General features: G+C 42.0%; 2 protein-coding genes across 2 annotated transcripts; both read left to right on the plus strand.

Moving 5' to 3' along the window:
* Positions 1–13,273: 13,273 nt before the first annotated feature.
* Positions 13,274–13,708, plus strand: LOC147882456 (uncharacterized). The gene has a single exon (XM_087401158.1). The coding sequence runs from the start codon at positions 13,274–13,276 to the stop codon at positions 13,706–13,708; it is 435 nt and encodes a 144-aa protein (XP_087257284.1).
* Positions 13,709–16,066: 2,358 nt separating this feature from the next.
* Positions 16,067–41,597, plus strand: LOC147882457 (uncharacterized). Its single transcript, XM_087400251.1, has 5 exons — positions 16,067–16,155; positions 16,537–16,668; positions 16,742–16,965; positions 17,077–17,146; positions 41,493–41,597. Exons 2-5 carry the CDS (start codon positions 16,567–16,569, stop codon positions 41,595–41,597), a joined length of 501 nt encoding a protein of 166 aa, XP_087256377.1. The 5' UTR covers positions 16,067–16,155; positions 16,537–16,566.
* Positions 41,598–72,089: the final 30,492 nt, after the last annotated feature.

Consider the following 72,089-nt stretch of genomic DNA (forward strand, 5'->3'; position numbering starts at 1 on the left):
AATAATTTCTACTCATGGCCTATTGTTAATAAATTCATCTCATACTCAAGATTTTGATAGGTTTTCTTACTAAAGGGAGTTGGCGCCCGAGGTGTGAACCATTATGGTAAGCTGGGATCGACCACTTAAATCTAGTTCTTCCACGTCCAAATGCAAACTTGACAACTTCTACATTATAAGATATTAGCTCTCTTTTGTGACATAAAATATTGTAACAAGGCTTTTGAAGAAAATGAAACTTTTCTCATCATGAGGTCATCAATGTGATTGTCGATAGTCAATTTTCAATATATCTGTAAGTTGTTAATGATGCTAAGAATGCATGAGGACTTGATATTCACATTGGTAATAATGTCAGTATGTTTGGCAATTTTCAACAAAAATAATGATGCTATGTAATGGAAAAAAACTTATGTAGGTCATCAACATTGTATAAGGGTGGTAGCAAGCTAAGGGTGTCCACTTTTTGACCACTTTCCATGGCTTGGGAGGGGGGAGAACATCCTTTTTTGCACACAAATTGGGAAATCTGATCTAGTTCCCTAAGTATTTAGTTCTCAAAGTCTTAAGACAAAACACCATACATGCTTTCTGCACATAATGGTATGGTCTGATTGAAAATTGGAGTTACTCATAAAAACTTTGTTTGCGGCCGACTTTAGGGTCATAGTGCCTGTCACACATTTTCACAAATAGGCACTATGACACTAAATTCACAATTTCTCTCTTGTTATATATCAAATGAAGATGAAACTTGATAGCAAGTGTGTTCACATATGGAGGAACTTAACTTGATTTTTTGGAATTTTTAGGAAGGGTTTATATAAATAATACTAATTTTTATAAATATATGAAGGACAAAAAAAGGCACATTTTTTTGTACCACAACATTTTTTAAGTATTATGATTAATTAAACAAGTCCAATTTGATAGAGGGTTAGTGGACACACAAGGTTATGTGTTGGAATTGAAAGATCACAAATTTAACTGTTGGATTTTGAGAGATCTAAGATTAATTTTTACTTTCACTTGTAAGAGGAGTGGTAAAGGAAAAATGAAATAAATATAATAATTTGTGCGCATAACCAATTACATCAAAATTCACATATATTAACCTCCTCCACATGCCTCCTCCACATGATGAATACAAGAAAAAAGTATTGGTTAAAATTGACATAGGGAAGGGTCAATTTTGGCCTCCCCATGTTAAAATCCCCCTTTTAGGGAAAAGGGGCCAGCCAAGCCAAATACCAAGCCTAATTAGGCTTGGAAAGGTAGGCTTTGTAGATCACTAGTCCTAGTGGCCGCCATTTGGGGGGTGGCATGATGCACATGTGGAAGGCTGAATCATTAGATAGCTCATCTAAGTTGTGTCATCATCCCGCCATGGAAGCAAGTTTGATTATGGTCACCCATGCCACCTCCCCACCTCCCCACCTCTTGCCACCTCACACATCATCAATGTCCACCTCATCAGCTCACCCTCTTGCACATCATCACACGAGCTGCCACATCACAATGATTTGCTACCTCACCATTCTACATTTCTGCCACCTCAGCCACATGTGCCACCTCATCAAGCCACATCATAGGCATGGTTGGAGCCTAGTCATCAGTCAGTTGCCACCTCAATCTTCCCTCTCATCTTTGCCAACTCATCATTGCCACCTCGTGCTACCATATCATAAAGCCATGTCACATACTTGGCAACCTCAGCTTGCCACCTCATGCATGATGACCTTAGAGGCATGACACATGATGTGCCATCTCAGTAGCAACAAGCATGGAGCCACATGACCCATCAACCATGCTAATGCATGCATGCCCATGCCAATCTTCAAATCGCATGGTTATGCGAATATTTGTGGAATTTCCCCCATCAAAAACTATGCATGGAATTTCCCCCACTAAAATTATGCGTGGAATTTGATTCAATAATTAGCATAGGTGAATTGTATTGCTACATAACTATAACAATAAACCATTTTTTAAGCATAGGTTAGCGTATAATATTTGCAACATAATCAAAATGTTAGTACATAGCATTAGGTTAATATGGAAATAAAATGAAGTGAAAGCATAATATTTGCATAACATAATCAAAATGTTAGGACATATCATTAGGTTAATTTGGAAATAAATTAAAATTAAACATAATAATATACCATTATATTATGCAAACATGAAATCCGATATTCCTTCAAAATTAGTGTAAAAAATTAAAATTGTCAAAGTAGAAGAGCCATTTATTTTGGCAAATCACCACAACCACTAGATTTAGCCAAACTAAATCCAATCAAGACTCAGATTAGAAGAGCCACCAAATCACCACAACCACTAGATATAGCCAAACTACATCCAATGAAAGCCAATCGAATCCAATGAAGATCTAGGGGAGGATTGTCCAACCTCTCTATAAGAGACTACTTTTTTAGAACTCATTTCATGCATCCTTGTTTGGAGCCTCTCCATTCTTTCCTTCCCATCACTTGTCACTTTCTCCTACCTTCATTGAGATGGGTTCTCAAAGCCGTAGATCCAATAGATGTGATAGAAGCAGGAAGCCCCCTACTCATACTCTTGTGGATGAGGAGAGGAAGAGGAAGGCACGTGAGCGAAAGAGAGCCTTGAGAGCGAGAGCTCATGCTGCTGATGATGCACCCTTACCCCCACCACCATCTCCCACCTCCACCTCCACCTCCGGCCCCAAATCCCTCCCTCCCTCCTCCCCCTCCAGTGCCCCCCCCACCCCCTCCCCTCCCCCCCTCCCATGCATACTCTCTCCCCTCCCCCTCACCCTTTCCACCTCCTTACTCCCCTTCACCCTTCTTCCTCCACCCTTCCTCAACCCCATCCCCCATCCACTTCTGTCCTTCACTCCATCGAGTCTCTGTTTGCCTTACATCCCTCCCCCCCCTTCTTGTTCCCCCCTCCATTATTCCATCTAGCTCTTCCCCCTCCACTCTACCTCCCCCCCCTCCCCCCTACCTCCCCCCTCTAGCTCTACTCCCTCAAATCTACCTCCCACCCCTCCCCCCCCCCTCCCCCTACCCCCTTACCTCCCCCTTGTGATGGATCACGATGTGACTTATCTACCATTCATCATCATGCTAGTAGGATAGTGGAGTCATTCTTCAGCGACATTACACCAGCTTCACAGTCAGCTCTTCTATCTTGCTTGATAGATCACCCTGGCTTGGTGGAGTGTAGGAGGCTTGTGAAGGAACTAAAAAGAAGTCATGTGATGAGATCAACAATGAAGGAGAAAGAGTACTTTATTCATGAGAGGAAGTTCCAATATATAGGCCAGTGATACATTGTATGTGAGGTCAAGAGAGAGCATCCCAGATCCACAAATCACTCCACTGATCTCTCCATGAATCTCTCAATCATCCACTAGAACCTTCCACACTCACACCTACTGAGACTGACAGATCATCAATCACAGCTACTATAGTCACACACACCACAAAGGTAGTCACACACATGGACACACAAGGACACACACACAAACATAGGTATACCTTCATCAATTTGTTCTAACACCCCCCCACAAATTAATGATCTTGATCACTAGCAGTAGTCTATGGGAAACTTCATGGCTTGCCCACCTCTGGTGGCAACACACATGATCCCAACCTAGACTCATTGTAAGTTGCATTGGCAGTAGACTCATTTGAGCTCCAACATGATCACACTCCAATTTTGGTCCCTGGTTTACAATCTCTCTTGGAGGTTTCTTGACAAAATGTCTAGCAACCCTTACAAAACCCAATACAATCTTTTCAGGGGACATTCCAAGGCAGAGAGACCTTATTCACCACACACACAAAAATTCTAAATTGAAGATGTGGGAAAATACCCCCCTTTGATGGCATGTCTTGTCCTTTTCCTTCTTCTCTTCCAAGCTACCATAGTGTGAGGTTCATTGTCACTGGAGAGGTTCTTGGTGTAGCCAATCTTGTAACTCCTTTGCTCTTTGATCTTTCTTGCATCCCATATGCCTTCAAATAGATTGAATATGAAGAGGGTCTTACCACTTGTCATTGCAAGGGCAGTGTCTACTCTTGTACAAAGGTAAGGCTAATATTTCTCATAGGGCAATACATGAATGTAAGGAAAAATATGACCATCCAAGTGCAAATAGCCTTCAACTATCATGATAGAAACTACATTCGTCACTGAGTCACCTTCAAGCATCAAATAGGGTACATCATTGTTGTCAATGAAGCTCACCATCCAAACATAGACATAGTCAAACATAGTCAAACTGGATAGCAACCCAAAGATCAATCTTGAATCGATGCTAGAAGACATTATATGAGCAGATGACCAAAAGCAAAATTCCAAACTCTGTAGAAACAAACTCACCACCACCATCCGATCTGATTTTCTTCACTTTTCTCCCTGTTTCATTTTCAACAAGCTATAGCCATTCTTTCAAATTACCAAAAGCTTGGGCCTTTTTGCGAAGAAAGTACACCCACATCTTCCTACTATAGTCATCGAAAATCAATAAAAAATAAGAAGATCCCCCCAAGGCATGTGTAGGCATCTTACCACACAAGTCAACATGCACCAACTCTAGAGGAGCGTTTAATCTATTCTCGCTTTCTTGTGGGAATGCCTTTCTCTGTTGCTTTCCCATCATGCAAGCTTCACATGGTTCTTTGATTTCTGCTACTGCAGGTAAGTGAGCAACCATACCTTGCTTTTGCATCTCCTTCAGCACTGCAAATCCGATGTGGCCAAATCTTTCGTGCCAAAGTCTACTTAGGCCCACTCCAGCGGTGGCTGTAAGAGCACTTAGCTCATACAGGTTATTCCTCCTTACTCATGTGCCAACAATATTGCCAGCACTATCCAGAATTTTCGCTCCTATCTTGTTGAACCTCACCTCATGGTCAAGGTCAGTTATGGAAGCAACTGATAGCAAATTTATCTGAATTTGTGGAACATATAGCACATTATATAGTTTCTTAACATCTCCATTTACAGAAACAAATGAAACCGTACCTGTACCCTCAACAGGGCATTTTGCATTATTTCCAACCGTCACAGTGATGGGTTCCTGTAGAGGCTGCATGAAACAATATAGATCCTTCTGTAGGTCAGGTGATGGGAGCCTAAGGGGTCCACTAGGGTTTATCGTATGGTACCACGTGAGTGTAAGGGAGGGGGGTTATATAAGGGAAGGAAGGTACATTTTATAAGGTAACATAACTCCTCAAATGATAATGGTTGGGGTCTCACCTGAGTATTAAGCATTGTTACCAGTCCATCAAACCTTGGTGGACATATTTGGAGACACTGCCAAGCTAGCTCTTTGCTAGTCTTTTGTATCCCAGCACCAGCCATTTGGTCACGTAGATTTTTGATTCGGGTTATGAATGCCTCCACTATCTCTCCATTAAACTTCTTAGTTGCGAGTTCATTCTCCAGGTTCTGGATCCTTGTCTGATTCCACATCTCATACTGACTCTTCAATATGTTCCAGGCCACAGTTGGCTTAAATGTATGCTGAATCAAGGTCAAAACACTATTAGTAGTACTTGTAACTAGGGCATACAGAGCATCTGCATTCCTACGTTTCCAAGCTCATAGAAGGTCGGCATTAGGAGGTATCATACTCCCCGGATTCGCTAGGTCGGGGGCTCCTTGTGGTTCTAGGTCAGTCCCCAGTATTGTCTCCAGAAGCTCATATGAATTCAGAATAGCAGTAATTTTAAAATTCCAAAGAGTGTAGTTCATACCATCTAACTTACCTTCAGTGAAGGCTAGTGGGTGAATCCTCAACGCTTGGATTGTTGGTGCAGCAGCAACTGCTGAACTCGAGCCACGCTTCCTGTTGAGCCACTTCCTATTGCCATCACTTTGTATGCTGTTGAAGCCCTCGCCTCTCTTCTATTCTTCGATCCTTAGAGCCACTTGGGCTCTGATATCATGTTAAATTACACGGCGTAGCGGAACAGAAACTGAAAAAAGAATAGAGAGTATACAACAAACTAGAGATGAACAAAATTTTCCTTCAATACTGATGTAGTATAGATGATGGCTCCATCCACCCGTACACTCCCACGGTGGAGCTTAGATGGCGATCTAGATAGATACTACTAGCTGGAAGATCTCTGTTGCAAGATGTGATCTAGTACAATGGACTAGGGAGGGAGGATTACCAAAAAGCGAGCGAAGAAAAGCGAGCGAGGCCAAATAAGCGAGCGTGGACAAACAACAATGCAAGGTGTTATCTGTTTAATAACAGCCACATCATATTCATCCAGGACAACCAATTACCACAATTTATGCTCTAAGAAAGCTTAACCACTCGCCTGCATCTTGGCTAGCATGTTTCCAGAAGTACATGTTCAAATCATGTTTCCTTTGTTGTGAAAAAGTAATGATAAAATAAAACATTGAATGCTTTCAATAATGATAATAGTAACATATTACATTAACTGCTCTTCATGTTGTCAGAAGTCACCTTTTTTCTAAAAGTTATTAACTCCATAGCACAAAAAGCATATGTCATACAAAAAAAAGTTGATAGAAAAATTTGATGCTTTAAAATATCTTCCAACCAGCCCTTGGAATGATTGTACAAAATGTTTTTTTGTGCATTGCCAAAACATGGAAGCACACCTATATATATAATCCGCTTCCAAAGGAAATATAAAAAAGGCATCTAGGCTGCCTACTAAATGCTTCATGGGTTTCTTCCACCTTCAAAAAATACAACTTAGTGTAGCATCATGCAAGGAAGCACACCTACATATATTATCCGATTCTGAAGGAATTGAAAAAAAAGGGCATCCAAGCCATACACTACATACTTGATGGGTTTCTTCTACCACCCAGAGCTTGAAACAATTCAACTTTTGTCAATGCAGCCTGATGCATAAACTGATGCACCATTTCAGTTAAGCCCAAGACAACAATAAACACGAAGTATATGTGCTTGCAAGGCATGTAGGGACTTTTTCTTGCTTCCCTTTCTGTGAAATCAAGGCATGTGCAACGTGGGAACTCTGAAATCAAGACACTATATGTTAGCCCCTTAGACATTGATCCTGTTGTACGAACATGGAATACATGCACCTCATGTGGAATAATGATGTTCTCTCTCACCACCTCCCCATTTTCTGTAACTGCCTTGTGTATCCTTTCGTTGAAATCTTTATTCAACTTACTTCTCCATGAAACAAGCTTTCCATCACGATGAGAAGGGCGCACATGGCTAGGTGTATGGATCTGCTGTGCATAAGGAGGTCCCATCACACCAATAGAATCATCACTATTAAATACGAAACCTGCCCTTACAAGGGCACCCCTCTCGTCTACAGTCATTGATGTCCCACTTGCAACCTTCCATACACCTGGAGAGACCCCAGGAACACCTTGAATAAATTTATCCACATTCCATGTATGGGTGACAGAAGTATTACAAAACCATACAAACTGCTCTGTCACTCCATGAGAATGTTGCCTTCTTCCCTTAAAACAAGGGGCTGGCACACCATAACTTGCACTTCTACCAAGTGCATTGATTAGTGCCCCACATCGTCTCCGACTCTCTGCCAAGTAGCCAAAGCATGTGACAACGCTATGTGGTTCTGTTCTCCTGATCGCCCAATTGGCTTCATGAATATCTATCTCTCTACAAACCACGTCCTGTGATGGACTTTTAAAATCAATTTGTCTTCTTTTTCCTATCACTCTCCTTGTTTTCACTGTCATGTATTCTGGTCGATGACTATCATTTGCATGGACCGATGTTGAACATTTTGAACCCCTCTTTCTTCTTATGCTCACCGATTCTGTTATTGGCCTATTCATCTCAGGAGATTGTATCCCACCCTCTTCAATCACTATGTGTGATAAATCCACAAGCCTATTTCTGTCCCCTTTACCAGACCCACTACCATCAAGTATTCTTCGCCGGAGAGCATCCAAATTTGGTCCTGTACCCAAGTGTCTTCCATTCATAAAGGCATTGTAGTGGGCACTCTGAAGGACACTCATTGCAAGATCTGCTGCACAAGCATCATACAATGTTATGTGTTTTGCATATCCATGTGCTGCTCTCATGCTAGAATGTTTTGTCTCTGAAAGGTTCACTGTAGGAACAAATCCAGAGTGCTCTTCTTGCTGCAAGAACATTCCCCCCCACTGGTTGACTCTAACATCCCACCAAGAAAGCCACGTATGCAATGTTGGTAGCTCACCCTCCTTCACATGAATTGGGGACCAATACAAATTCAATGTTTGTTTGCATTGGTCTGCAGAAGTTGAAGTTGTTGCCTCTCTCCACTTCCGACATAGAAGTTTATGCTCCTCCTGAAATTGCGGCTTAATGCATCGTCTGGTGTGCTCAACCATGCTCATCTCCCAATGGAAAACACAAGTTCTTTCTCTACCATCCATCACATTTTCCGGTCCCCCATTGTAAACAGTGCGGACAGCCAGCCAATTTGCTCCTGCTCCATCTGCCATGAATCCATGGAATTCAGGTTTTTCAAAACCATTCTTCTCCATTGTATTGTTCAGTAGCTCCCAGAATCGAACTTGAGCATGGTTATCCTCCACCTTGAATTCACATATTGCTATAGTTAATAGTTCCCTTATGAATGGGTCATACACATGAGCACCCATTGTTGACCATCCCCTCACTCGATGCACATGGTCAAAATGAACCCATTGTGATCCCAAGCTCCCACCAGGCCGCATGCGATTCACTAGATCAACTCCTGATCTTGGACCAATGGTCGACATTTTGAAGATATGTGGTTGTTGTTCATCTTGCAATTGTTCAGGAAATAGGATACTTTGTAGGTATGGATATTTGCATCTCCTCTTTAAATCAAGTATTGAATCCATTCCACCATCCCCTCCTCTAGCCTCACTTCTTGCGCTCTGCATCACTCTCTGAAGCCTCCTTCTCTGGGTCATTGGTGTAATGGTTTCAAGCACTTCTTCGAACTTTTGATCATCTAGCAGCTCCACAACAACCCCATCCTTTGCTAGCATCATCTCCATCACAAGGTCTTGTGTCACAGACACCTCGATTTTTTTGCAAGAGGAATTTCCATTCAACCTTGCACGCATTGAAATGAGATCATCTACTTGCATTTCCTTTGCTCGACTTCTACCTTTTTCAACTGGATGGTCATGGAAACCCACATGCACTGCACATCTCGTTGTCTTCACTCGTTCATGGGGAAAGCAATAATATATAATAGCACTGCATAGGTAAACACACTCTGGTATTGCATCACAATGCTTGCACACAAGTGACCCCAAGGCTGGATCAATGGGACCAGGTAGAGGAGGTCTCCTAAGCTTTCCTTTCCATTGTGTATCATTTAAAACTCCCATTCGTTCAAGGAAAGGACAATCCAAATTACAACATCTCAAATAACCTGAACATCTACTCATTCTCACAACACCATTGAAGCAGTCTTGCGAACATGTGGAATATTTTGTCCAAACATGACCATCAGTATTCTGTTCCATTCCAAACATTGGTGAACCCTTAGGCATAGGTGGAAGTTCGAAGACAATATATCCATCATAAGTTAGAGGAAGCTCAGTAACTTTCTCCACTCGAACTGCAGATTTGAGCGCAACATGAAGAGAACTATTCAAAGGCATCCTCTCTATCAGTGAAACCACACTATTTAGTTCATGATTCATAAAGTCACCATGAGAACCTCTTTTATAGGGCATGTGAACTCTTAAGGTTGATTGTTGGCTACCACTAATCTTGAACCCTTTCTGACCATCCTCTAAGTTTACCACTGGAAGTACAATGGCAAGCTCATCTATTCCGATTTCTTGATGCAGCTCAATGTCCTCGTTCTCAATGTGAAAGTGTTCCTTAAGCTCCACCAATGAAACCTCCAAGAAAGGAGTGTCAAAACGAATGGTCAATGATTCGTGTTCTCCAAAGCGAATGAAAACTGAGAAAGGCATGATTCAAATGCTAGAGCCAAGATGTAGCACCAGACGACACCAACCAAAGAACAAGAGAAAAGCTAGCTACAGAAAGGGTCCGGAAGCAGGGAGGCAAAAGAAGAAATGGCATAGATGTGTTGGAGACCGAAGAGAATGGAGCAAAGAGAAGTGTTGAAAGAGCCACTGAGAGGGATTATGGGAGAGAAGAGAAGAAGCAAGTTCGTCTCTGTAAGTGTCAAATGCAAATGGATGTCACTATTAGCATCCAAGGTGGTCGTTTAACTGCAAGTCTTTATTTGAACAAGATGCCTTCATGCATTTCATTCAGTAAGGGTGTACATTTAATATAAATGAATAAAAAGAGAAGTAACTTTCAAATTTATATAATTGAACGACTAAAATATCAAGAAAAAAATTAAAGATTTATAATTACTATATTTTACTAGAGTAATAGTTAGAATGAGTAGTATCTTCAAATCCATATCTAAAATGAAAACTATCAAAACGTGTTAGTTTACTTCACATTTGCATGAACGAGCAATATTACTATTTCCATCATGAGTCATTACAAGGTGTTCTCCTCACTATTACAAGGGTTATGCGGTTTCTGGCGTTACCCATACCCACGTCTTCTCCTACCGTCTAATAATGACCAGGCCTGCAAAATCTGATAAAATCGTTTCTCTAAAGGCTAGGCCTGCCATTGACTGAGCGTTGGGCGGGATGACAGGTCCATTGGAATTCGAGTGGAGTAAATGCTGAGTAAATGCTCATAAAAGAAGAAGATCTCAAGAAGAAGGAAGCAGACGCGAGGCTTCCTTCTTCACTTCCGCCAACCAATGGCTCGTCCACTTCGCCTTCTTCAATAGCCGCTCAGCCACTCCACTTCCGCCAACCAATGGCTCGTCCACTTCCGCCAACCAATGGCGCCCGAATCTTCTTCGTCGTCATCTGTGTGTGTGATAACTTCTACTTCCTCAACTCCCCCTCAACCCCTCGTCTCTGCTCCCCCTCATCCGTTCCCTCCTCCAAGCTTACCTCCCCCAGCTCGCCTTCCTTGCCCTCCTCCCTCCTTCGCCTCGTTCTGATTGTTCGTGTTCTTTCTTGGAACTCCAGTAAAGCCAGTTCCACTATAAAACTCCCTTTGCTGGAAGACTCAGGAAGCTGCGTAGGAATCGCACAGTGGCGCACTGCTCAAAGGAAGGTTCACTACATCATGGTGAAATATTGGAGTTCGTTGACACACTGGTAGCTACCACTGGGCATCGGATTCTTAGAGCAACTCTTTTGAGGAGCCTGGACATGACTGTAAGAGGGTTGCGGCAAAACGTATGGTCTATCTCGCTTCCTTTTCCCAAAACAAACCTTCTCTACCACTTGGGATACTATTCACGACTCGGCTGTTTTTCAACTTGATTGTGATTTTTTGATTCAAGGAATAGGGGGAAAGAGTTTCCTCTTTTTCTGCACGAAGCCTTCTACTTAGATCCTGTTGCCATACCTTTTACAAGCTCTATCTATCTCCCTCCGTTCTTTTGATTGTTTGCTTGAATTTACTACGTGTTGTATGATTGTCTATACATACTTTTTTGCAGGGAGCTACGCTTGGAGGCTCTGATGTGAGATTTCGGTTCTCGACTTTGTTGAGAAGTCATCTACTACCAACTACTTTATAGCTTGCAAGTAGAGACGCAACGCTTCTCAAAAACTTGAAGATCAACAAGAGTGCCCCAAGTACCTTCCCTTTCATGCGCTCATGTTTTGGCGAATTTTATTACATGTGTGTTTTGTTGTTGGGCAGCTCGGAAAGAAATACAGAAGAAGGGTTGTGTGTTGACGATGCATTGCTGGGATAGAACTGGACATGAGTCCTCCCCTTGTAGACGACGATAGTCGCTCAGAGTTCATGAATGATCATAGTACCTTCCTACCCTCTCTTGGCTGTGGTGGCAGTTGGACTGCCTGGGGCAACAAAAGAGGCAGCGCGTTAACGCGTTGCCTCTTTCGCTGCCCCAGGCACTCCAAGTGCCACCACAGCATTTGGAGCGGATTAGATTCTTGATTTGCTAGATTGGCTAGAAGGTGCTTCTAAGGCCGAAGAGAATAGGGAATAGTTGGGTTTTCGGGTTCTCTATCTGTTTCATAAACAATGGCTAATGAGCCGAGCACCTCGAACCCGCTTGACGAGAGAGATCCTGGAAGATCGAAGATCGACCGACCCCTGATAGATTACGCGCGACATCGAAGGCTGTGGTGGCAGTTGGACTGCTCTCACAATGTGAATCACGAATCAGAAATTAGTCTGCATGTAATAGCAACTAATTTCCATCGTTCCCAGAGTTATACGATACTCACGGATCTGGGAGCAGGGCAACAAGAGGAGCAGCAAACGAGCACAGAGGGGTGGGGGTTTTCGTTCAGGTGGTTCAAAAGGCAAGCCTTAGACGTGGGAGAGACTTCTTCTTCGGAACCCTCGAGAGCAGCAAGGGTATGAACAATGCACGGTCATCATCTCCATCTTCGATGCGGAGGACATTCAAGAGACTGGCAGGCATGGAGAGAAGTGCACAGTTTTCGGTTGAGCGCCACAGTGAGTTCGCGTGGCTTGCGTATGTGCTATAGGGGATCGTGAATTTTCAGGAGAAGCGACATAGCCAGTCTCTTGCATTTTCCGTTGATGCGGAGATTCCTTCCTTGCATTTTCCATCGATCGTTTCCACTGTCCTCTCTCTCAAGCTTCCGGTTCGTGATTCAGCAGTTTCCTGCCCCGAGTTTTTTCATACTGTGGAGAAGCGCCATAATAACTGTCTTGCATTTTCCGTTGCGGAGAGTCGCCTCCGCTCCTTCCTTACGTTTTGCATTGACCGTTTCCACTGTCTTCACACAGGATCTCTGAAACTCTCAAGCTTCTGATTCGTGATTCACATTGTAAGAGCAGTTTCCTATTCCGATAGCTTCTTTTGTGCTGTGGTGGCAACGATAGCTTCTTTTGTGCTGTGGTGGCAGTTGGACTGCCTGGGGCAGCAAAAGAGGCAGCGCGTTAACACAGCATTTGTTCTTTCCTTTCGTTCTTTCCTTTCGACGCCTCGCTTTCATCTCCCTTTCTCTGGTGGCTTATATTGTAATGCCCATCGTTATGATGGATATTAGCTTGTGTGCCGAGTTTTCACTTCCAGCACGAACAATTCGTAAAACTCGCTTTATATTCAATGCTCTACACACTCTTCCCATCTCTTAAAACCCCCCCAAAGCCCTTCTTTGTTATGCTCCTCTCTTCATCTTCAATATCTCCATCTCCATCTCCATCTCTATCTCTTTAGCTATGGCCGTCGAAACTGCTGTCTACTTCCCTGATGTCCATGATAAGGCCGTCATCTTCCTCGGTGAAGAATGTGCTGATAAATCTGCTGAGCTTTTCGAGACTTTCCACCTCCCCGGTGGCCTCCTCCCCCTCCAGGATATCGTCGAAGGTGGCTGGGTCGAAGACACCGGCTTTGTCTGGATGGTCACCTGCCGTAGCCAGGAGCACCACTTCAAGAAGGCCGACCGCCATTGCGTGTACGATAAGCTCGTCACTTGCACCATTACGGAGAAGCGGATGAAGGATATCAGAGGCGTCAAAGCCAAGGATCTACTGGTCTGGGTGCCTGTGAACGAGATTTACATCGACGAGAAGAACCCGGATAAGATCACCTTCAAGAGCATTATGGGTCTCTCGCGCTCGTTCCCGACCGACTCCTTCGCCAGAGGGGCGTAAATGAGTGAGGCAGAGTATATCAGAAACGGGAGAACAGGAATAGGATTTTCTTCGTCCCCGACAGGCACGGCTTCATTATCTTGGGGCGATTCCTTCGCTGACAAATGCACCTATCGTATGTTGCACCTATAATTCCTGAAGGATTGGAACTAATGGAATCTACATCTCGGAGGTGGTGGCAGTTGGACTGCCTGGGGCAGCAAAAGAGGCAGCGCGTTAAAGTGTGGGAAGGCATACACACCATAGCCTGGGGCAGCAAAAGAGGCAGCGCGTTAACGCACTGCCTCTTTTGCTGCCCCAGGCTATGGGATGTACGCCTTTCTGTATAGTCTAATTAGTCTGCATTTTGGCGTCGGATTTTATCTCCTCGGGCTCTTCACGACTTTTTCTTGCTCCATTTTGTTTCGTTACTCCATTTTGCTTGCATTGCTCGGTGGTTGTTGCTTAGGACTCGATGGTGTTCACAGGTTTTTTGTTGACTTGGTTGTGTAGCAGCCCGAGGTATCATTTCATTTTATAAGACTTGCCGTCAAAAATTTGTGCCCATATTCTACAAACCATATATACGAGGCATGTATGTGGTTGCTAGAGTTACCCAGAGTCATGCAAGGGAGGGGAACTTGGAATGTGAAGGGCAGTAAAAGAGGCAGCGCGTTAACGCGCTGCCTCTTTTGTTGCCCCAGGCAGTCCAAGACCCGCTCCCATGTGAGGCATTCAAGTGATATTCAACTCTTGAATGGATGAAAGAAGTTCACAAAACAAATGAGCGAGTGCAAGTCCAATGTTCAAGTGTAGAGAGATAAGAGGAAAACTTTTAGAAAACCTTGTAGACCATCGGCATCTAGGTAGCATTTCGAAGACAGTCCTATTTATGCTCTAGAATTGCATGAGAGACCAAAAGAGACAGTGCGTTAACACGTTGCCTATTTTGGTCCCTCGGGCAGTCCAATAGTCCCCTCCTTGCATAGCGATCAAAAGACCATGTGACCTATCCCTCCAAGACCTGTATACCAAAGCATACTTGGAGACAAAAGATGAAATAGTCGAAGCAACCTCTTGTGAGTATTGATACATGGAGGATTGAGTAGAAAAGCCTTGCTGAAAAGCGTTCATCAGAGACAGCTTGAGATGCCAAAAAGGACAGCACGTTAACGCGCTGTCCTTTTTCGCTTCTCAAGGTGTCTTTTCATGAGGATAAGGGGTAGGCATAGAAGTGCATATTTGCCACTGCAATTCCATATATCTAAGTGTATAGATACCACTGCAAGTTGATATACTATGTGCATTGGAGATGAAACTTTTTCTTTTAGGACACAAGTGGGTGAATGTTCCCTAAACTGGAAATCAATTGCATTGGTAGATACATGTATTTTTGTCTAGATATGTAAAATGATATTTATTCATAAGTGCGAGTTTACACACCTTTGCATTCATATATGTCAGCAGTTTGAGATATTTGTCTGAAGCTTTTTCCTTATGAGGTGTACACACTTCATTATCTGTTTGGGGCTTTGCCCTCGTGATATGTATTGCATATGTTTTCATAAACAAACCCTTTATCATATATATATGTGAAAAAGCTCTCATGTTTTTTTGAGCATATGGAAAGATTTGAGAAGACCTTTGAACCTGCCATAGGTTATACTCTATCTGTTGTTACATGTTGTTTCTTGTTTTTAGTTTTGGTTTTTATTGAAAAGGTTTTGAGAACTATGATTGGAAAAATGCCTTGTTTTTTGTCTTTTCAGGATGACAGGAAAAAAAGGCAGAAAAGTTCAAGTGGCACATTCTACAAAGGTGACAAGAGGAACAAAAGTAGATCACAATGTTGAATCATCAGTAGGTGGAACCGAAGAGCAAGAAAGTGTGGTGGGTCTAGAGGTTGAAGTATCATCAACTCAAAGAGATGAAGGTCCAAGAGTGGAGGAGGATGAGTTGGATGATAGTGAAGTTCAGGTGGAAGGAGGAGGTGATGTGATTGGCAAATGTAGGATGCTTGATTCAAACCAGTGTCCTCGCATTCCCTTGTGTAGGTTGATACCTTATGCAAGAGTGAGAGGACTTCGTGATGATGTATCTTCACTCAAAAGTACATTTCAAGTGGAGGGCTATCTCCCGGAGAAAGGGTCTTTCATTGTATCTGTCTGCAAGAGTGATGGAGGGGAGATAGTTGTGACAGATGATATGAGGAAGAGTTGGTCTCCCACCTGAAGAGAGGTGGATGAGGAGTTTGAGAAAGATGTGATGTCTAACACTGACTTTCATTTTATGTCGCAAAAGATGTTATTTGTTTGGGAGGGCAATCATAGGACCACTGCATGGATGAGTGTTATCAAGGAAATCTTTCCTACAAACAAGAAAAGACATGTACGAGTGGTATGCACAATAATTGACCCAAGGAAAATTAGTGAGATTGCTCTCTTGGCAGGGCTACAACGAATGAATTCGTAAGTACATGGACTCTTTGAATCTTCTCCACATTTGTATTTTATGCTACTTTGCATTTATTGATTGGGTTGTGTACTTTATTGTTTGTTTTCTAGCATGAATGAACATGCCATTATCAAACCCAGTCTAAGGGACATACTCATAAATGCACACAACATTTGTGAGTGTGACTCTATGGTGTTTATGAAAACATTGTCTTTGAGTGAGATCAAATCAATAGAGAATTGGAGGGCTCAAGAGAGTAAAGGGAAGAAGCCATGGTTTCCATTGACAAGAGGTTATCTGGCAAGGCTTGTCTTCCAGGTAGAATGTTGCATTTGTATTGATGCTTACTTCTTTATCACTCCTTTGCTTTCTCTAATTGGAACTTATGTATGTAGGTTGAGTACAATACAGAGCTTAAAAAAGCAATGGACAAAATATCTACAAAGCTACCTTTAGATCAAAGGGGAGAGGCAGAAGGAAAGCAGCGTACCATAATTCAAAAGAGAATTGCTGATAGGATGGGAAAGGTGTGAATTGAATTTTCTATACTTTGTTGCATTTATTTTGAAGTTAAGTGACTGACATGTCATCTTTGGATAGGTGTTGAATTGTATAGATCCTGGTCTTGGAGAGGCTTGGTTGGAAAAGTTGTTTGCCTTGCGCTTTGATGGTGCGGACTCTTGCGTGACATTGGAGAAGCTCCAACTCATTGCAAAGTCTGATTTGAGATTAGAAAAAAAAAATATTTTCCTTTCTTTGTTAGAAGCCACTAAACCTATGCGAGACATGTACTTCATGCCTGTGGGCGACCTTGAGTACAGAGGGTGTGTTTCTTCTACCAATACAAATCATCTTTCATGGTGTTTGTTTGTTTCTTGCCAATAACATGACTCTTATTTTTTTATTATAAAATTGCGTCAACTTTTACTGTTTAGGTGGATTAGTAGAGAGATATTTTTGGAGAAGGTGGAGAGACAGTCATTGAAAGTGCTTGAAGATTTGAGGGTAATCACAACAATGGGCATGCCTTTGGATACCCCTAAGGATTACACATTGCAGCAATACATGGAGGATATAAAACTGGAGGGGAGAAAACATATGTTTGTGGTGCTAAGATCAAAGGAAACAAAGATGGAGAGCAAGGGTGGAAAAAAAGGAGATGGACTATCTGAGTTGGACATGGCTGCCCATAGGGTGGTTTATAGGTATGTTGTCAATTCATTCGAAGGGTCATTTTTCATTTGTCTATTTTTGTGCTATTGATTCATGTACTTACACAATCATTGATGGTTGTCCCACTTGATTTTTTGACCTTTTGATGGTTTGGGACATCCAATTTCTTTGTGTTTCTTGGTTGATAGATATCTCTCCCACTTGGCAATAGAGAAAAGGATCTCTGACATTCCAAATTTGTGCAAGAGTTGGGTGGAGATTGGTCATGCTGCATGCATGTATCCACCTGGCATGCACCGTCTCTCTCAATGGGAATTAGCACATTGTCCCTGGTGGATAGATTTTCCTAAAGGACAAGTACTGGTGCGAGAAAGAGACTTGTACAATACTTATGCTTCACAAAAAGCCAATGAAGCAAGTAAGGACAAAGTGGAGGGAAGCTCAAGGAGAGATAAGAAAGAGAAAGAGAAACAAGAACATCCTCCAGAAAAAGGTAAGGAAGATACAATATGATTGTTTGTTGATGCTGTCTTCAATTTGTTTTGACATTGCATTAATAAGTTTATGATTGTTCTCTTTCTAGATGAGGGACCATCTAGTCCTATGCGGCATGAAATGGATCACATAGAGAGTGCAGGTAAGGGTGTTGTTGTGTTCTGCATATGTAGTTGTTCCTTTAACACTAGTTTTACTTGTAATTAATTTGCTTTTGCATATAGGTGGAGAATCAATCTCAGGACTTGTGAAGCAATACGTGTTCCATCGATCACAGTCACCTGACATTTCCTTGGCCCATGGCATCACACCTTTGTTTGCTTGTACAGTTGGAGATTACATTGCAATGGGCAAAGACTTTGCTGACTCTAAAAGAAATGATAAGTATGCTATTTTGCATGAGTTTTTTATTACAGTGGCTAGTCGAGATCAGGACTACAAGAGGATGGGTAAGAAGGTGAAGTGGGCTTCAGATTTTATATTGCTCGATTTTCCATCTGGCTATCCACTTGATGAGAGAGGATCCACTCCTACTTGGAATGTCTTGCTCGAGGACCATGTGCGGCATGGGCTTGCAGTTGCATCAGCTTCTTTGTCTGATAGTGGTTGGTTGGCATGCATATGTCCTTTGGCAGGTAAGGCACAATACCACAATTGACATTTCACATTTTTGTTTCCATTCTACTAGTTTTAAATAAAATTAATTGCTTGTAGGACAATGTATTGGTTGGATGGAACGGTTTGCATATGTCCAGGGCTTGGAGGTTGTCAGACGTGTGATCATTCATGACAAGTTTCCATATGGATTTTGTAGAGAACATGATAAAAGTGTTAAGGTAAGCTACCATTCCATGCATTCTATGTTTGCATTCCATGATAAAAGTGTCTTTGACAAATGTCTCCTCGTTGGTCCTATGCATGCTATGTTTGGAAGGATAAGTCCTATGCATGCTATCTTTGCCATCTTTCATGCTATAATGCTTGCTAGTTGAAGTCAATATACTATACATGTTTTTCTCCATGTGGTTTCCAGATGCAATCTTCAGTATTAGCTCTAATACGTAGAGCAAAGAAGAATCCAATAGTTTTTTGGGAGGAGAGCTTTCCACTTTTCCAACAGCTTTTGATTGATCCACATGAAGATGTCTGGACTCATTACATACCTCCCTCTGCAAGGACAATCTTGCCTATGTCTTCTCAGCTAGCACGAGGTGGACTAGAGAGGAGTAGTTTTTTTGTAGGTTGCATTATGTCTCTTCTCTGTGTTCCTGGAGGGCTGGTTCTAGAGATGGGTTGTGGTACAGCCCCTCTTATGCGTGCTTGTCAGGCCATTGGCAGGCCTTGTTTTTCATTTGATTCAGACAACAGTATTATGGCTAGCATTGTTGAGCCACTTGTGGCAGATCATTCTGGAAAACGGATCAGGTCAGAGCATGATGGAGAGGGGGAAGAAGAGAGAGTGGAACCTGTCACAAACCCCTTTGATGACTAGTATGCTACTGGCCCTGAGTTTTTTTGTTATATATTTTGAATGCCTTGATCTAGCAATTGATTTTTTTTGCTTTTTGTTGGTAGCGAATTGTCTTTTGTATAACACATAAGGATGGCAAGACTTTCTTCTTGTTGGAAATTATTTTCATGGTTCCACTTTGACTTACTTTCCTTTGAAATGTATGTTTTGTTGTAGTTTGTTGCCATGCTATGCAGAAAAAATGGCAAGATTCATGACAGCCGACAAGAGATATGATGAGTGGCAATTAGATAAACCACATGCGTGCAACTACTTTCTTGATGATGAATGTCAGGGGGATTAGAACATGGTTTAAAACACCATTTTGTTCATAGACTGATAGTTGTTGTGGTGAACCATGGATACATTTGGAAAGTTTTGGTCTAGTGCATTTTGCGGGTGAAGTGGTATTTCAATAGTCATCTATGTTATGAGTTTGGTAATTAGTTTATGTTCTTCAAGTGAAAGATAGGGTGGATTGTAAGTCTGATTATTGGTATGCTTATTATGACAACATCTTGCTATAGTAAGTTCGGTTTCAAATTTGTTCTCATCGGAGGAATTGTAAAAAAACTCGCTCGCTTCATTGGGCCCGCTCGCTTTTTCTCGCTCGCTCTATTGACTACCCCCTAGGGAGGTAGCCTCTTTATAGCTATGAGGGCGGTAGTTGGATCAACGTAGTTGGTGGAACCGACCAGCCAACCTAGTCAGTGAGGCCGACCAATCAACCTAGTCGGTGGAACCGACTAGTCATCCATGGAATAAGGGGCTCCCACAGAATCACCTTTCTACCATCAACACTCTCATTGATAGACCTCATTTGACATGCAAGTCAGGATCCATCCAGTGTCCCAGGCTCACACATGGCTTCTCCTCATACGAGGCCTTACAACTTGAGCACCTTGGACCATTGGTGGTTACTAGGAGGGTGGGGAATTGAGCATATGTAACATTTATTGCTGTGCTAGCAAGCTCATAGTGGCATGAAGCACTTCAAAGAAACTCTCTCTTTTGCGTACCATGAGAGAAAGAAAATCTCTTAGCTAGTATGTAAATGAACCTCTCAGTCCAACCTTTCAAAGCAAGAACTCTCTTAACGAATACTCTCTCAACAGATTTCTCTTTCTTAGAAGAAGAATGTATCTCTCTCACACACTAAGGAAATATTTCTCTCCAAATGGGAGGACATGACATCTCACAATCTCTCAATGATAGAACTATCGAAATGGAGTTGAATGGATGGAAATTTTTTCTCTCAAGTGACAGAAAGTTTCTTTCAAAGAGTGGATGAAGATCTCTCACCGGAAGTGGACTCTCATGGAGAACACTCAAGAGAACTCTCAATCTCACAATATCTCTTGCACTCTCAAGAATTGCAATGCCTGAGGGGAAGGTAAGGGAGCTCGAATACCATGACAAAATATGAAGAGGGGAGAGGAGAAGAGTGGAGATGAAGAGAGAGGGCACGGCTAGAGAGCACACCACAAATGATTAACTGTACACTAGATTTAGTTGAAAATGTATAATATATACAAACCCATTTAGGGCTATGGTTAGGGAATCTAACCCTTTCCTTTATAGCACTCTCACATGATGTTGAGCATGATCTCTCCACATCAAGCCCATCCAAAACACATGAAGCGTGTTATATGCTTTTAATACTCATGCAAGATCCATGGTTCAAGAAAGTGAACAAGGAAATATGCATGTCCAACTGTGTAAATGATACCAGGTCTCTGGTCCTTTGCACAGGTGTTTGAGACTTGGCACAAGACTTAATCTTACTAAAGTTAGGCTTGTGCAAGGCATCATGTCCATCAAAGATACATACATAGATTAGGGATACACCCTTGCAAGATTCATTGGAAAGAAAGACGAGTAGTAGGACTTGTCTATGATGAGTTAGAGACTCGCTCCACCAGATCTCTCTCTCTCTCTCACACACACACACACACACACACACACACACAAATTTGATTAGTAAATGTATCTCACACACACAAACACTTATTTCTTTACACACACACACACACACACACATGTATACTTCTCCAACTATGAATGATTCTTTTATTTACCCCCATAAAATCTCCCCTTTACACTCTCATTTTAACCACCCCACACACCAAGCCCACGTATCGTCCCATACCTCCTCTAATCTTGTCTCAACCCATGTACTCATTTGCTTCTTCTCCACTTGTGACTTGAACTTCACTTGTGGCTTTTTTTATAAAAATAATTATCTAAGAATCCATATGGTTGTCTATATTCCTAGGTAAAGCGATGACAATCCGGGGAAAATAGGCATTACCTGTCTACCCAAACATAACTATGATTTTCTAACACCTAGTTTGTTTGGATGGTGGCAGGTAAGTGGACCCCGACCTTGGAACCTAGACCACCTGAGGAGTCGACATCTTTTTTCAAAATATTGTTTATCAAACTCAATATTATTAAAAATTCTTAATTTTGATTGAAAACTTTGCAAACTCTAGTTGTCGCATTTTTCAACATAGATGCTTCAAATTGTTTTTCCTTATATGTTTCCCTTTTTTTACTTTTTATCCAATAGATGGAATTAATTGTATGGCTCATCTATTGATGGGACTTTTTAATCTAAACACACGCTTGGATTTCCCAACTAAGCATGGATAATCCCTAGTCATTTTGTGACCCGCCTTATTTTTTACTAACCTTTGCACATTTACTATTGGCATCACTTTTGCATTTTGACATGTATCATATAGATCCACTTTTATTCACTTATTGTCAGTAGGTGGGGAGTAAGCTCCACATGGTAGTGGTCTTTGTGAAGAGAGTGGGAGAGAAGTAAGGAGTCTCACTTGCAGCTTTCTCACATACACAATGGGGGAATACACACAAAGGTGGAGGCTGAAAATAGTTTTCCTCTTCTTAGTTGTGAAAGCCAAGAGAACTCTCTCTTAGTACAAAAGGAATAGGTGAACCCTATATGTGGGTCTCAAACCAAACTCAACTAACCTAGGTGGCATACTAACTAAGCCACTAACTAGAGTACATAAAGATAGCTGTCATCCAGCTATTATTCATGGGCGGTGTACCAACCGCATCTGTAGCTAACAAGTCGGTGACATAAATGCACAACACTCACCTTGGCATATCACCAGTGGAGCTCGATATCTCAACACTCCCCCTCGAGCTCAATCCCAATTCGTGCATACCAAGCAGGTCTTTGAACTTATGCAGCTTCTCTGTGTCCAATGCCTTCGTAAATATGTCATCTACTTGATCCTCTGTACTGACATAAACTAGATCAATAAAACCTACTAGAACCTTCTCCCACACACAGTGATAATTCACCTCAATGTGCTTTGTTCTAGTAGGATAAACTGGGTTATTTGCCAAGTGTATACTGCTCATGTTGTCACAATAAATGACAAATGGCCCATCTGTAGACTGATGCATATCATAAAGTAGCTTAAGCAACCAAGCTACCTCACATGCAGCCATTGATGCACCCCTGTACTCAGCGTCTATGCTCGACAAGGCAACTGTAGGCTGTTTCTTGCTGCTCCAAGTGATTGCAGCACTCCGAAAAGAGAACACATATCCACTGGTAGATCGTCTATCAGAAATACTACCAGCCCAATTAGCATCAGAGTATCCATGCAACTGTATCTGAACCCCAGTCTCATAAAATAGTCCATACTGCAATGTGGACTTCACATACCTCAGTATGCATCTAGCCTGCATAAACTGACTTACCAACCCAATAGCATAGCTAAAATCTGGCCTAGTAATAGTCATATAAATCATACTTCCTACTATGTGTTTGTACATAGTAGGGTCTTCTAGAAGCTCACCTGCATCTGCGCTCAACTTCACATTGTGCTCCAAAGGAACTAAAATAGACTTACAGCCTATCATCCCATATTTGGACAAAATGTCCAATCCATACTGCCTCTACAAGAGCCATATCCCACTTGTGGATCTAATCACCTCAATGCCCAAGAAGTAACGCAACTCTCCCAAATCCTTCATCTCAAATTTCTGCTTCAATAGCATTTTCACATGAAGGATATCTTCATCATTATCACCTGTGATGATCAAATCATCAACATAAATGACAAGCAGCATAATGCCTTTCTATATATTTCTCACATAAAGTGAGAAATCTACCTTGGAAATATGAAAGCCAATAGTGACAAGATACTGTCCTATCTTGTCAAACCATGCTCTGGGTGCTTGCTTCAAGCCATACAAGGCTTTCTTCAACCTGCAAACAAACTTAGGATGAACAACATGAACATAACCTGGTGGTTGCTCCATATAGACCTCTTCTTACAAATCACCATGCAAGAAAGCATTCTTTACATCCATCTGATGTAAAGACCATTCCTTTGATGCAGCCATAGTAATGATTGCTCTTATGGTTGCCATCCTTGCAACCGGACTGAATGTCTCTTCATAATCAATGCCATATGTCTATGCATACCCCTTGACAACTAATCTTGCCTTGCATCTGTTCATAGAACCATCTGCATTGTGCTTCACCTTATAAACCCACTTGCAGCCAATTGCATTCTTGTCTTTAGGCAAAGGCACCAATTCCCATGTAGCATTTGCTTCCAAGGCATCCATTTCTTCATCCATGGCTTTCTCCCATTTTTCTTTTCCCATGGCTTGCTCAAAAGAAGTGGGTTCTAGTTCATGTATCACTTTGACCATATAGGCATAGTGAATGGCTATAAATCCATCATATTTCAGCCTATCCACAGGATACCTAGCTCTAGTAGACTTGCACAAAATAGGCTCACTACGAGGTTCTCTCAAAACATCCCTTGTCTTCCTTATTCAAGGTGTAACAATATAAGGAATACCGAACTCATCAACAAGGCTCTGTTGTGAGCCACTGGATTCATCATCCACATAAGAGTGACTTGCATTCACATCAAACATGGGTTGATCTACTTTCTCTTTTCCTTTTCGTGATACTTGCATACCACTATCTGCATTGCTTTGATGAGATCCTCCTGATCTCAATCTACCTATCCCTCACCTATCCATGGTGAAGTATGTGAACCATTGCTAGAGGACACTATATGTCCACTAATATTTTGTGATTGCTACTGTGAATTCTCTACAACATTACCATTTTGTGCATCTACATCATCAATCACATTTACTGGTTTATACTAGCTGCTCATCTCATCCAAAATAACATCTCTACTCACTGTAAACTTACGCGTAGAAGGGTTATAGCATCTATACCCTTTCTGCTGCAGAGAATAACCAATAAAGATGCACTTCTCAGCTTTTGGATCCAACTTGGATTTCAACTCATCTGGCATATGAACATAGGCAATGCAACCAAAAACTTTCAAATGAGAAATATTTGGTTTCCTACTAGTATACCTCTCCTCTAGCATCATGCCATGTATTGCTGCAATGGGAGTCTTGTTCATTATGTAGAATGCTGTAGCAATTGCTTCAGCCCAATAATAATCTGGCAGGTCTTTTTCGTTGAGCATGGCACGAGATACCTCTCCAATATGCCTATTTTTCCTTTCCGCAAGTCCATTTTGCTGTGGGGTATGACTGCATGAATATTGCTGCTTTATGCCCTGCTCCTGCAGGAACCTTGCAAACTCATTTGAGAGGTAATCTCCCCCTCCATCTGACCTTAGGAATTTTATTTGCAGGCCTGTTTCTTTCTCAACCATAGCTTTAAAAGCTTTGAAATGCCCAAACACTTCACTTTTCTTTTTCATAAAATACAACCAAACTTTTCTGTTGTAGTCATCAATAAAAGTGACAAAATAATGACAGCCTCCAATAGATGCAGCTTTAGTAGTCCACACATCAGAGTGGATTAATTCCAATGGTCTCTTACTCTCTTGAACATGTCTAGGAAATGGTTTCTTTGCCTTTTTTCCATATTGACAGGCTTCACTTACCTTATGCATTTCCACAACCTTGAACTTAGGCAATCCTACAATAATATTTTGGGCCTGCATTAATTTAAGTCACTGTACATTAACATGACCAATGTGTTTATGCTAGACATCAATATTTGCAACTACACCGGTCCCATGTGCGAACATTGCCGCATCAATTTAGGCATGTGCACATCCAACGTAAACATCCTGCCCTTCTTCTTCCCTTTTGCTATCAAGCGACCTTTATTTTTCATATCCTCAACAAAGTATCCATGAGGATTAAATCTAACTTGCAAACCTTGTTGAGATATCGAGCTCCACTCGTGATATGCCGGGGGTGACCATTGTGCATTTATGTCATTGACTTGTTAGCTGCAAATGCGGTTGGTACACCACCCACAAATAATAGTTGGATGACAGCTATCCTTATCTACTCTAGTTCGTGGCTCAGTTAGTATGCCACCTTAGTTAGCTGAGTTTGGTTTGAGACCCACATATAGGGTTCTCCTATTTCTTTGTACTAGAGTTCTTTTGGCTAAGAAGAGGAAAACTGTTTTCAGCCTCCACCTTTGTGTGTATTCCCCCATTGTGTGTGTGAGAGAGCCGCAAGTGAGACTCCTTCCCTCTCTCGCACTATCTTCACATGGTATCAGAGCCTGGTTCGTGGTAAGGAGCTCAAGAAAGCAAACCAAGTTTATGGTGTCCTGGTAAGAGGACCAATGTTGCTTTCCTTTTTCGAGTTTGGGAGAAAATCTCTGCAGGTAGCACAGCCAGAAGTGCAAGAGTGCACTGTCTCAAATTGATATGCCCTTCGCGGTGTGGTGAGAGGGCAGTACATGCCGTTTCGGGGCCCATTTTAAAGGCGGAAATTCTTCGCAGGCACTTAGAAAAAGGCCCTGTTTTTTGTTGTGCAACCACTGCTCTACAGGTCGGTGAAAAGTTGCCACATAAATTGCATCGTATGCCTGTGCACAGAGATATTGGGAGTTGCAGAATCATCCTTGTTGCCTGTTGATGCAAAATCATCACTAGGAAGTGACTATGTGGTCAAATACCACTTTCGTCAGTTGTGCAGATCTGCTCGTGTGAGGCAAAAGCTGTGTTTTTTGCAGTAACACATATTTTGCAGTGTTTTGTAATGGCGTCTGATTCTCTTTCACAGATTGTCACTGAAAAGCTTGACAAGAACAACTTCCAGGCATGGAAGTTTAGAATGACGAATTTCCTTATGGGAAAAGGATATTGGGAGTTCATTACAGGAAATAAAGAAGAACCAGTTCTTCCTAATGTTCCCAATCAACAAGAAATGTAGGCATTTAGAGGATGGCATGAGAGAGCCAGAAAAGTTATGTATTGGCTTTCTATTAGTATTTCAGATTCTATGATTATGCATATTTAGGATGCAAGTACGCCAAAGGAAGCATGGGATACTTTGGCAAAAATGTACAGCACAAATACGCAAGCCACGAAAATGCAGCTCAAGCAGGAGTTGCACAATGTGTAGAGAGAAAATATGAGCATCAATGACTACCACATGAAGGTGAAGAAAACTGCAGATGCACTTGCTTCCATTGGGTCGCCAGTGGAAGATGATGATCTAGTTTCTGTGACCTTGAATGGTCTGGGAAAGGATTATGCACAGTTCTGAACATCCATTGCCTTCCGTGAAAAATTTCCTGATTTTGAGGAGTTGTTTGCTCTTCTAATTTCTGAAGAGCAGAGAAATGGTGGTGCATCTTCTTCAGGAGGAACTTCAAAAGAAACTCTCTTCTACTCAAATGCTAGAAGAGGTAGAGGCAGAGGTAGAGGAGGCCGATCTGGAGGCCGTGGTAGAAATCAGAATATGCAGCAAACTCAAGAAAACCAGTCCTTTGGAGGAGGACGTGGTAACTCTAGAGGCAGGGGGAGCCAAAGAGGTCGTGGTGGATGGCAGAGAGGTCAAAATGCAAACAACAATGTTGAATGCTACTATTGTGGTAAAATGGGTCATATGGCTAAAGACTCCTACAAAAAGTAGAATGACATCATGAATGGAAAATTGCAGCAAGGGAATTATGCATCTTCTAGTAGACAGGGTGATGACAGAAATGAGCATCTGTTTATGGTGCAGCACATGACCAATCATGTGACAAGTGCAGAAGAAAGCAATGATGTGTGGTATGTTGACTCAGGTGCATCAAACCACATGACAGGTCATGCAGAATGGATGCAAGATGCAAGAAAAATGGAAAGACCAGGATTTGTGGAGACTGGTGATGATACTGCACATCCTATTGTGCAGATTGGTAAAATTCCTTTGTCTATGTAGGATGGGAAAAAGAAATACCTGTCTGATGTATTTCATGTCCCAAACATCACCAAGAACCTGGTCTCTATTGGTCAAATGGTTGAGCAGGGCTTGCAGGTCAGATTTAATCCTCATGGATGCTTTGTTGAGGATATGAAAAATAACGATCGCTTGATAGCAAAAGGAAAGAAGAAGGGCAGGATGTTTACGTTGGATGTGGACATGCCTGAATTGAGTGCAACAATGTTTGCACATGGGACCGGTGTAGTTGCAGATATTGATATCTTGCATAAACGCATTGGTCATGTTAATGTACAGTGACTTAAATCAATGCAGGCCCAAAATATTGTTGCAGGATTGCCTAAATTCAAGGTTGCAGAAATGCATAAGGTATGTGAAGCCTGTCAATTTGGAAAAAAAGCAAGAAAACCATTTCCTAGGCATGTTCAAGAGAGTAAGAAGCCATTGGAATTAATCCACTCTGATGTGTGGACTACTAAAGCTGCATCTATTGGAGGCTGTCATTATTTTTCACTTTTATTGATGACCATTAGAAAAGTTTGGGTGTATTTTATGAAAAAGAAAAGTGAAGTGTTTGGGCACTTCAAAGCTTTTAAAGCTATGGTTGAAAAAGAAACAAGCTTGCAAATAAAATGCCTAAGGTCAGATGGAGGGGGAGAGTACCTCTCAAATGAGTTTGCAAGGTTCCTGTAGGAGCATGGCATAAAGCAGCAATATTCATGCAGTCATACCCCACAGCAAAATGGACTTGTAGAAAGGAAAAACATGCATATTGGAGAGGTATCTCAGGCCATGCTAAATGAAAAAGACCTACCAGATTATTATTGGGCTGAAGCAGTTGCTACAGCAGTTTACATAATGAATAGGACTCCCACTGCAGCAATACATGGCATGACGCCAGAGGAGATGTATACTGGTAGGAAACGAGATATTTCTCATTTGAAAATTTTTGGTTGCATTGCCTATGTTCATGTGCCAGATGAGTTGAGGTCCAAGTTGGATCCAAAAGCTGAGAAGTGCATCTTTATTGGTTATTCTCTGTAGTAGAAAGGGTATAGATGCTATAACCCTTCTACTCATAAGTTTACAGTGAGCAGAGATGTTGTTTTTGATGAGATGAGTAGCTGGTATAAACCAGTAAATGTGATGATTGATGTAGATGCATAAAATGGTAATGCTGCACAGAATTCACAGCAACAATCACAAAATATTAGTGGACGTGTAGTGTCCTCTAGCAGTGGTTCACATACTTCGCCATGGATAGGCAGATTGAGATTAGGAGAATCTCCTTAGAGCAATGCAGATAGTGGTACGCAGGTATCACGAAAAGGAAAAGAGAAGGTAGATCAGCCCATCTTATGTGGATGGTGAATCCAGTGGCTTAGAATAGAGCATTGATGATGAGTTGGGTATTCCTTCTGTTGTTACACCTAGAGTATGGAAGATCAGGGATGTTTTGGGAGCACCTGGAAGTCAGCATATTTTGTGCAGGACTACCAGAGCTAGATATCCTATGGATAGGCTGAAATATGATGGATTTTTAGCTACATTGGAATTGGTGCCTTTGCCTAAAGACAAGAATGCAATTGGATGTAAGTGGGTATATAAGGTGAAGCACAAGGCAGATGGTTCTGTGAACAGATACAAGGCAGGATTAGTTGTCAAGGGGTATGCACAGACACATGACATTGATTATGAAGAAACATTCAGTCTGGTTGCAAGGATGGTAACCGTATTAGCAGTCATTGCTATGGCTGCATCAAAGGGATGGTCTTTACATCAGATGGATGTAAAGAATGCCTTCTTGCATGGTGATTTGCAAGAAGATGTCTTTATGGAGCAACCACCAGGTTATTTCATGCTGTTCATCCTGAGTTTGTTTGCAGGTTGAAGAAAGCCTTGTATGGCTTGAAGCAAGCACCTAGAGCATGGTCTGACAAGATAGGATAGTATCTTGTCACTATCGGCTTTCAGATTTCCAAGGCAGATTTCTCACTTTATGTGAGAAAAGTAGAGAAAGGTATTATGCTGCTTGTCATTTATGTTGATGATTTGATCATCATAGGTGATAGTGATGAAGATATCCTTCACGTGAAAATGCTATTGAAGCAAAAGTTTGAGATGAAGGATTTGGGAGAGCTGCGTTATTTCTTGGGCATTGAAGATGGGTGCCAAATGTTGTCAATTATATATATGAAATTATGCTCAAGTACATCTATCAATGGATCTTTAAAAACAAAATCTTCGATTAATTAAATCATTAGTATGCACCTGCTCACAGTGCTTGGGAAGAACAAAAGTATCACTTTCATCGGTCCAATGTTTGGTGGAGTCTATTGCGAAGAGACCGCTACTATCTTTTCTCACTGTCGCACAGGGACCGTTGTAAATAGCTCTAAACCATTTTACATCAAGAATGAAAATACTAAATCGTCTGAAATCAACTTCATAGATGTTGCATATGGTTCCATAATAATCCAACTGTGAGGAAAGAAGATTGGTATCCAAAGCACTTGCTCGACTATCTTGTGTTAAGTTAGCCATGACTCCACAAGCATACGTGACTCTCTTTGAATTGATGCGTTCCACGTGAAAATGTCCTCCATATGACCATAGCGCACTGTAATTTTTGTACTGTAAAAGAGCATCATTAAAACAATGAAGATGCATCTATTTTATACCATATATTGCCACAAATAATTACTTAATTATGTCAAGAGGTAAGAAACTTACATGCACCATACATCCAGATGATAACTCTCGCTCGCACTCGTTTATTGTCTCTCCATCACGTTCGGCTTTACGTAGAGCCAGTTCAAGCCAATCAAGTGATATGTGAGTAGGGAGAAGAGCCAGATCCCATGGATATGGTTGTGATCGCCTGTACATTACTTTGAATCTCGTCCTTGCATTTATTCTTTCTGCTTTGGCCACTTCATATCTCTCAATCCACTTTTGCATCTCAGGGCTATTGAGGATAAAAAACTTATTGAATTTCTCCATTTGCTCTTCGCTCATCTTTCTTTCAATCCCTTTTCCTTGGGGAACCTCACCAACGATGCGATCATCATCCTTGTTATGCCAAGCTTGCGGCATATCGGGATTCGTGGATGCAAGAAACTCTGTGATATATACTAATGACTCTTGCACAAGCCATCCCTCTGCCATGCTTGCTTCTGGTCTTGCTCTTTGTCTTACAAATCCCTTTAAAGTTTTCATAAACCGCTCGAGAAAAAACATCCATCGACTATGAACGGTACCTGCTATAGCCACCTCATCAACTATGTGCACAAGCAAGTGGACTTGAGTTGTCATAATGCTCGAGGGAAAGTGCTTCTCAAGAAAGCATACGGCTTCGATGGATTCCACCCTAGCCTTCTTGATTCTTAATATGGAGATCTCTTTTTGAGATATCCACCTATTTCACATGTCCATGTAAGATATTTTCATAATCAGTCTATAGATTAATCATCTTAAATTGAAGAAAATACATTCAATGCAATTTGATAGCAAGCATACCTCACAATACCACAGATCTTGAATATAGCATTTCTAACATCTTCTTGTAAGCACCCTTTTATTGTAATTGGGAGGATGAACTATCAAAGCAACAATGAAGTCATGTCAACAATATAACATAATAATAATTACGCTAACGCATCACGATTATTGGTACACTAATTCTACTTATAATACCTGTAAGACCTTGTGCCAATCATGGGACTTGAGCCCACTAAGATTATTGTCCTTTGAAAATGCTCCTTTCAAGCAATGCATGTACCCTGTCGGTGTTTAAAAAGAGGCAATGTCTGCCTTGACCGCTGCCTCCTCCCTCATAGAGAGGATCCACGTTGCTTTCGCGAGGATAACTTTTCCTGAAGCATGCACTTGGGGCCACAAACGAGACATCCTATTCATAGCACGCAAGTCTTCTCTCACTCCTCTCGAGTCCTTGGAACCAACCAAGTGTGCCCAAATAGTAGCCCCCACATTCTTGAAAATATGCATGGGATCCAAGAGATGATTGATTTGTAACTGACCCCAATAAGGAAGCTTGTGAAAGATCGATAGCCTCTTCATACCAAGAGGAGGTTCCTCTCCATTTTCCCTCCAAGCTTGAATCCAGTCACTTGCCTTCAAATATGATGGTGGTGGATCCAGCTGACCTCCATGTGCGAGATCGTCGAGCGGAAGGTATCGAGCATGACCTTCATAAACATTTTTCCTCATATGTTTAGAGTAGCGTGCAAGTGATTTCAGAGCCGGTCCACAAACAGGACAAGCATGGTACCCACTTGTAACAAGTCCTGCATGTGTGCATGAATGTGTTAGTACAAGACATGCATGCGAAAGAGAGTCAAAAAAGTATAATCCCTCATTGTACATGTAAAGACACAACCATGTATATGCGCACTCTCCATATCCTGGGTAGTCATGCATGGTGCACATCAAGATACCCCTGACCAAAATATCATTGTTATGTCTAAGAGCTCTGGAAATATCAAAGACCTGCACTCCTCTCCATAATATCTGTAACTCCTCTATCAAAGGTGCCATGTACACGTCCATATTTTTTGCCTTGTACTTTCCTGGCACAAGTAGTGCAAGCATGAGGTGTCCCTTTTTTATTGTTAGCCATGGTGGGATATTGTAGTTCACCACGACTATGGGCCATGTCGACCAAGATGTCGAGCATAACCCGAAAGGATTCACATCGTCCATGGCTAGCCCAAGATGTAAGTTGCGTGGCTCCCTCGCAAAGTCCGGCCACTGATTATCTATGTGCTTCCAAGCTACACAATCTGCGAGAATCCTCAATGTGTCATCAGTGGACCGATGAGATGCATGCCATGTCATCAACTCCGCTATGGATTTGCATCAGAACATGTGTTGTATTCTTGCAATGATGGGAAAGTGTCTTAATTAAGACCTTTACTAGTATCCGCTCACCCTGCAAGTCATCTCTATATCATTGTTCCCCACACTTTGGACAACTAACCAAATCTCCATGCTCACGACGAAAGAGAATACAATCATTACGGCAAGCATGGATGGTATCATAATCCGTATCCACCGTCGTCAGCATCTTTTTCGCTTCATCTCTTGATGCGGGCATGGTGTTTGGTGCAAGCAACATCTTCTGGAGCAACCCATGACAATTCAAAACATACATAGGCTTCGAACAATGATGATTTGGTATACACTATCCAAATGATGATTCTCAAAACAAACAATATCCAAATAATGAGTCAAATTAATGTAAGAGCTAACCTCATTAAGGCCGAGACACTTGTATCCGACCACCCATACTTTACTTGTAGATTCAAGATTGAGAGACAAGCACGTAGTTTAGACATCCTAGCACCCTCCTACAATTGTGTTGACTGCAACTCTCGCATTTTGACCTCAGACTCTGACATCATGTGTACATGGGATGTGGCGCCCCTAAAAATGGAATCCATCATGTCGACCATACCCTCGTCATCATCTGAGAAACTATAGTCTTGTTGAAAGTGAGAAGGTATATGCATACCCTCGTCACCCTCCTCATCCTGTTTTAAGATTTCATGTAAATATAAGATCTTGTATTTCTTGGTATACAATAAGACTATGAACTTAAATAGCTTTGACTTACCGATCGTCCATCAACACGTGCAATACCAACGGTGGGTACTGGTTCCGGCTCCTCTCCATACATCCGCAAGTGGCACATGATAATACGACGTTGATGTCATACTTCTCGCTTGCAATGAGTGCAATGACAGTATAACCTCTCCGTAAGCCACTTCATGCTCCCGGGCATTGGCGCATCATCGGATGAGCTTCCACTCGTCCCTTCCATATACACTTATAAAATCACAACATAAGCATGAAGAAGAGATATTAACAGTTATAAAATAGCATCTATGAGCTTTTTTTCATGATACAACAAAAAGTGACTTAAAGCGTCGCTATATAGCGACTTTTTGCTCTGTTCCGTTGCTATATAGTGATAGATAAGCGTCGCTATATAGCGATGTTGTGGTTAAAACCTGAGACTCCCGTCGTGCGGTGCTTTCTTTGTCCTCTTCTCTAATCTCTCAAGTAAGCAAGCCAATCTCTCCTCCCACCTATTTTCGATGACCTCCCACCTATTTCCAACAACCTCCCACTCTATTCTCCACTCCTCACCCTTCTCCTAGCTCTTGTACTCCCTCTCTACCCTTTTCCCTCTTTGGTTTCTTGAAAGGAAGTTCTTCAAGAGGTGAGTTTGTTTCAACAATGTAGGTTATTTGTTTGTTAGCTTTAGTTTTGTGAGTGCTTCTCCTTGTATTGCTAAACCTGTAAACTAGTTTTCATGCTTGTTTTCAAAGGATTGAAACAAAAAACGAGATTTTAAGAAAGAAAGAAGACTCACCTCTTTTCTGTATTTCTCTTCCTTCTCTTTCTCCTTGTCTCCTCAATCTCCTCCTTTCCTTGTCTCCTCAGTCTCCTCCTTTTAAGAAGTTACTTTTGTAATCTCCTCCTTCCTCTAACATCTTATTTGAAAAATGGGTTGTTTCCCCTCTTTTGTAGGGCCAGTCCACAACACCGAGTGGGATGTACTATTTCAGGTAAGTGCTTCCTCTTTTTTCCATTTATTATTTTTGTTATTTGCATTGGCCTGCAGCTAGCGCCTTAAGCGCTAGCTGCAATGATGGGCGTAGGAACCCTCTCTTCCCCTCAATCTCTTTCCTTCTTCCCTCCTTCAATCTATTTCCACCTCTATGCATAAGCATAAGCATGAGCTTACCTTATGCTTATGCTCATGCATAGGCATAAGCATGAGCATAAGAAAATGAGACATATGCTCATGCTTATGCTTGTGCATGAGCATAAGAGAAGTAGACATATGCTCATGCATAAGCATGAGCATATGTCTCTTTTTTCCCCCTTCTCTTATTCTCTCTTTGCCCCTTCTCTCTTTCCTTTCCCTCTTTCCTTTCCCTCTTATTCTCTATTTCCCCCTTCTCTTATGCTCATGCATAAGCATAAGCATGAGCTTATGCTTATGCTTATGCTTAAGCATAAGCATGAGCATAAGAAAATGAGACATATGCTCATGCTTATGCTTGTGCATGAGCATAAGAGAAGTAGACATATCCTCATGCATAAGCATGAGCATATGTCTCTTTTTTCCCCCTTCTCTTATTCTCTCTTTCCCCCTTCTCTCTTTCCTTTCCCTCTTTCCTTTCCCTCTTGTTCTCTATTTCCCCCTTCTCTTATGCTCATGCATAAACATAAGCATGAGCTTACGCTTATGCTTATGCTTAAGCATAAGCATGAGCATAAGAAAATGAGACATATGCTCATGCTTATGCTTGTGCATGAGCATAAGAGAAGTAAACATATGCTCATGCATAAGCATGAGCATATGTCTCTTTTTTTCCCCTTCTCTTATTCTCTCTTTCCCCCTTCTCTCTTTCCCCCTTCTCTCTTTCCTTTCCCTCTTTCCTTTCCCTCTTATTCTCTATTTCCCTCTTCTCTTATGCTCATGCATAAGCATAAGAAAATGAGACATATGCTCATGCTTATGCTTGTGCATGAGCATAAGAGAAGTAGACATATGCTCATGCATAAGCATGAGCATATGTCTCTCTTTTCCCCCTTCTCTTATTCTCTCTTTCCCCCTTCTCTCTTTCCCCCTTCTCTTTCCTTTCCCTCTTTCCTTTCCCTCTTATTCTCTATTTCCCCCTTCTCTTATGCTCATGCATAAGCATAAGCATGAGCATAAGAAAATAAGACATATGCTCATTCTTATGCTTGTGCATGAGCATAAGAGAAGTAGACATGTGCTCATGCATAAGCATGAGCATATGTCTCTTTTTTCCCGCTTCTCTTATTCTCTCTTTCCCCCTTCTCTCTTTCCTTTCCCTCTTTCCTTTCTCTCTTATTCTCTATTTCCCCCTCGGGGGGGTTACTCACCATATGTAACCCTATCACGTGAGTTCAATAGAAGGATATTTTTTATTTCTAAAATTTACAGAAATAAATATACATAAGGGACTATTTAAAATAGTTTATCCCATCCCATTAACATTTTTGTTGGGATGGAGATGGGATGTGGCATTAGGTGTATTATGGAGAGGGAAATATTTGATGCCCCTTGCACACCATCAATGCCTACTAGCCTTTTGTGTATTGGGACCACCATTGCATGGGAATATGGGTTAGAAGGACCACCATGTACAGTGTACTTGTAACAGAGTTGTAACATTTGACTAGTGTGTGGAAAAAATTTACAGATTTGTATAGAAAAGGGGTACATTTTATTAATGAAAAAATTTACAGATAAGGGATTTTAAATATAGGCCTTGAACGCACGTGATATAGAGGGTTTATACATAGTGACCCCCCTTAGATTTCCCCCCTCTCTTATGCTCATGCATAAGCATAAGCATGAGCTTATGCTTAAGCATAAGCATGAGCATAAGAAAATGAGACATATGCTCATGCTTATGCTTGTGCATGAGCATAAGAGAAGTAGACATATGCTCATGCATAAGCATGAGCATATGTCTCTTTTTTCCCCCTTCTCTTATTCTCTCTTTCCCCCTTCTCTCTTTCCTTTCCCTCTTATTCTCTATTTCCCCCTTCTCTTATGCTCATGCATAAGCATAAGCATGCGCATAAGAAAATGAGACATATGCTCATGCTTATGATTGTGCATGAGCATAAGAGAAGTAGACATATGCTCATGCATAAGCATGAGCATATGTCTCTTTTTTCCCCCTTCTCTTATTCTCTCTTTCCCCCTTCTCTCTTTGCCCCTTCTCTCTTTCCTTTCCCTCTTTCCTTTCCCTCTTATTCTCTATTTCCCTCTTCTCTTATGCTCATGCATAGGCATAAGCATGAGCATAAGAAAATGAGACATATGCTCATGCTTATGCTTGTGCATGAGCATAAGAGAAGTAGACATATGCTCATGCATAAGCATGAGCATATGTCTCTTTTTTCCCCCTTCTCTTATTCTCTCTTTCCCCCTTTCCTTTCCCTCTTTCCTTTCCCTCTTATTCTCTATTTCCCCCTTCTCTTATGCTCATGCATAAGCATAAGCATGAGCTTATGCTTATGCTTATGCTTAAGCATAAGCATGAGCATAAGAAAATAAGACATATGCTCATGCTTATGCTTGTGCATGAGCATAAGAGAAGTAGACATATCCTCATGCATAAGCATGAGCATATGTCTCTTATTGTCTCCTTCCCCCTTCTCTCTTTTTCTCCCTCTTTCCTCTTTTCCAATCTCTCCTTCCTTTCCCTCTTCTTCTCTCTTTCTTTCCCTATTTTTCCCTCTTTCCTTTCCCTCTTCTTCTATGTTTCCCCCTTCTCTTATGCTCATGCATAAACATAAGCATGAGCATAAGAATGCTTATGCTTATGCATGAGCATAAGAGATTCCTCTTCTCTTATGCTCTTCTCTCATTTCCCTCTTCTCTTCCCTCTTCTTCAGATTCCTCTTCTCTTTTTCTTCTTCTCTCTTTCCCTCTTCTTTCCCTCTTTCCTTTCCCTCTTCTTCCTCTTCTCCTCGCCCTTCTCTTTTCCCTCTTCTCTCCCTCTTCTTCAGATTCCTCTTCCTCTTCTTTCTCTTCCTCTTCCTCTTCTTCCTCTTCTCTCCCTCTTTGCCTATGCCTATGCCTATGCCTATGCTTATGTTTGTTTTTTTGTTTTTTGTTTTCATGTTTGTGTCTATGTTAGAATGGGATCACGTCGCTCATCTGACGAGTACAGATAGCCTCGCAGGAGAAGATCTCATGATCTTTATGCTCCAAAGGACTTTGATTCCTCTCAGGCGACTACCTTGAGGACTACCCTTGGTCCGACTCCTCTTGGACCTAGCACTACGACTACCCCTCGTCTGACTCCTCTTCCACATAGCACTGCGACTACCCCTCGGGGAACTCCTTTGCTAGCCACGCATGGCTTTGTCGGGAGTCCCGACGAGTTTGTAGCGCAGATGAGCGATGAGGAGGCAACGAGATTCTTCTCTCTGCTATCTCAGAGGACCTCATCAATTCCCTCCCCTACATCGATGGCTGGATGTACTGCCTAGTCATCCCCTCGTGCCCCTTCGACTGAGGGGTCATCACGTGCGCATGCCTCTCGTAAGGGAAGGAAGAGTAGGAAGGGAAGCTTATGTTGTGCTGACTCGGGAGATGTAGACGAGTCAACACACTCATGTTCCTGCACATCTCCACTTGGTCCGGAGACACAGTATCACTCAAGTCCCTTTCCCTCTCCTACTCCCACTGCTACTCCTCGCTCCGGAAGTGCTCGCATAGCTACCACTCCTTCTGACTCTGCTACCATCAGTCCTCCTTACTCATCAGGGGATCTCTCCTATCAAATCACAGCTGCCAGAGAGATAATAGAAGATAGAAAGGGCAAAGCAGTGATGGCCACCATGAGGAGGTTGATGAGCCATCACTTTAAGAGCGGCATTGCTACCGACTCAAGGGGGTCACTCATCATATGTAACCCTATCACGTGAGTTCAACAGAAGGATATTTTTTATTTCTAAAATTTACAAAAATAAATATACATAAGGGACTATTTAAAATAGTTTTGGAAAAAATTTACAGATTTGTATAGAAAAGGGGTACATTTTATTAATGAAAAATTTTACAGATAAGGGATTTTAAATATAGCCCTTGAACGCACGTGATATAGAGGGTTTGTACATAGTGACCCCCCTGAGGCTACCGATTGGCGGTTTCAAGATGGCCAAAAGAAGCAGGCGATCATCGATGAGTTAAAACAAAAATACCCTAATCCGCCAAATTGGGAGTTTAATGAGGATTATATGCGAGAGCGCATGGGTTTGGTCTTTGGGTCGCTAGTGGAAGATGATAATTTAGTTTCTATGACCTTGAATGGTCTAGGAAAGGATAATGCACAGTTCTGGACACCCATTGCCATCCGTGAGAATTTTCTTGATTTTTGGGAGTTGATTGCTCTTCTAATTTCTGAAGAGTAGTGCATCTTCTTTAACAGGAACTTCAAAAGAAGCTATCTTCTACTCAAATGCTAGAAGAGGTAGAGGCAGAGGTAGAGCAGGCTGATTTAGAGGCCGTGGCAGAAATCAGAATATGTAACAAATTCAAGAAAACCAGTCCCATGGAGGAGGACGTGGTAACCTAAGAGGCAGGGGGAGCCAAAGAGGTCATCATGGATGGCAGAGAGGCCAAAATGCAAACAACAATGCTGAATGCTATTATTGTGGTAAAATGGGTGATATGGCTAAAGACTGCCACAAAAAGCAGAATGACATCATGAATGGAAAATTGCAGCAAGGCAATTATGCATCCTCTAGTAGACAGGGTGATGACAGAAATGAGCATTTGTTTATGGTGTAGCACATGACCAATTATGTGACAAGTGCAGAAGAAAGCAATGATGTGTGGTATGTTGAATCAGGTGCATCAAACCACATGACAGGTCATGCAGAATGGATGCAATATGCAAGGAAAATGGAAAGACCAGGATTTGTGGAGACTGGTGATGATATTGCACACCCTATTGTGCAGATTGGTAAAATTCCTTTGTCTATGCAGGATGGGAAAAAGAAATACCTGTGTGATGTATTTCATGTCCCGAATATCACGAAGAACCGGGTTTTTGTTAGTCAAATGGTTGAGCAAGGCTTGCAGGTCAGATTTAAGTCTCATGGATGCTTTGTTGACGATATGAAAAATAAAGGTCGCTTGATAGCAAAAGGGAAGAAGAAGGGCAAGATGTTTACATTGGATGCGGACATGCCTGAATTGAGTGCAGCAATGTTTGCACATGGGACCGGTGTAGTTGCAGATATTGATATCTAGCATAAACGCATTGGTTATGTTAATGCACATCGACTTAAATTAATGCAGGCCCAAAATATTGTTGCAGGATTGCCTATGTTCAAGGTTGCAGAAATGCATAAGGTATGTGAAGCCTGTCAATTCAGAAAACAGGCAAGGAAACCATTTTCTAGACATGTTCAAGAGAGTAAGATGTGAAAGTGCAGATTGTGCTCTCCTAGTGCAACATGGAATTAGTAAAAGATCAAGGGGGATCAAACCATAGAAGAGACTCCATGAAAGAGACATACGGTAGGCAATACTCAATCTATTCAATGTGTTATTCAACAATACATGATAGGCTTCTTATATAGAGAGAGCCTTTAGAATAGTTAACACTTGTGGGATCCTCTGATCCACATCTCTTCTTGTGGATATCCTTGATCCACATCTCCACATCATGTAGTCCACATCTTAGGGTGGCTACTTTAATACATTCCTTATCACATACCTTTGCCCTTTAATCTATGTGCTCATGGCACCATATCTCAACACCTCCCCTTGGTGCCACGATCCTTTGGCTACTGTAAGGTGGTCAGATGTGAGTTACAAATCCATCACCTCCTCTTAGTGCTTGCATTGCTACTTAAGGTGGTCAAGTGTGGCTTTTACCCCTGGGTGCTTTCATAGCTACTCTCAGGTAGTTAGGTTTGATTTACAAAACATATGGGCTGAAGGTGGAAAGGATTTTACTTTTCAATGCTTGATGTCGATGGCGTTCACATCTTTACTCGATGTAGCTTGATGCATGATGATTTGTTCTTCCATGTGCCTTGATGCTTTATGTGTGGATGCCATGCTTCATGCTATGGTCATCTCATGCACTTGTGCTTTAGCTTGCTTTTTACATCGATGTTTGCATTCATGCTTTGCTTTATCATTTGTTGCAAAGGTCTTACCATGAACCTTTTTGCTTCAATGGTAGTGTCTAATTGCTAACAATTATTTGGACTTAACAAGCATGTAGAGCTCAAAAAGATTATCATTTTTCCTTTTTGGAGCGTGTGCAAATTCCTCCTGGATTGGAAGTTACGACTTGTCGAAATTTTGCTCAAGAAGAGGGACCTTTGATGATGTGGCACAGAGATTCACATGTTGAATTCCAAATTGTGCTTGGAAGGGGCTATGAGCTTAGGTGGCACTTGGTGATGTGGTAGTTAACCAACCCTAACCTAAATAGGTTGACTCAAAGTTACATTAACTTTACCATGGTCATCTTTGATCTAATCATAATCTAACCCAAGGTCAATCTTGATCTAGGCTTATCTACCATGTGTCATTTGTGGAAAAACCTTAGCCTCGATGTGCAAAAAAAAATAGAGGAGAAGTCATCGCCCAACTTGCCTCCCATGTTTGGAAGAGGCTTTGCTACATCTCTTTGGTAAGATGTTCATGCTTCCTTGCTGAAAGGGAATCCTTTGCAGCAACAGAACAGAAACGTTCCAGACCTTCCATTGCTTTTCTCCTCGATCTTCCTAGGATGAGATTGGCTTCTCGGACTTACATAGATGCAACGACACGAAGGATGTGCATGAATGTGATGAGAAGGGATGAATGCGATGAGAAGGGATAATGCTTCCAGCGATAAATCTAGGTTTTTCGGGTGGAGGTGTTTGTTGTCGATGGTTGCCCATCATGAGTAGCTATGGCAAAACCTTTGGAGGAGCCATTGGTGACAAGTAAGACGGCAGAGCTGCTCGTGTGCATGAAGCCACCAAGAGATGCTATAAGAGGTCAATTCAGTAGAGGTTACCCATCACGAAAATCTAGAAGGAGCAACAGGAACCTCAGGAACCTTATGCATATCCCATGACTGAGATGCAGGAGGAGGAGCAGCAACCACAACCAGTTGAATTCTCCAATATAGTTCGTCGGCACAGGAAGCCTGTGGATCACTAGATTGCAAGCACAGACTTTGCATTTTTCTGATCTTTAGATCCAATTCTTAGTACTTGGACTCCATTGCCCTCGTAGGTACTGTAGAAGAACTGCCTTGCTGTAGAAGAGCTGTGGTTTCTCTACTTTCTCAAAGCAAGCTTTCCGCGTTGCATCCCCGTGGATAAATTCTTACTTCCAGCTTCATAAAACAGAGAGGAGCCATAGACATGGGAGCTCAAAAGTCTGCTACTGGCATATTGGAGCCTGCTGAAGGCATCGTTTGCAGTCAGGAGTTGGAAATGGGTTCAAGGTGCTAGAAGCTCGTTGGTAGGCCAAGCTGTAGTTGCCTAGATTCATGACAGAGTCGGGGAGTGTGCATGGAGGCTGAGGCTGACAGCTGGTCACGTAGTACAAGGCTTTGGGAGCCTATCATCTAGAGTAGGCGTTTGTTGAAAGAGCCTTAGCCTTGTAGAAGGCCATTGAAGGCTTTGTGGAGTCATTAAAGAAGTCGATGTGATGTAGTTGCCACACTGCCTGTCGATAGGCTAAAGAGACTACACAAGAGGAGAATTCCCTTGAACTAGAACTAGAGAAGCATAATACAACTCTAGAGAATTCACTCTCTCAATGAACCTTAGAGTAATCACTCATCCTCACCAATGATGAATTCCTCTTTATCTCAAGACCTCAATAAGAACACTCTAGGAAGAGTATTCTCAAGATTTTCATCTCTAAGAATGAGAAGAACATGAGCAATCCTGATGAAAAGACAATGACTAAAAAACTAAGCTATGAGAGCAAGACCTAGGCTGTGATACCATGTGAAAGTGCGGATCGTGCTCTCCTACTGCAACATGGAATTAGTAAAAGATCAAGGGGGATCAAACCATAGAATAAACTCCATGAAAGAGACATATGGTAGGCAATACTCAATCTATTCAATGTGTTATTCAAGAATACATGATAGGATTCTTATATAGAGAAAGCCTTTAGAATAGTCAACACTTGTGGGATCCTCTGATCCACATCTCTCCTTGTGGATATCCTTGATCCACATCATGTAGTCCACATCTTAGGGTGGCTACTTTAATACATTCCTTATCACATACCTTTGCCCTTTAATCTATGTGCTCATGGCACCATATCTCAACATAAGAGGCCATTAAAATTAATCCACTTTGATGTGTGGACTACTAAAGTTGCATCTATTGGAGGCTATCAGTATTTTGTCACTTTTATTGATGACTACAGCAAAAAAGTTTGGGTGTATTTTATGAAAAAGAAAAGTGAAGTGTTTGGGCATTTCAAAGCTTTTAAAGCTATGGTTCAGAAAGAAACAGGCCCGCAAATAAAATGCCTAAGGATAGACTCAGGATACATGGAGGGGGAGAGTACCTCTCAAATGAGTTTGCAAGGTTCCTGCAAGAGCATGGCATAAGGTAGCAATATTCATGCAATCATACCCCACAGCAAAATGGAGTTGCAGAATGGAAAAACAGCCATATTGGAGAGGTATCTCATGCCATGCTCAATGAAAAAGACCTGCCAGATTATTATTGGGCTGAAGCACTTGCTACAATAGTCTACATAATGAACATGACTCCCACTACAACAATACATGGCATGACACCAGAGGAGAGGTATACTGGTAGGAAAGAAGATATTTCTCATTTGAAAGTTTTTGGTTGCATTGCCTATGTTCATGTGCCAGATGAGTTGAGATCCAAGTTCGATCCAAAAGCTGAGAAGTGCATCTTTATTGGTTATTCTCTGCAGCAAAAAGGGTATAGATGCTACAACCCTTCTACTCGTAAGTTTATAGTGAGCAGAGATGTTGTTTTTGATGAGATGAGCAGCTGGTATAAACCAGTCAATGTGATTGATGATGTAGATGCACAAAATGGTAATGTTGCACAGAATTCACAATAGCAATCACAAAATATTAGTGGACCTGTAGTGTCCTCTAGTAGTGATTCACATACCTCACCATGGAGAGGCAGATTGAGATCAGGAGAATCTCCTCAAAGCAATGCAAATAGTGGTATGCAAGTATCACAAAAGGGAAAATAGAAAGTAGATCAGCCCATGGTTGATGTGAATGCAAGTCACTCTTATGTGGATGGTGAATCCAGTGGCTCAGAACACGAGCCTTCATGATGAGTTGGGTATTCCTTCTATTGTTACACCTGGAGTAAGGAAGACAAGGGATGTTTTGAGAGCACCTGGTAGTGAGCCTATTTTGCGCGGGTCTACCAGAGTTAAGTATCCTATGGATAGGCCGAAATATGATGGGTTTATAGCCATTCACTATGCCTATATGGTCAAAGTGATACAGGAACCAGAACCCACTTCTTTTGAGTACCCATGGGAAAAGAAAAATGGGAGAAAGCCATGGATGAAGAAATGGATGTGTTGGAAGCAAATGCTACATGGGAATTGGTACCTTTGCCTAAAGACAAGAATACAATTGGCTGCAAGTGGGTCTATAAGGTGAAGCACAATGCAGATGGTTCTGTGAGCAGATACAAGGCAAGATTAGTTGTCAAGGGGTATGCACAGACATCTGGCATTGATTATGAAGAAACATTCAGTCCGGTTGCAAGGATGGCAACCATAAGAGTAGTCATTGCTATGGCTACATCAAAGGGATGGTGTTTACATCAGATGGATGTAAAGAATGCTTTCTTGCATGGTGACTTGCAAGAAGAGGTCTATATGGAGCAGCCACCAAGTTATGTGCATGCTGTTCATCTTGATTTGTTTGCAGGTTGAAGAAAGCCTTGTATGGTTTGGAGCAAACACCGAAAGCATGGTCTGACAAGATACGATAGTATCTTGTCACTATTGGCTTTTAGATTTTGACGGCAGATTTCTCACTTTATGTGAGAAAAATAGAGAAAGGTATTATGGTGCTTGTCATTTATGTTGATGATTTGATCATCACAGGTGATAGTGATGAAGGTATCCTTCATGTGAAAATGCTATTGAAGTAGAAGTTTGAGATGAAGGATTTGGGAGAGCTGCGTTACTTCTTGGGCATTGAGGTGATTAGATCCACAAGTGGGATTTGGTTCTTGCAGAGGTAGTATGGATTGGACATGTTGTCCAAATATGGAATGATAGGCTGTAAGCCTATTTCAGTTCCTTTGGAGCAGAATGTGAAGCTAAGCGCAGATGCAGGTGAGCTTCTAGAAGACCCTACTATATACAGATGCATAGTAGGAAGTTTGATTTATATGACTATTACCAGGCCAGATTTGAGCTATGCTATTGGGTTGGTAAGTCAGTTTATGCAGGATCCAAGGAAACCGCATTTGGATGTGGCTAGACACAAACTGAGGTATGTGAAGTCCACATTGCAGTATGGACTATTTTATGAGACTGGGGTTGAGAAACATTTGCATGGATACACTGATGCTGATTGGGTTGGTAGTATTTCTGATGGGCAATCTACTAGTCGATATGTGTTCTCTTTTGGGAGTGCTACACTCACTTGGAGCAGTAGGAAATAGCCTTCAGTTGTCAAGAACAGAGGCTGAGTACAGGGGTGCAGCAAGGGCTGCATGTGAGGTAGCTTGGTTGTGTAAGCTACTTTATGATATGCATCAGTATACAGATGGGCCAGTTGTCATTTATTGTGACAACATGAGCAGTATACATTTGGCAAATAACCCAGTCTATCATGCTAGAACAAAGCACATTGAGGTGCATTATCACTATGTGCAGAAGTAGGTTCTAGTAGGTTTTATTGATCTGGTTTATGTCAACATAGAGGATTAGGTAGCTGACATATTCACGAAGTGCAGGAATTGGGATTGAGCTCGAGGGGGAGTGTTGAGATATCGAGCTCCACTCGTGATATGCCAAGGTGACCGTTTTGCATTTATGTCACCGACTTGTTAGCTGTAGATGCAGTTGGTACACTACCCATGAATAATAGCTAGATGATAGCTATCTTTATGTACTCTAGTTAGTGGCTCAGTTAGTATGCCACCTAGGCTAGCTGAGTTTGGTTTGAGACCCACATATATGGTTCATCTATTCCTTTTGTACTAAGAGAGAGTTCTTTTGGCTTTCACAACTAAGTGGAGAAAAATTATTTTCAGCCGCCACCTTTATGTGTATTCCCCCATTGTGTATGTGAGAAAGCTACAAGTGAGACTCCTTACTTCTCTCCCACTCTCTTCACAGTCTCATTGCAAGGAACTTATTCTAGAAAATAAAAAATGTATTTGAAACTATACTTCGTTTCATAAATCCCAAACCAAACACTGCACTTGTTTTTGTAGATCCAAAATGATAAATCCCACGCTTGTTTTTAATATATCCAAAACAACCAATGCGTTGGTTTAATTAAATCCCATAACGAATCCACGAATCCATAAATCTTAAACAAATGAATTGTATGCCATTCATCTAGTAATAATAGAAGCAAACCAGCACGCTGGTGGTAGTTAATATGCTAGTGTGTAACAAACCACCACCATGCTAGCGACCACTTATCCTACACTACCGCAGTGCTATCCTAAAATTCATTGCAAAGTACTATACTAAAATAGTCCCCTTTAGGTTGGTTATCTTTAACTATAAGATTTCAACCCCACTAGGCTACTTAAGACATTAGAGTAGTCCTAATTCATCGCTTCATCCACCTTGTGTATTAAGCAGTTGTGTATAAACTCCAAATCCATCCGAATTTACTTTGTTGACTAAAATAAGATCTGTTAACAGTATACTTGGGTAGACTCTAAGATAATTTGTATATTCTCACAAAATATGATGCTCACATATTATTAACACTAAGAATAAACCAACTGTCTTTCCAGAGACATTTAAGAATTAACATGGAAACAGGTCGACACAAAATCAAGTATTACAAGCACCATAGGTCATGGATCATGGTAGTCTGAGAAAGTCCACAAGTCCAAGAAATGCCTATAAGATTTTCTTTTTAAAAAATACGACGATATTTTGTGGCTCAGGGAAATTCCGGATGCGTCAATTTTACGAGCAAAATCCTATGAGCAGGTTTATCTGAGCGTGTTTTTCAAGAGATTTTTAAAAATGTTTTTCTTTAGGAAACATGGTTTTTACACTTTTATTTTCACTAGAACTAGATCCCTTTATCATAAAAATATACAGACTAGTCACTCATTCATTTTTACACAACATAATTTTCTTATTTAGAGACATCCCTTTGTACCCCTGTTATTACCTTTAAAAAGTGTTGATTCCTTTAAGAAACATTCCTCATAATCACTCTCAATGTAATAATACTATGCATATATAATTACTTATTAACACATTTATATCATATGGCAATATCTTTTTAGTGTTTTTATAGCATATTTATAGACATGTTTCTAAAGAAGTCTAAATTACTATAAATAAGTATTAACTTGGGCTTATATATCACTCTCATAAAATACATGTAATATTTGATACTATATATGAAAGATTTTCCAAAATATAACTTCGTAGATGTGTCCAAATGGGGTGTTCCGATCAATTTGAGTGGCTGAATGACTATATTTGGACATTGGATATGAAAGTTATGTCACTTTTAAAAGTGCTGTCCAAGGTAGTTTCGCCAGCGAAACTACCTTGGGAGACTTGTTTCAAAGGGGTTTCGCTGGCAAAACTACCTGGATGGCTTACTTCAATGAGTTTTCTTTGAAGAAACTCTTTCATGAAGATAGGTTGAGAGAGGGTTTTCAATGTCACCCCCTATTAAGTAAAAGTTGTAAGAAGGATCATAAGGGAATTTTCATAGAGAAGTCTACTTTACATGTGGGTTTCTTCAAAAGCCATCCCATTATGCTCTCACCATTCCTACAGATTCACCTAAAGATTTTTGTATAAAATAGGCATTGCTATAATACTTTGCATATTTCTAAGTGAAACTATGTTTTCTTCTGATCGATTTTTGCCATATTTATGCATAGTTAGAAGCTTTTTTTTTCCTTCGCTCGGACGCTCGGAAGATTTCGCTCAGAAAATGCTCGTCCCCGGAAATTCCAAACTCTTGACTATCTTATCAACCTCTCTATAGCATCTCCCAGCTCTTGAGTCCAATCTAATGAGCTATCGTAGACCTCCTTACACACTCAGACCACCAACTTCTTGCTTGCATCTGCCGACTTGTACACCCATAGTAACTCCTCCTTTCACTTAGGGTCCTCTTCTTCCTGGTATTGGCGCTTTATACAACTTCATGCCACCATCATGTCCTGCAAAAAGAAACCTACATCATGAGCTTGACAAGTACCTTAAAAAAGGAGGAAAAACTATATCCAAGGAAATTAATATTCACCATTTGTGTCGACTCCAAGTCATACATCAAATTGTGAAGCATGTCCTCCTTGTAGCTATTATCCTCCCTCTTCTCCTGGTCTAGTTCCATGAGGGGTTCATCCAACATTGTTCTCAAATATAACATGAGCATTCCAAAGCCTTTTGGGTATGCCAAAGGTTTTCAGTAGGTGGGGGAAGAAAGATTGTGTGAGGAACACCCAAACTATGCAGGGGGGGAGGAAAGATCATGTGAGCAGATTTCAAACTTTGTCGACATGTTTTGGAGCTTGGTGTGTCAAGGGGGATCCATTATGAGAGGGGATAGAAGTTGCAAGAAGAGTGCAAGGGAGAAAGAAATGGTGGAGAGGAATAGAAGACAAAACTGTGAAGGAAATGGAATACTAGAGGCTTAAGTTTGCAGTCTGAGTGCAAGGGAGAAAGAAACGGTCAAGAGGGACAGAAGACAAAATAGTGAAGGGAATGTAATAGCAGAGACTTAAGTTTGTAGCCCAACTACAAGGAACTATCAAGGTGAGAGCCACCATGGTGGTGGGCTCGAATTTTGATTAATTCAAGGCGGCAGTAGTACCTTGCTTGGTAATGAGTGATTAAAGGTGATCAGGCTTCATCATTTATGTATGTGGTAATTAATGCCATCTTCCATTGGTGGTGGACACCAATGGTGGTGTCTGAGATTACTAGAAGCCACGCTAATGGTGGCAGGTAAGATTCCACCAGGGTGGTAGTTAATTACAGCCACCACAGTGGCCCGTAATTACTTACCTTCCAGTTGCTACCACCAGGCTTGCATACATGATTACTATGAGTGTAGTAAATTACTAGTCACTTGGCTTGCATGCTTAGTAGAGTGCATGGTAATGAGTGATTAGAGGTGATTAGGCTTCATGATTTAGTTTTGTGGTAATTATTGCCTAGTGGTGGTGGCTCTCATCAACCATGTCTATGGTGGCTAAGATTCCACCGGGTTGGCAGTTAATTGGCAGCCACCGCAATGGCCCAAAATTACTCACCTACCGGTTACCACCTCCGGGCTTGCATGCATGATTAGTAAGAGTGCAGTAAATTACCAATCTCATTGAGCTTGTAGAGTACTAGAGTGCATGGTAATGAGTGATTAGAGGTGATTAAGCTTCATGATTTATGTTTGTGGTAGCTACAGTCCTGTGGTGGTGACTCTCATCAACCATGTCTGTCGTGGCTAAGATTCCATTAGATTGGCATTTTTGCAATGTCTTGCAATCACTCACCTATCAGTTACCACCATTGGGTGTGTGCTTCATGATTACCAGCCACATTGTAAATTGTCATTGCCCACTGTTTAGGGTGGCACCTAAGATTCCACACTCGTCTGGGGTGGCGCCCAAGATTCCACCATGCTGGCAGTTAATTACTAGCCACCGTAATGGCCTACAGTAAATATGGATTGAACACCAGGCCTCCGAGACTCGAGCCACCATAGTGGCTCAAACTTTATAATATATAAGATCCATGGCATTTGGAATTTTTCTACATTGCTCTCATCCACCCCTGCTCTGCTACTTTATTCCCTTGCTCTACTTTGCTCCATGCTCCCTCCTCCAACTCTCTTTATTCCCTTGCTCTACTTTGCTCCATGCTCCCTCCTCCAACTCTCATTGCTCATCTACTCCCCCCCTCATCTGCTCCAGTGGTCACCCACTCATCTTCACCATGCCTATTGTAACTACTACCACCCCTCGATGCAATGTGATCCCAATGTTATCTGCCTTCTCGTATAAGGTGATTGTGTTGCACTCTGTAGGACTGGAAATGCTGGCTCTTTTGGACACCCTTCGTTCTCTCGGTCGATTCCCCCCACATCGACATGTCAGCAGCTTGGATGGCATGCTCACAGAGGGCCTTTATATCACTGTCTTGTATGGGTTCCCCCTAGACGTCGATGAAGCCCTCAGCATTTTCATAGGAAAGTACTCTTGTCTTTTTGGGGGGGGCATAATACGAGTCCTGGCAATGTGCATGGTCTTTGGCCTCTCCATCATCTTCTCCATTAGCTCCCAAAAAAATTTGAATGCAACAAGCTGGGATGGCGGCAATACTAAGTTGTACAAATTTCATCGTGCTCAATGAGGCTCATAACCACTCAGCAATGGCTATATATAATATCTTGGCTTCTAAGGCTCTCAATGATATTTTGGCTCACTGGATGTAATATTTTGGTCTCTACTTAAGGCTCTCAGCAATTGTTTAGTTTTTACATTTATGTAATCTCTTTGTTCAATTTGAGGCTCTTAGTGTGTACTGTTGTTAATTTTTATATTTTGAGTGGTTATGGTCACTAGATGTAATCTTTTGGCCTCCAAGGCTCTCAGCAATTGCTGAATTTTAATAAATGTAAGATATTCAGTTCAATTTTGGCACAGTATAAGTTGTTGTTAATTTTTATATAGCATGTTATTGGATGTAGATATAATTGTTAGACTTAGCTCAAATGTCTACCTCTCATGTAACCCACCAATATTCTGTGTACCCAATGTTGTAAGGCCCCCATATGAGGAGAAGCCATGATGGGTATTAGATATTGGGAGGGATCCCCAGTTTAGACACTGGAAGGGGTCTTAGAGTAGACCAGATGGTTATGAGACAGCTTAGGAGCCAAGAGTAGATACCCGTCTGCACAAAGGGGGGGTTTGGGGGGGCGATAGCCCCCCCGATAGCAGGGGGTCCGGGGGGCGCAGGCCCTCGGTGGGGGTCTGGGGGCATGACCCGACGGTATGACCTATGCGCGATCCTTCATCTGCCCGCCGGCATGTTTTCTGAAGGGTCGGTGGTCTTCCAGGCTGACTGTCTATTAGGCCGACTGCCTATTACAGGGCCGACCGTCAACCACTTACACTATATAAGTGGCCACCCCCTATCATCAGATCACTAGTTCTTCACGCTCATAGTCCTCCGTCCAGCATCTGTCTAGATCACCATCGAAGCTCTGTCTGTAGAGCGCACGGGTGGACAGCCAACCATCAGTTGTATCAGCAGTTTGGTATATCAGAATTTTTGTATTCTCTCCAGCTTTCCATCGTGTACTTGCATTTTGTTGTTATCTTCCGCTGCGTACTATTTTCTTACAATAATATCTTTTGCTCAATTTTTACTCGATGAATTGTAATTGATTATCTAGATGGCACCATCGGGCCTCCAGTCACCATGGTGGTGCGAAATACTTTTGCCCTCATTTAGGATTTATTGCAACAAGGACTAAACTACCAATAAAGTAGCACTACAATTTCCTTGGTTTATGACCAAAATAGTGCTAAAATAGCTCCAACAACCCACTATTGAGGCTGCATGGAGATACATCTAGAATTATACAACTAAACTTTTGGAAAATGGAATTGGCGGTATGGCCTCCACCAAGAATGCACAATCATTCTGCATGTGTTGATAGGGTGCCCTCTCCATCATTCTTACCTTCATACTGGCTTGCATAAGCACCACTAGCATCACATGGCCTGCATGAACGTGCACAAGTAGCAACACCCATGCGACCCATACTTCTTAACTGACGTGACATTTGATTCACATCCGATGTAGTTGTGTGCATAGGCACACGTGGAACTATCAGCATGCACAATCTTCTTGTCGCACCATTTCATCCGCATACAATTTATGCATGTAAGGTGCTAAAGAATTATGTGCCTATCAATGCATTGAAAGCAAAAGCCTTGGAGGAAGCCATATGCCTGGGCGATGTCATACATCTGGGCATCATCCGAGCTATAGGTCTAGTACATCATGATAATCCCTCGATAATCCAATGATAATATTTCCATTTTGGAATGGAAATCGTTTGGAAAGATGGCTAACCTACCTCAGACATGACGGAAGGTGGCCATCTCCAGTGGGACATAGAGATGATGCAGAAATGCCTGCTAGAGCTCCACGAGTCCATCAACACGTTTTTGATATTTTAAGTGCACTTGTTCACACTATTCATTGCATGAACCATCAAAATGTCCTACATAATGATTTGCAAGTGCAAAACATTATGCTACATTTCTTCGAGTCATCCGAGGAAGTGTATCTAGGCATTATGATTGGGAAATGATGACACCGACAAGCACTAGCAAGCATTATCTAGCATTACCTAGTAACAGTCCCAACACTGTGTAGAGTTCCTGTCTAATATTTTGCCATGTTGCTTCGGAGTGCCTGTGCACCAATCCCCCACCTTTTGACGTTGCACAAGATGTGTACGCAATGTCCCATCACATTTTGAAGATCATAGACATTTGTACACCATCTACTAGTAGTGGAGCCGCAGAAGCTCTAATCCGGAGGCTACGACAATTTGCGCTTTAAGGAAAGTTTGCACAACTAAGCAATCATCCAAGCACTATTGATTTTTATGGGGTTTTTTATATTTCTCCCAGATGCAGCATACAACAACTTAGTCCCCACCAAGGACCTAGACCAGAAAATGACTGAGTTTCTCTTGAACAATTTGTAATATGAATTTTTGAACATGGTTACTTATAAATTTTACTATTTTTGTATATCATCCAAGTCTCCACCAATCCATGATTCAAGTTTGTATATTTGAAATTCAAGTTGGTAGTATTTTAAGGTGATACGTGTCATGTTGGTACGATTTCATGAGATATTTTTTACGATGTGCTGTACTACTACTTCTTGCTGCCGTGGGCCTTCCCGTATGATGAGTGGAAGCTCCTTGACTCTAGTTGACAATTGATCACCCTTATTCTTTGTGTGGATTTCTTCTTGGTGTAAGTCATTGGATGTAGAGCTTTCATCCTCATCATCACCTGAGCTAGAATCATCACCCTCAGACTCACTAGCCTCGTCTTCGACATTTCCCTCACTACCCTCTTCTTTGACATTTTCCTCTTCAAAGAAGGTAGTGCAACTATAATATGTATCAAAGAACTCAATCTGATGGGGGGTATCAATGATATGTACATTTCTACCTTGGCGTAGCAATTTCTCAGTAGCAAAACCCATTCGATACAATGCTACTTCCCACCCATCATTCAGTAAATTCTTTGTCATCTCTAGTATCACATCAGGATCCATCGGCTTTCTATAATCCACCATTGCTGCATCAAGCTTAACCTTATTGTCCTCAAAGTAATGAATCTCGAGAGTCCTTGAAGGAATTTTGATTAGATTGCCACCCCTGGATAAGAAGCACATCAAGAAAGGCTACAAGACTTGAATGGCAATGCCTTCCAAGACAGTCATATGATTGCATACGACTATACCATGGTATATTTTTGAAAGTAAATACCCAAATGCAGATGTCAAACTCGCATACAAGGCATCCCTTTGTGATTTTGTCATGAACAGGACCAACGTTGTTCTTTTCTTATCTACCATAGGACCTTCTATGATAAACCGCACAAGTTTAACTATTTGTGACACTGCAAGGTCTGGTAATTCATCTATGAAAAATACACATGGCTTCTCCCAAGCATGACCGCTCATTATTATGAAATGCTATATATCAATGCCATTGATGTGTGCAAATTTTGTATCATTATTTGATAGCAAGATATCATAGGAGAAGCTGAATGGAGAATTATCAGCTAAACCACCAATTTCTCTACCTTGGGCAGTGGACTGCAAGGCCTTTTTTTTATGTCCATATATTCTATCTCAACAACCTTTGGCATTTTAGCTCTTAGATCCTTTGTTGGTGTGGCATCTGCATCCATTGAAGCCAACCACTTTCTAGCCCATGTCTTATCAAGGAGTTGAGTGCTTTCTTCTTAACCACACCAATTGACTTGCCAGCTAACACATCTCATCAGATTTCAATAAAAAAAATAGTGTCGAGAGAGCAGCCTCACTTTGAATCATTTGGGTGACCACTTCATCCAAGTTGCTATGCTTTCTCTTCTTTCCAAAGAAGCAGTCACCGCTTGTCTCAAATAATATCTTTCCTATTTCATATGCTTAGCAAACATCCACCATGCTCTAAAACACTGAGTCCTCATATGAGACAATGCAAGTAACATCCCTGTATCTTGCAACGGCGGTGTTTAGATCCTTTGCCTCAACCTTATTACTTGGTATGCCTTGTGTATTGCTTACAATACCTTTCAAGAATCTATAGAACTGAGTTCTCTTTGCCATGTACTCCAATGTAGGTCTCTTGCCCTTCATTGTTTGTGGCTTTCCATAGCCCACCCATAACTCCCTTGCCTTTATCAAGATCTCAAAAAGAGAAGAGTTTTTTTTCAACCTAAATGGAGCAGAATTCAGCCTTTCTGATTCTAGAATGTACTTCAAGTCATCGTAAAATATGCATACATGACAAATGACCCCTTGAAACTTTTCCATCCACTCAATCTATGGCAGGTTTCCTTTTCTTCTCTCATCAAGGGTGATCCTGCAAGCTTCACAAAAGTGTTGCCCCAATAGGCTCAAATTGTTGAGATATCGAGCTCCACTCATGATATGCCAAAGTGACCGTTGTGCATTTATGTCACCGACTTGTTAGCTGCAGATGTGGTTGGTACACTGCCCATGAATAATAGCTGGATGATAGCTATCTTTTTGTACTCTAGTTAGTGGCTCAATTAATATGCCACCTAGGTTAGATGAGTTTGGTTTGAGACCCACATATAGGCTTCACCTATTCCTTTTGTACTTAGAGAGATTTCTTTTGGCTTTCAGAACTAAGAAGAGGAAAACTGTTTTCAGCCTCCACCTTTGTGTGTATTCCCCCATTGTGTATGTGAGAAAGCTGCAAGTGAGACTCCTTACTTCTCTCCCACTCTCTTCACATGGTATCAGAGCTCGGTTTGTGGTAAGGAGCTCAAGAAAGCAAACCAAGTTCACGGTGTCTTGGTAAGAGTATCAGTGTTGCTTTCCTTTTTCGAGTTTGAGAGCAAATCTCTGCAGGTAGCACAACCAGAAAGTGCAAGAGTGCACTGTGGGATGTGGGAGTTAAAGGTCACTGTGCCTTAACCCCAGTTATGTACAATACTCAAACACATATATAAATGAATGAAAAAGAAGATTAGGGTGGTTCTGCACCCACCAAACTTGTGTGGCTCTCTGTCTCTCTCTCTCCTTCTTCCTTTCTTGCTTCCATTGAGAGCACTCTCAACTGGTATCAGAGCCCGAGTGATCTAGCTGAGCGTGCGTGAATGCTTGAAGCTCAGCAGCTCTGTGGGAGGAAGGAGAAGCTCTGTGGGAAGCTTTGTGGGTGACTTTACTTGCATCCGAGTGTGCAGAGACCTTGGAGGAACCTTTGGAAAAGTCACTTTGGCTTTGCGAAGTGGTTTTGAGAGCCTGTTAAGAGCTTTTAAAGAAAAAGTCGTTTTTTGAGCTTTTCCCTGTTCCGTTCGATGACAGAGACTCCATATTGACTTGTGGAGGCAACTATTGCTTGCTTTTGGTGTCCACATTACTTCAGGAGCTTGGAAACACCTTCATTCTTGAATCTGAGATCATTTCAGTGGATTTCTGACTCACTGTGTCAATTCCTGCGTTTTTTGCCCGGGTGTTGGAACTCAAGTTTGGAGCAACCATTTGCAGATCTGTCAGTTCCAGTGGACTCAGGAGGTCCTAAAACTTCTATGTTGCTCATCATTCGCACTCCGGTGGAGTTTACAGATAGCTCTGTTTCCAAAAACGTTTTTCAGTCCGTTGCCATGTAAATGGGTCTACAAAATGAAGGTCACAGGTGATGATGTGCCTAGATACAAGGCCCGTTTGGCTGCTAAAGGGTTCAAGCAAGAGAAGGGTGTGGACTTTGATGAGATATTCTCTCTGGTTGTGAAGATGACCACACTTAGATGCATGTTTGGACTAGTGGCAGTAGAGGATATGGAGCTTATGCAAATGGATGTCAAGACAGCTTTCTTGCATATGGGGATTTGCATGAGGACATCTACATGGTGCAGCCGGAAGGTTTTGAAGAAAAGGGCAAAGAGCATTTAGTTTGCAAGCTGAAGAAGAGTCTCTATGGTCTTAAGCAAGCACCTAGAGAATGGTATCAGAAGTTTGATGCTTTCATTCGGTCCCAGGGTTTTAGAAGGAGTGAAATTGATCACTGCCTCTACACTAAAAGGGCTAAGGATAATAGCCTGATAATCTTGGCACTATATGTGGATGATATGCTATTGGCTAGCAAGAATACTTATGAGCTAGATGCATTAAAGGCCAAGTTGCATGAGGCCTTTGATATGAAGGATTTGGGATTTGCAGGTCATATTCTTGGTATGCGCATCACGCGTGATCGGAGTAGGAAACTCCTTTGGCTTTCACAAAAAGAGTATGTTACAAAAGTATTGCAGCGTTTCAATATGGAGGGGGGGAAGGCAGTGAGTACTCCATTGCCTCCATATGTGAAACTGAGTCATACAGATAGTCCCAAATCAGATGAGGAAAGGGCCATGATGGCCAAGGTTCCTTATGCATCAGCAGTTGGGAGTCTTATGTATGCTATGATAGCTACTAGACCAGACATTGCATTTGCAGTGGGAGTTGTTAGTCGGTATATGGCTAATCCAGGAAAGAGGCATTGGGAGGCAGTTAAGTGCATCATGAGGTACATGAAGGGTACCAAGGAGATGTGCATCTGCTTTGGTAAAGGAGACATGCGTGTACTTGGGTACACAGATTCAGACTATGCAGGGCATGTGGATAGTAGGAGATCCACTTCTGGTTATGTGTTCACCTTTGCAGGTGGTGCAGTGTCATGGATGTCTCGCGCACAAAAGTGCGTTGCTTTGTCTACCACAGAGGCTGAGTATGTTGCAGCCACAGAGGGTTGCAAGGAGGCTATATGGCTTGATCGGCTAGTGGGAGATTTGGGGATTCATATAGGTGTACCGACATTGCATAGTGATTCCATGAGTGCTATTCAGCTAGCACGGAATCCGGTCTTTCATGCAAAGACCAAACACATTGAGGTCAGGTACCATTTCATCAGGGAGGTACTTGAGGACAAGCGCATAGAGCTTGTCAAGGTTCATCCAGATGATAACCCTGCTGATATGCTGACGAAGAGTCTACCTAGTCAGCAGTTTGAGTATTGTCGTGTATTGATGGGTATTGGATAGTATGCTCACTGGTTGTTCTCCCTTAAAGGCACATTGTCCTTTAAGTGGGAGGTTGTGGGAGTTAAAGGTCACTGTGCCTTAACCCCAGTTATGTACAATACTCAAACACATATATAAATGAATGAAAAAGAAGATTAGGGTGGTTCTGCACCCACCAAACTTGTGTGGCTCTCTGTCTCTCTCTCTCCTTCTTCCTTTCTTGCTTCCATTGAGAGCACTCTCATGGGACGCCCTTCGCGGTGTGGTGAGAGGACAATATATGGTGTGGGTAAGGGCTAAGTTCGTGGTGAGATTATTTTTTGGATAAGAGGCCATTTCGGGGCCCGTTTTGGTGGCAGAAGTTTTTCGCAGGCACTTAGAAAAGTTCCCTGTTTTTTGCTGTGCGACCACTGTTCTGCAGGTTGGTGAAAAGTTGCAGCAGAAATTGCATCATATGCCTATGCACAAAGATATTGGGAGTGACGGAATCATTCTTATTGCTTGTTGATGCAAAATCATAACTAGAAAGTGAGTGTGTGGTCAAATACCACTTTTGTCAGTTTTGTAGATTTGCCGTTGTGAGGCAGAAGAAGTCTTTTTTGCAGTGACATAATATTTTTGTAGTGGTCTGTAATGGCGTCTGATGCTCTTTCACAGATAGTCACTGAAAAGATTGATAAGAACAACTTCCAAGCATGGAAGTTTAGAATGACGAATTTCCTTAAGGGAAAAGGCTATTGGGAGTTCATTACTACAGCTGAACAAGAACCAGTGATTGGAGGGTGTAAGGTTGGTTTCCTTAACTTGTATGCCTCCAACATTAGAGGGGAACGTGTCTTTATGTGGAAGTATTTGCTCTCTTGGGCCCCCATTGCGGATTCATGGGTGATTGGAGGTGACTTTAATATGGTTGAGTTACCCTCAGACAAAAAAGGGGGTAGATAAGGAGGACTTTACTCTTTGGAGAGAGCAGCTTGGGATGCATTCCTTTTTTACTACTGTGGCAGAGATACTTGGTTGGACAATGCCTTTCTTTTTCAGCCACAATCCCTCCTGTTCTCTTGGTTGAACAGGAGGCACCAGATGCCTATTCATGCACGTATTGATAGATTCTATGTAGATGATTGGGCACTTGACAGAGGTGGATCAATATGCAGTGCTGCTAGGGTTTCCACTTTAGACCACTTTCCTCTTGTGCTTGCTATCTCATAGCCTCACTTGAGAGGCCGATTTGCCAGCATCAGGATTCTAGATGCCTTGTACACAGAGGAGGACCTTACGGAGGCAGCCCTGTAGATATGGGTGACAAAACATGCGTGCCTTAGGATCTATGGAGCACTCTAAGGTGGATGGAACCTATGTGGAGACATGATGAAGAGAGTGCTCATGACATGTACCTCAAGTCAATTAGGTTCCAAGATAGATTAGCTTGGACTCATAAAGAGAATCTTGAGATCTAGTGCAAGTGCTTGATTGATATTACTTCAAATGAACCTCCCTTTTATAGGTGAGGGTACTTACATCCATATGCTTGCTCACATGTGGGATATCTCCTCCATGCCATGTGGCAGCTTGCCCTTTACTCATACCTTTGCTCTACATGTGCTCATGGCACCACAAATCTCAACACCTCCCCTTGGTGCCATGATACTTTGGATACTGCAAGGTGGTCAGATGTGAGTTACAAGATCAAATTCTCCCCGGGTACCTACATGGCTACTCTCAGGTGGTCAGGTTTGATTTACAAAACATGTGGGCTGAAGGTGGCAAGGTTTTTGCTACACAATGCTTGATGTCGATGGCGTTCGCTTCTTAGCTTGATGCATGATGCTTTGTTCTACCATGTGTCTTGATGCTTTATGTGTGGATGCCATGTTTTGTGCTATGGTCATCTCATACACTTGCGCTTTTGGCATGCTTATGACAATGATGTGTGCATTCATGCTTTGATTTTTCATTTGTTGCAAAGGTCTTACCATGAGCTTTGTTTTGCTTCAATGGTAGTGTCTAATTGCTAACAATGATTCTGATCTGATAGGCGTGTAGAGCTCAAAAATTCCTCTTGGATTGCAAGTTATGGCTTGTCAAAGTTTCTATGAAGAAGAGGAGGCCTTGATTATGTGGCACAGGAGTTCATATGCTGCTTACAAGCTATGCTTGGCAGGGGATGTGCTTAGGTGGCACTTAACTAATCCTACCCCTAACCGTAAGTCTTAACCATGGTTTAACTTAACCATATTCACACCCAACCTTATCTGCCACATGTCAAGCAAGGAGACAAAGGGAAGAGAATGCGAAGAGCTGCACGTCTCTGTCGGCGGGTGTGAGAGGTAGCTGAAGGGCTCATTGGCTTGGTCTCCTGGGAGCCGCTCGCTGAAGTGGGTTTGCTGGAGCAAGATGCTTTAGAGCCTGTGGAGTAGTTATCTGTAGGGAAGAGCCATTTGGTCTGAGTTGCTTTGGCATTGTGAAGTCGTTAGAGGAGATGGAGGCTTTGATAGAGCCATGGGCATTGTTGGCGATGGCTTTCTAAAGTCGGACATCGACTAGAGAGGACAAGCAGACTTACACAGAGAGTCTGTTTCGTCGATGCTAGGATGATCCAGTCAAAGCCCATGGGCTACTAGATGCATTGCTGGTAGAGCTCTTTGTAGAGGTCAGTGGAAGAAGCTTGCTAGTTGTGCTGTAAGCTAGAGATGGCATTGCAAAGGCCGACTGAAGGACATCAGTCATGCTTGAGGGCTAGCCCATGAGCCCATTGTTGGATATGGCATTGGCATTGAGCTCCGTTGGTGTTGTTGAGAGTTGTGCAGGCAGTCATCACTATGGAGCAGTTGGTTTCTAGTTGGAGTTGATGGAGCTCCTTACAATTATGTTGGTTGTTGTAATCATCATAGAAGCCTAGTCGCTGTTGGAGAGGCTGGCCATAGGAGCTTAGCTAGAGAGGCTGGCCATAGGAGCTTACTTAAGGCGTATGGAGGTTGGCCATTAGAGGAGTCACTGAGTCGTGGTGGTCAGTGTGGATGGATGAAGCTTTGGAGGTCATGAGTGGTTGGAGCAGAAGATTGCAACTTTGAGCACTTGGTTGTGAAGTGTTGGTTCTATTGGAGAGGCCACATTTCATTGGGGCCACAGCCTGATGTAGAAGAAGATTCTTCAACGACCGTGCTCTTCTCTATAGCTTTGGCACAATTTTGCTCAGTAGACCATGAGAATCGAGCAGACTCGAATGTAGATGTAGTAATTTTGGCTTCACAGGAAGAGAGGCCTCAATGACTGTCGAAGCCTCGGCCCATGAAATGCCTCCAAGTGATGGAGTTTCCAAATGGCAGAAGAACTCTCACAATATATCTCTCAAAGAAAATACTCAAGGGACTCTCTCACTCTCACACAATAAGGAACACTCAAGCTCACAATGAATCTATCATGAAATGGATGGACAGAAAATTTCTCTCTCAAAGGACGGAATTTTTTTCTCAATCTAAAACTAAAACTAACCTAGGAGAAAAACATGAGCTCCTAAGACATGCCTACAACTAATCTAGGAGACTAGACCTAGGCTCCGATACCATGACAAAACATGCATGACTCAAGATCTATGGAGCACTCTAAGGTTGATGGAAGCTGTGTGGAGACATGATGAAGAGAGTGCTCATGACATGTACCTCAAGTCAATTAGGCTCCAAGATAGATTAGCTTGGACTCATAAAGAGAATCTTGAGATAGTGCAAAGTGCTTGATTGATATTACTTCAAATGAACCTCCCTTTTATAGGTGAGGGTACTTACATCCATATGCTTGCTCACATGTGGGATATCTCCTCCATGCCATGTGGCAGCTTGACCTTTACTCATACCTTTGCTCTACATGTGCTCATGGCACCACAACTCTCAACAATGGGTTTCTCATGTCCAGGGTGGGTAGCCATTGCCATCACAAGTAGCTACTGCCCTTTTTGGTATTAGCGACTTTTACCTCTCAATTGCTTATACCAGAGGACCAGATATTCTCAGACGTGAGATTGGTGTTCTCCAGCAATTGGCAACTTTGCAGAGGGAAGAGCAGAAACGGCCTTCAAATGCTTGGATTCAAAAGCGCCTTGCTGCAGCAAGGGCTCATCAGCAAGTATTGCTTGATCAGAGAGCAGAGTATGCCTTTCATGCATGGGAGTCCTTCTAGATTCAGATTGGTGGTAGAGTCAATAAACACTTTTTCTCTACTCTTGGCCCTAGACATAGTAGAGAGAATGTATCCCAACTTATTGACTCACATGGGGTTTTACAGATAGCAGATCCTGATGATGTCTTGCGCATAGCCTCAGATTTTTATGCCGCCCTTCTTACTGCTGATCCTGAGACACAGGATAGAGAGGATGCTAGACAGGTTATTTGGCAGAGCATCCCTTTGTTGGTGAAACCGAATATGCATGTTTTTCTTGATGCACCTTTCACCAACAGAGAGTTCAGGACTGCACTTTCAGCCCTTCACAAGGGCAAGTGCCTATGTTTGGATGGCCTTACCCCCTCTTTTTTCATTGCATTCTAGGATATGATTGGAGACTACATTACTTTAGCCTTGCAAGGCATTTAGGACTCTGGTCAGATGCCCGGGTTGCTTACAAAAGGTCTCATCCACCTTATCCCGAAAGGAGGTTGCAGAAATCTAGTGTCCTAGTGGAGGCCTATCACACTTCTGGGGATTTGTTACAAGATTCTCGCCAAGGCAATCAGCCTCTGATTGCAGCCCCTTCTCCCATATCTTATTCATGACACTAAACATGATTTGTACATGGCAGAAGCATTTTTTGTAACATTTTCTCTTTTTGGGAAGCCTCAGAGTGGGCCATGCAGAGTGGCCAGAATCTGGCCATTCTACTTTTGGATTTTGAGAAAGCTTATGACAAAGTAGATTGGGGTTTTTTAGAGGGCACCCTTTTACATTTTGGCTTTACTGATGCTTGGATCAGAGGTGTTTCCTCTTGTATAGATCAGCCCATAGCCAAGTACTTGTTGGTGGGGTAAGGGGTGAGAGATTTCAGATTTCTAGATCAGTCCATCAGGGATGCCCCCTTGCTCCTTTCCTTTTTTTGTTCATGGCCAAAGCTATGAGTATCTATGTTAGATCTCAAGCTGACATCTTTGGGCTGAGACTTCCCATTAGAAGGGAAGAGGAGTTACTTGACAGTGAGTTGGCAGATGACATAATAGCTTACTTGGATGCCACTCCACAAACGCTCACTTCTTTCAAGACAGCATTGGATTTATTTTGCTTGGCAGCGGGGGCGTAGATAAATTGGCATAAATCCAATGGCTTTTGGATCAGTGATGAGGAAACTCTAGTTTGGGGGCTTGACATAGGATTCACTTGGGTTTAGAGGGGTGTGCCTGTCAGGTATTTGGGCTGCCAAGTCGGCTTGGATATTTCTTCCACGCAGCAGTTCGCTCCCGTGTTGAAGAGCATCAGGTCCTCTTTGCCACAGCCTGGTTTGCTTATTCTTGCTGGTGCTATTCTAGGGATTGCATCACTTAGCTTAGGAGACCGATCAAAAATTTTCTTTGGAGTGGGCTTGATGGCACAGTAGATACCTTAGCCAAGGTGGCTTGGGAGACCCTCATCCTCCCTACACAGGAAGGGGGTCTCAATATTATTGATCCAAATTTATAGTGCAGAGCTTTACTATGCAAGATGTGTTGAGATATCGAGCTCCACTCATGATATGCCAAAGTGATCGTTGTGCATTTATGTCACCGACTTGTTAGTTGCAGATGTGGTTGGTACACCACCCATGAATAATAGCTGGATGATAGCTATCTTTATATACTCTAGTTAGTGGCTCAGTTAGTATGCCACCTAGGTTAGATGAGTTTGGTTTGAGACCCACATATAGGGTTCAACTATTCCTTTTGTACTTAGAGAGAGTTCTTCTAGCTTACACAACTAAGAAGAGGAAAATTGTTTTCAACCTCCACCTTTGTGTGTATTCCCCCATTGTGTATGTGAGAAAGCTGCAAGTGAGGCTCCTTCCTTCTCTCCCACTCTCTTCACGTTGTATTAGAGCACGCGGTCCGTGGTAAGGAGCTCAAGAAAGCAAACCAAGTTCGCAGTGTCTTGGTAAAAGGATCAGTGTTGCTATCCTTTTCTGAGTTTGGGAGCAAATCTCTATAGGTAGCATGGCCAAAAAGTGTAAGAGTGCACTGTCTCAGATTGGGACACCCTTCATGGTGTGGAGAGAGGCCATTTTGGGGTCTATTTTGGTAGTGGAAGTTTTTCACAGGCACTCAGGAAAGTGCCCTATTTTTTCTATGCAACCACTGTTCTGTAGGTTGGTGAAAAGTTACCATAGAAATTGCATTGTATGACTGTGCACAGAGATATTGGGAGTGACAGAATCATTCTTATTACCTGTTGATGCATAACTGTCACTAGGAAGTGACTGTGTGGTCAAATACCACTTTTGTCAGTTTTGCAAATTTGCCCTTGTGAGGTAGAAGTTGTATTTTTTGTAGTGACAGAATATTTTTGTAGTATTCTATAATGGCATCTGATGCTTTTTTATAGATTGTCACTGAAAAGCTTGACAAGAACAAGTTCCAAGCATGGAAGTTTAGAATGACGAATTTCCTTAAGGCAAAATGCTATTGGGAGTTTATTACTAGAGCTGAACAAGAACCAGTTCTTCCTAATGTTCCCAATCAACAGGAGTTGCAGGCATTTAAAGGATGGCATGAGAGATCCAGAAAAGCTATGTACTGGCTGTTTATCAGTATTTCAGATTCTATGATTGTGCATATTCAAGATGCAAGCATGCCGAAGGAGGCATGGGATACTTTGACAAAAATGTATAGCACAAATACGCAAGCCAGGAAAATGCAGCTCAACTAGGAGTTGCATAATGTGTAGAGAGAAAATATCAGCATCAATGACTACCACATGAAGGTGAAGAAGATTGCAGATGCACTTGCTTCCATTGGGTTGCCAATGAAAGATGATCATTTAGTTTCTGTGACCTTGAATGGTCTAGGAAAGGATTATGCACAATTCCAGACATCCATTGCTGTCCATGAAAAATTTCCTGATTTTGAGGAGTTGATTGCTCTTATAATTTGTGAAGAGTAGAGAAATGGTGGTGCATCTTCTTCAGGAGGAACTACAAAAGAAACTCTCTTCTACTCAAATGCTAGAAGAGCTAGAGGCAGCACATGACCAATTCTGTGACAAGTGCAGAAGAAAGCAATGATGTGTGGTATGTTGACTCAGGTGCATCGAGGGTGCATCAAACCACATGACAGGTCATGTAGAATGGATACAAGATGCAAGGAAAATGGAAAGACCAGGATTCGTGGAGACTGGTGATGATACTGCACATCCTATTGTGCAGATTGGTAAAATTCCTTTGTCTATGTAGGATGGGAAAAAGAAATATGTGTCTGATGTATTTCATGTCCTGAATATCAACAAGAACCTGGTTTATGTTGGTCAAATGGTTGAGCAGGGCTTGTAGGTCAGATTTAATCCTCATGGATGCTTTGTTGAGGATATGAAAAATAAAGATCGCTTGATAGCAAAAGGGAAGAATAAGGGCAGGATGTTTACATTGGATGCGGACATGGATGCGGACATGACTAAATTGAGTGCAGCAATGTTTCTACATGGGACCGGTGTAGTTGTGGATATTGATATCTGGCATAAACACATTGGTCATGTTAATGTACAATGACTTAAATTAATGCAGGCCCAAAATATTGTTGCAGGATTGCCTAAGTTCAATGTTGCAGAAATGCAAAGGTATGTGAAGCCTGTCAATTTGGAAAATAGGCAAGGAAACCATTTCCTAGACATGTTCAAGAGTGTAAGAGGCCATTAGAATTAATCCACTCTGATGTGTGGACTACTAAAGCTGCATCTATTGGAGGCTATCATTATTTTATCACTTTTATTGATGACTATAGCAAAAAAGTTTGGGTGTATTTTATGAAAAAGAAAAGTGAAGTGCTTGGGCATTTCAAAGCTTTTAAAGCAATGGCTGAAAAAGAAACAGGCTTGCAAACAGCTTGCAAATAAAATGCCTAAGGTCAAATGGAGGGGGAGAGTACCTCTCAAATGAGTTTGCAGGTTTCCTACAGGAGCATGGCATAAAGCAGCAATATTCATGTAGTCATACCCCACAACAAAATGGACTTGCAGAAAGGAAAAACATGCATATTGGAGACGTATCTTGTGCCATGCTCAATGAAAAAGACCTGCTAGATTATTATTGGGCTGAAGCAGTTGCTACAGTAGTCTACATAATGAACATGAATCCCACTACAACAATACATGGCATGACACCAGAGGAGAGGTATACTAGTAGGAAACCATATATTTCTCATTTAAAAGTTTTTGGTTGCATTGCCTATGTTCATGTGCCAGATGATTTGAGATCCAAGTTGGATCCAAAAGCTGAGAAGTGCATCTTTATTGGTTATTCTCTGCAGCAGAAAGGGTATAGATGCTATAACCCTTCTACTTATAAATTTACAGTGAGTGGAGATGTTGTTTTTGATGAGATGAGCAGCTGGTATGAACCAGTAAATGTGATTGACCATGTAGATGCACAAAATGGTAATGCTGCATAGAATTCACAGCAGCAATCACAAAATATTAGTGGACCTATAGTGTCCTCTAGCACTGGCTCACATACTTCACCATGGACAGAGGCAGATTGAGATTAGGAGGATCTCCTCAAACCAATGAAGATAGTGGTATGCAAGTATCATAAAAAGGAAAAGAGAAAGTAGATCAGGCCATGGTTGATGTGAATGTAGGTCACTCTTATGTGGATGGTGAATCTAGTGGCTCAGAACAGAGCCTTGATGATGAGTTGGGTATTCCTTCTATTGTTACACATGGAGTAAGGAAGACAAGGGATGTTTTGAGAGAACGTGGTAGTGAGCCTATTTTGCACAGGTCTACTAGAGTTAACTATCCTGTGGATAGGCTGAAATATGATGGATGTATAGCCATTCACTATGCCTATATGGTCAAAGTGATACATGAGCCAGAACCCACTTCTTTTGAGCAAGCCATGGGAAAAGAAAAATGGAAGAAAGCCATGGATGAAGAAATGGATGCCTTGGAAGTAAATGCTACATGGGAATTGGTGGCTTTGCCTAAAGACAAGAATGCAATTGGCTGCAAGAATGCAGATGGTTTTGTGAATAGATACAAGGCAAGATTGGTTGTCAAGGGGAATGCACAGACATATGGCATTGATTATGAGAAAACATTCAGTCCAGTTGCAAGGATGGCAACCATAAGATCAGTCATTGCTATGGCTCCATCAAAGGTATGGTCTTTACATCAGATGGATGTAAAGAATGCTTTCTTGCATGGTGATTTGCAAGAAGAGGTCTATATGGAGCAGCCATCAGGTTATGATCATGCTGTTCATCCTGAGTTTATTTGCAAGTTGAAGAAAGCCTTGTATGGCTTGAAGCAAGAACCCAGAGCATGGTCTGACAAGATAGGACAATATCTTGTCACTATTGGCTTTCAGATTTCCAAGGCAGATTTCTCACTTTATGTGAGAAAAATAGAGAATGGCATTATGCTGCTTGTCATTTTTGTTGATGATTTGATCATCACAGGTGATAGTGATGAAGATATCCTTCATATGAAAATGCTATTGAAGCAGAATTTTGAGATGAAGGATTTGGGAGAGCTGTGTTACTTCTTGGGCATTGAGGTGATTAGATCCACAAGTGGTATATGGCTCTTGCAGAGGCAGTATGGATTAGACATGCTGTCCAAATATGGGATGATAGGCTATAAGCCTATTTTAGTTCCTTTGGAGCACAATATGAAGTTGAGCACAAATGCAAGTGAGCTTTCTGGAAGACCCTACTATGTACAAACGCATAGTAGGAAGTTTGATTTATATGACTATTACCACGCCATATTTGAGCTATGTTGTTGGGTTGGTAAGTCAGTTTATGCAAGCTCCAAGGAAACCGCATTTGGATTCAGCTAGACACATACTGAGGTATGTGAAGTCCACATTGTAGTATGGACTATTTTATGAGACTAGGGTTCAAATACAGTTGCATGGGTACACTGATGCTAATTGGGCTAGTAGTATTTATGATAGACGACCTACCAATGGATATGTGTTCTCTTTTGGGAGTGCTACAAATCACTTGGAGTAATAAGAAATAGCCTATAGTTGCCTTGTCAAGCACAGAGGCTGAGTACAAGGGTGCAGCAATGGCTGCATGTGAGGTAGCTTGGTGGCGTAAGCTACTTTATGATATGCATCAGTCTACAGATGGGCCAGTTGTCATTTATTGTGACAACATGAGCAGTATACAATTGGCAAATAACCCAATTTATCATGCTAGAACAAAGCACATTGAGGTGAATTATCACTATGTGTGGAAGAAGGTTCTAGTAGGTTTTATTGATCTAGTTTATGTCAGTACAGAGGATCAGGTAGCTGACATATTCAAGAAGGCATTGGGTGTAGAGAAGATGCACAAGTTCAAAGATGTGTGCAGGAATTGGGATTGAGCTTGAGGAGGAGTGTTGAGATATCGAGCTCCACTCGTGATATGCTAGGGTAAGACTCCTTACTTCTCTCCCACTCTCTTCACAAGATGGTGGTGCGGGGACTTTATACTGCCCTCTTGCCACACCGCGAAGTGTGTCCCAGAGATAGTGCACTCTTGCACTTTTTGGCTGTGCTACCTGTAGAGATTTGCTCCCAAACTCGAAAAAGGAAAGCAACACTGATCCTCTTACCAAGACACCGTGAACTTGGTTTTCTTTCTTGAGCTCCTTACCACAAACCGAGCTCTAATACCATGTGAAGAGAGTGGGAGAGAAGTAAGGAGTCTCACTTGTAGCTTTCTCACATACACAATGGGGGAATACACACAAAGGTGGAGGCTGAAAACAATTTTCCTCTTCTTAGTTGTGAAAGCCAAATGAACTCTCTCTAAGTACAAAAGGAATAGGTGAACCCTATATGTGGGTCTCAAACCAAACTCAGCTAATCTAGGTGGCATACTAACTGAGCCACTAACTAGAGTACATAAAGATAGCTGTCATCGAGCTGTTATTCATGGGGGATGTACCAACCACATCTATAGCTAACAAGTCGGTGACATAAATGCACAACGATCACCCTAGCATATCACGAGTGGAGCTCAATATCTCAACAAAAAGTCCCATCAATAGTTGAGCCATACAAAGAATTCCATCAATTGTATAAAAAGTTAAAAAAGGGAAACATATAAGGGAAAAAAAAATTAGACATCTAAGTTGAAAACTGCAACAACTAGAGTTTGCAAACATTTCGATCAGAATTCAAAATTTTTAATAATATTGAGTTTGATAAATTTAATATTCAAAAAAGATGTCAAATCCTCAGGCATTCTAGGTTCCAAGGCTGGGGTCCACTTACTTACCACCATCCAACCAAACTAGGTGTTAGAACATCATAGTTACATTTGGGTAGATAGGTAATGTCTGCTTTTTCCCGGCTAGTTATTGCTTTACCTAGGAATATGGACAACCATATGGATTCTTAGATATTTAAAAAAAATAATAATAATTTAAGCCACAAGTGAAGTTTAAGTCACAAGTGGAGAAGAAGCAAATGAGTGCATGGGTTGAGACGAGATTAGAGGAGGTATGGGATGATTAGTGAGCTTGGTGTGTATGGTGGTTAAAAAGAGAGTGTAAAGGGGAGATTTTATGAGGGTAAATGAAAGAATAATTCATAGGTGGGGAAGTATACATGTGTGTGTGTGTGTGTGTGGCCCACCCCAACCCAGAGGGCAAGACTATTGAGATATCAAGCTCCACTCGTGATATGCCAAGGTGACCATTGTGCATTTATGTCACCAACTTGTTAGCTACAGATGTGGTTGGTACACCGCCCATGAATAATAGTTGGATGACACCTATCTTTATGTACTCTAGTTAGTGGCTCAGTTAGTATGCCACCTAGGTTAGCTGAGTTTAGTTTGAGACCCATATAGGGTTCACCTATTCCTTTTGTACTAAGAGAGAGTTCTTTTGGCTTTCAGAACTAAGAGAGGAAAACTGTTTTCAGCCTCTACTTTTGTGTGTATTCCTCCATTGTGTATATGAGAAAGCTATAAGTGAGACTCCTTACTTCTCTCCCACTCTCTTCACATGGTATTAGAGCTCGGTTCGTGGTAAGGAGCTCAAGAAAGCAAACCAAGTTCGCGGTGTCTTGGTAAGAGGATCAGTGTTGCTTTCCTTTTTTGAGTTTGGGAGCAAATCTCTATAGGCACGACAGATGAAAAGTGCAAGAGTACACTGTCTCAGATTGGGACGCCCTTCGTGGTGTGGCAAGAGGGCAGTATATGCTGCGGGATCAGGCAAAGCCCATGGTGACATTATTTTTTTGATTTGAGGCCATTTCACGGCCCATTTTGGTGGTGAAAGTTTTTCGCAGGCACTCAGAAAAGTGCCCTATTTTTGCTATGCGACCATTGTTCTGTAGGTCGGTGAAAAGTTATTGTAGAAATTGCATCGTATGTTTGTGCATAGAGATATTGGGAGTGACAGAATCATTCTTAATGCCTATTGATGCAAAATCGTCACTAGGAAGTGACTGTGTGGTCAAATACCACTTTCGTCAACTTTGTAGATTTGCACTTGTGAGGCAGAAGTTGTGTTTTTTGAAATGTTCTGTAATGGCATCTAATGCTCTTTCACAGATAGTCACTGAAAAGCTTGAGAAGAACAACTTTCAAGCATGGAAGTCTAGAATGACAAATTTCCTTAAGGGAAAAGACTATTGGGAGTTCATTACTGTTTGCTCTTTCCTACCGCTTCCGTAGGAAGAGCTGGGTATTCTATGTTGCAGGGTTCCGAGGCTTTTTGTCACCTACAGATATATTGGAATTGTCGTTGTAGTATATTTGTAGCTTAGGACCTCGAGTCGTGTTCCGGTGAGAGACGTAGGCTTAAGTGTGGTGAGTAAACATAATGCAAGCATGTGTAAAAGGCGCGTAAACCATTGTTGTTGGGGTAATGAAGGCTTCCGCCTTCATTGGGGGTTGTAGGGTTTAGGAGGAGTTTAAGGGTTCAGAAGGAGGTTCCAGGGTTTAGAAAGAGTTCAGGGTTAGAAAGAGTTCCAGGGTTCAGAAGGAGGTTCCAAGGTTTAGAAGGAGTTCAGGGTTAGGAGGAGGATCCAAGGTTCAGAGTAAAGTACATGGTGGAGAACTCGTCTCCCTCGTAGATCATTGAGTTTAAGGGTTTAGGAAAGCATAGGAGTGGGAGAGGAAGCAGGTGTAAGAGCATGGGTGAAGTAAGAGAGAGAGGAGGAAGGAGGAGGAGGGAAGAGGAGAAGGGAGAGGGAGGAGAGAGGAGGAGGAGGAGGAGGGAGGAGGAGGAGGAGGAGGAGGAGGAGGAGGGAGGAGGAGGGAGGAGGAGGAGGGGGAGGAGGAGGGAGAAGGGAGGAGGAGAGGGAGAGGATGGGTTGCAGGGTTGGAGGAGAGGGGAGAAGGGTTGCAAGGTTAGGACATGCTTTTGGACGTGCAGTGCAAGGAAGCATGGACACTTGAGACAAATGCTTGGAATACCAATGTAGACTCAACACAATGCCCCAAGAGTGTGGGCTTCATTCCATTATGGGGTATTTATACAAGTTGGAGAGCTTCCCTCTCTGCATGTAACACAAAGTCGTATCACAAAGTTGTAACACAAAGTTGTGTCACAAAGTCGTAACACATTCTCTCTCTTCATGTAGAAGATGTAACACAAAGTTGTTACACAAAGTTGTTACACAAAGTTGTTACACAAAGTCGTAACATAATCTTGTAACACAAACTTGCAACACAAAGTTGTTACACAAAGTCGTAACATAAAGTTGTGTCTAGAAGTTGTAACACAAAGTTGTAACACCTTCTCTTTCTTCATAAGTTCATGTTGGCACAGAGTCAACATACCCCCGGATCCATTTTATTACCCGTCCTCGGGTTATGGCTTATTGCGATCACGTATCTGGGTTGCCATGTTTTTAGTCCAGTGGCTGTGGAACTTGTGTCGTGCCAGACGGTCCTGCTGTAGAGCCTTAGCACCATACAATTTTTGCGCAGTTTCCAGGTAGCCTGTATCCACCATTTGCTCGAACAGAGATATGTGGCGTGCCTCCAAGAAGATCACTCTTTGGTATAGTCGGCTTGTAATCTGAGCATCAATCCGTTCATTGGGATTAAAGCTGAGTGGAGGCAAATGGGAATCAAGGTAACAAGGGACCTCCAGAATTAATGCTAATGTTTTGCAGAATATGGCACTTTGGCGAAGGAAGCGATCAATGTTGCCGCGCATTGTTTGTTCATGCTGCTGAAGTGCTCGGATCATGGCGCCTTGGATAGTCCATTCTACACCAGAGTAGGATTCGATCATTGGCCAATTAATGACTCGATCTTCAGCCAAAGTGTGTATGTTGGCTTCCCATCTTTTACGCCGTGGAACTGCATAGAACTTGGGATGGGTTCTGAGACATGGAGGTGCCCGTAAGTACTCCTTTAAGAAGCTTACATCAAAGAGCTTGGGACGGCGCCAATCAGGTTGTGGATCCAATTTGCTAATCCAAGCTTCACTTATTTGGTGCTGACGAAGATTGGTAGGGAAGTTACCCAGGGTCCATCCACCGCGAGTTTTTCCTTGATGGGGTTACTGGGAAGTGGTATCTCATCAAAATCATACTCATCATTGGAACTTGGCATGGGTGTACGAATTGGATTATCCGGATCCTGATATTCAAAATCAAATACTGCATCATTTGCTGCTGATGGCAGCACTAGAAGTGTCGGAGGTGATGACGGGGCCGGGAGAGAAGCAGGGGACATGGGGGAGAAATATGGCTGAGTGATAGTGGCGGAAGGGGGAGCAGAGGGGAGGGGGGGAAGAAATGGGCAAATGGTTTGAGCAGCTTGGTAATCCTCAAGGGTAGGATTAGCAAGGGAGGGAAAAAAGCTAGGTGTGAGGGGCTCGTAAGTTTGGGACTGTTGGGTAAGTTGAAAATGGTGAGAGGCATGAGCAAAGAGACGATGGAGGGAATAGATGTTAGGATGAAGCTCGGGGAAGGTTAAGAGGGTAGCAGCAGCAAGGGGAAGTGAGGTTATGATGTTGGCAGAAAGAGTGGTTAGATATGGGAAGTTGGATGTGAGATAGGCCTTGTCATCGTCCGACACTTCTTTTTGCTGGTGCGATGGGATGATCAGCTGCATGGGTTGGATGCCCGTTATGTCATGTTGTGCAAATAATAGGGATGGCCTTTGCAGCAACGGCAACAAACCTGCAATAACCCTGAGGGGAGGACTACCCATGAGGCAGGCATATGCAATGAAAGCATCTGTCCTGAGAGTTATAAACCCGGCATGTGTAGACAGGCAGAAGATATTCTTCTCATCTTCAGACAAGTCTTGGCAA

This window comes from Dipteris shenzhenensis, chromosome 29, assembly GCF_047967505.1.
Source record: "Dipteris shenzhenensis isolate YYH24624 ecotype China chromosome 29, Dip_SZ_1.0, whole genome shotgun sequence".
NCBI classification, from domain to species: domain Eukaryota; kingdom Viridiplantae; phylum Streptophyta; class Polypodiopsida; order Gleicheniales; family Dipteridaceae; genus Dipteris; species Dipteris shenzhenensis.

Bases quoted from the DNA above. Each gene is read 5' to 3' on its own strand.
- LOC147882456 (XM_087401158.1), top strand. From the start codon at position 13,274: ATGGCCGTCGAAACTGCTGTCTACTTCCCTGATGTCCATGATAAGGCC.
- LOC147882457 (XM_087400251.1), top strand. From the start codon at position 16,567: ATGGACAAAATATCTACAAAGCTACCTTTAGATCAAAGGGGAGAGGCA. The intron at 16,669-16,741 runs GTGTGAATTGAA...ATCTTTGGATAG, and splicing joins TTGCTGATAGGATGGGAAAG to GTGTTGAATTGTATAGATCC. The intron at 17,147-41,492 runs GTAATCACAACA...TTCATAAAACAG, and splicing joins AAGTGCTTGAAGATTTGAGG to AGAGGAGCCATAGACATGGG.